Genomic DNA, 72,089 nt, shown 5'->3' on the forward strand with positions numbered 1-72,089 from the left:
GGGCTAGGAAGCTAAAGTAGAGTTAGACTTAATGAATTAAATTTTTCTTTTGGTTTTTGTTTCTTGAGCTTCATTTTCAACCTTTTCAATTTCTTTTTGCTAGGCCTTATTTCTCCTTTTTGGCCTTCTCCAAATCAAGATCTAGCTTAAACATGGGTGGATTCATAGGTTTTCTTAATGTAGCTTGGGTTTCATTTATTTGAATTCCTATAGATTTTCCCTTTCCTTCATCTATGGGTTTCATAGTAGGTTTTATAGGATCTACTTGGACAGGCTTGTAAGATTAGACTTGAGAAATGACAAGTTCTTGCCTTTGGCTTATGAGCTTTTCTTGTTTTAGAACCTTAGATCTTAGAGTATCTATATCCCCAAACACATTAGCATGAAGTAATGTGGTCCTTTCTTCCAACTTCTTGTTTTGTTCTTTCAAGGTAGCCATCCTTTTGAGCAGGTTATCTCTTTTAGTAATGGTATTCATGGTGGCTTGCTCTCTTTCCTTCTACAAATAGATATGTTTGGACTCCTTTTCTGTGGCCCATTTCTTTAGAACTTCTATTTTTGGACATACTTCCTTAGGATCTATAGAAGTTTCCTCTAAATTATTAGGGTCATCAAGGACTATAAGATTTGGTTCCATACATGGAACTGTTCTAAGGTATTTCATGACATTCTCATATCCTACCCTATGGTTCATCTCTGACCTATGAAATGTATCTCCTACTAAGGACACATTCTTGTCATGATAGATTTTTTCTTCTTGTAGTGGTGTACTAAATATACCCCCCAGGAGTCTTGTAGTTTATGGCTCAGAACTTAATGAAGAAGACTCTCTTCCTATGACGGGTTGGTATTGAGGATATACTGATGCATTAATTCAAGTTTTCCATGTTAGATTTGAATCTAATTTCTTTTTAACTTGATTCTTCCTACCAACTTGGGAAAAATCAATATATAAAGGTACATTAGGATTCTTTCTTTTGTCATCCATTAGATGGAAATTCTTGTTAAATAAGCACTAGCTTAAAAAACTTGACTGAGTTGCCACCCTATTATAGGGAAAATATGACAGTATGATAGCTTTTGACTTCAAAGGAAAGAGTACAAGAAAATACCAAAATAATTTTTAGTAATAAGGGACTAGCCACATACAAACATGACTGCAACTTTGATTGACAAATAGGACTTTTTGTATAGGCTATGTGGGTCATTGTACACCTATGGCACTAGGGTCATTTCTCCCTTTATTAAATTCTCAAGTTTTGTCACTAAAATAGGCCCACTATAACCACAATTAGTACTACAAAATGATCTGAAACACACATACAAAACAAGATCAAAGAAATTTTTGTACATTTTACACAAGCACATGTGTTAAACAATTCCTCAGCAGAGTCACCATTTTCTTGGTATTTTTCAACTACTGAACAACAAAATCTCAATACCAAGATAATAATACTCACAAATCTAAGGACTAGCTACTTCCCATTAACAATTATGTATTCATATTATTTGGATCCAACTTCAACAAAACCAAGATTTATTTTCTACTCTTTACGCACTATAAAACCAAAGTGGGTATACCTAAGGGATGGTTCAAATGAATGCTACTACATGAGAATTAGGTTTTAGTTTCATTCTTATTCTCATCTCCTAGATCTAACATATACATAGTTTTTTCATTCATTCCTTAATATTTTAAAATGATATGCATCCCTTATAAGAAGATTTAGTCATAATTCTCCTCATGCTCACAAATATTTCTGGCTATAGTAGCTATATAAGACTCAAAAATTAGATACAAACGAGTGTTGACCAGCATTGATAATCTTTGACAATAAAATTAAAATTTATTTCACATTTAAGCTTGATGGTTGTTGATGATATTCCCTTATGCGGACCAAATAATCAGACCAGTGCCTATTCTATTGGGATCTAGTGTCTACTCAATTCCTAGACCTTACTGATTACATTACAATCAATATTAGTAGCAATTCAAACTGAGACTCATTCTATTATCATGGTGATCTTGTCAATTTCACTAAAAGAATTTACATAATTCTTTGAATTAAAAAGCAATAGTAACTTGACATACAATCTGATTTAATTGCATTCAATTGAATAAGACTTGCTCATATAATTTCAAGGCAACCAGATAACACAAATGGAGACATGATTAAATCAAAAAAGATGTGGGGATAGCTCATTTTGAATTGATTTCTTTTGAAAATTTTGCATACAATTTAACAATACTCAAAATAACTCAAGACTAAGCTTTAAGATCCTATCATACTGACACAATTCTCATAAATTGTTATAGATAAAAAATATCACTTAGTGTTCATCAATAAAACTGGACTAATAGACTAAACAATAATTTTGAAAGACAACATATCAGACCCTTTCTCTAGCCCTAGAATCTCACTTATATACTATGAGATGCAACAAGCTTTAGGCTAAGAAAAAATGACAATTGTCCCTTAAGATAAAATATATTTACATTTTGCTATCAAAAGGAAAAAAATTTGTGTAACAAAAACTTATACATAAAAGATTCATTTGGTATTCTATAAAAGTTTTCTCTTCTCTTCTTCAAAATCTCCAGCTATATAGTATTGTGGCCTTTGTGGAGTATCTGAAATTTCAATACAAGGAGTGGATTTAAAATGCTCCATTGGTGGGTGAGGGTATGTGATGCTTGGTCTAGTAGACCGTCCCAACATCTTATTTTCATGTTCAATCCTTTTTTGAACTTGTTTATTGTAGGCTTCTAGAACCTTTTCATATTTAATCTACAAGTTAAACATTGCCTTTTCTTCTTTCTTTGTAGTGGCCAAAACCAAGTTAGATGTACCAACATTTAAATGTGTAGCCTCCATATGGGTAGTCTCTGCCACTATCTTTACAATGATACTCCCCATTAAACTAGTGTTATCTAGCTTTGATGAGATAGTCCTAGATCCTTTCCTCAATGACCAAATAACTAAGGTAGCCTAGTCTTAACTAAAGGTGGCACCTATTATTTATTTCTTATTTTGATCATATAAATCTAGTTTATTTAAAATAGAGTTAAAAACTAGGACATCTGCTATATCCCAATTAGGCAGCAGTAGAATATTTGATGCTTTCACCATTTCTCTCCCCTCTTTAGGGGTTATATTTTGGAATTCTTGCATCATTTCATCTTTCCTTTGATTCTACTTGGCTGCCTTCTCCATTTCTAGGTGCTCAATCCTCAACTTATTGCACCTTTCCTCATATTTTCTCATATTTTCTCTCCATGAAAATTTCTAGAAGGATATTGTACTAAAAAAACTATCATCAAAGAAAAATTCATGGCTGGCATGTTCTATTACAGAGTCCAATTCCCTTCCTCTATAATCTACCACTATCAAATCAAGGCTTGGCATAGGAGGTTCTTGAGGGTTTCCCTCATCCAACTCTTCCTAAGCTATAAAAAATCCCCCTTAGGACCCCAGCTATTCAACTTGTTCCTCAGTGCACTGCTCCTCTCCAATCTGCAAAAAGGATCGAGTAGGTGAATACTCCTCATTGTGAGGACTTTGTTCTTTAATTATTCTTTTCCTTTTAGGAGAAGGTTCATTAGGTCTTTCTTCTAAGACAACACTAGTGGACACCATTATTTGCTTGCCTTTATCCACAGTGGTCTTCTTATTCCATATCATATTGTAACCTGACCTTTTTTGGACAATCAATTGTCCTATTCCCATATTGGGAGTAAATGCCAATATCTTCATAACATCTCTGGCCTTGTTTGGATATGCATTAATAAAAAATTAATTTTTCTCATTCATGGCATCCATTGTCTCATGAAAAGTAATCCTAAGTTTATTGATTCTATTTGCCTCTATTTTTGCATTACCAAGAGTCCTATAGTTCTTGTCAAAACAATGAATAAATTCCAAAACCCTTGAGAAAACCCTCCATTTTTCTTTTTTGGTCTCTTGCTCTTGTAAGGAGAACTCATTCCTAATTACATCCTTAGGGTTATATGGTTCATGATCTATGGCACCAAATTTAACCCTTATTATAAGAAGTTGGTTATAAAAATGCTCTATATCACAAAAATAGGCATGAGACATTGCCATCTTATATTGATCTAAAAAAATTCATAAAAAACACCATCCATCCTTTGTAATAACAAAATGATGGGCTATGATACAAGTTATGAAAATTGAGCCTCTATTTCTTTTCACCAGATAGGTTTCTTCTAGTCCTCCTAATTGCCATAACAGCTCAGCTCTTCCTATTTTCAGTGGCACTTGGTAAGGCAAAATGTGAGGAGTCCCTTTAAAACCATAAACTCTAATAATAGTAGAAATACAGTATGGTATAATGTCTCCCCAATTATGAGATATTTTCTAACTAGATGGGTTATCCATGGGTCTAATAAAATTTACTAGTGCCTTAGGAATTCTGGGATTGTCACTTAATAAAAGGCACCTCCACTTTGAGGAAAAATACCTATCAAACTTGAAAAAGCTAGCATTTTTTGCATCCCAAGTCATGTTTGCACTCCACAACTAAACTGGCAGAGCCTCTCCCTCATTTTCTTTATTCAACTTCATCTCTTTACCAAAATATTTTTCTCCTTCGAACAAAAACATGTGCACTTTTTCAATATTCCCTTTAGGAATTCCAACTAAGCTTGTATGGATTTATTTTTCTAAGTAGGAGGAAAAATAAAAAAAGAATATCAACACCAAAAGAAAAAATCTAAGCTATCATATACATGAAGCTTATTGGCATAAAATTCTATTCATCTTCACCAAAAACCCTATATAGAGTCATGTATATTTCCACAGCCTAGGAAGTGAAATATTCCTTTTTGAAAGGCTCCCTAGAGGAGGTACTAATCATTGACAAGTTTCCAATTGTTCTTGTATGTGCCCTCAGCACACCCTACCTGATTTCTTTTTCTAGACCTTGTAGGTCAATGGGTGTTTGATAATCTGATAGTGGGACCAGGCCAAATACTTCCTTAATTTTTTTAAGGCTTACTATGATTAAGAATTGACCATATATTTGTCTTACTACCTTGATTGTTGGGTCATAGCTTTTGGCAATAGTCATTAATAAATTAGCATCCATGAAGACACTAGGGACTACTAGCTTTCCCAAGTCAAAATTCTAGATGTTGGCATGAGTGGCAAATAATTTCCTTTCTGAGAACCATTTTTAAAAAAGGGTTAGGCATATTTGAGTAGTTATAGCATCCCTAACTCAATTTCCCTTATCAAATAATCCATTTGCAATCTTGAGTCTAGGGTTTAGGGAGATTAATTTTTTCACCTAGACAGTCTCATTTGTGGATTCAAACAATAATTCAAGAATATCATCATGAACATTTATAGCCAAATAATCCTCTTGACCCAAAAAACTTTCTTTGGAGGCATGGTGAATGTTTTTGCACAAAACTAGAAAACTATAATGTAAACAATTAGAACAGGGACTTACTTGATTTTCTACTACCCCTTTCTTGCAATTTTGCAATACTTTGTGAATAAGTGGAATTTCTTTCACTTCCTAATCACCTTAAGAACAATTTAATAGCTTTGAGTTTTTTTGAAAGCCTAAAAAAATTTCACATATGAAAAGATAGCATGATCTCTACAATATATCATATTACTGGTTCACATGAGGAGCCTTCATTCTTCATAAATAAACTGTAAGGCAAACAAAGTGGCACCACATTCAGATTTAAAAATATGTTATTGATCTCCAAAAATTGGATGATCTATGAATAAAGCCCCGAGATGAATCATCTTCCACTTGCCAAACTGGAAGTCAATCCAGTAAGCTTTCTTCACATAAGCTTTTCTTTTACTACTAGTAGCTTGGACTAGACCCACTAGCACTTGAGGACACATGTCTCTATGTCGCTACATCACCATACATAAAAAGTGAGCAGTTTGGCTATGCAATATGATGATAGTCATTGATTCAACTCCAATTTGAAAATTTTCATTTGATGAGTGTTTTAATATTACTATGGTGGGTCCCTCCTCTTCCTTTGGTTGTTATGTTGTTACCCTTAAAAAATGAGCAACTCCTCATAGCGACACAATACCCACCATTGATGTGAACTTGATCTGACGGTGAGGAATCTACATTTATTTTACTTCAATTATGGTGGTTCCATGCATTCTTTCCTTTAGTTTCCATGTCACATTAAATAAACAGTGTACAACTCTTGATAGCAACTTGTCAACAATCATTGATTTAACTTTAATCCAACGATCATGATTCTTCATTTGCCCTTTGCTTTGAGTGTGGTTCCATGTTATGTGTGACTTGGAAATATACTGATAGGCTAGCAAATTAATTAAGATTTTAATCCTTTCTATAAAACCATAAAATTGAGCCCCATCATGTTTTGTCTTTTCTAGCAAGGTGCTATGTTGCTACTGGCAGAAAATAAGAATTTTTTGGTCACAACATAGCAACCTCCTATATTTCTTGCAAACCCACATAAGAAACACATGTGCTTAAATGATGCCAATGTGTCAAAGTAGTTACATGTCTTATTATTGATTAATAAAATACATGGGGACCCACCTTTTTGGAATTGTAACCACATTTCCCTTCTTCTGTCAAGGTGCTATGTCACTACCAGTGGGATTCCTTCATTTTTTGATCACAACATAGTGACTTCCTTATAACTTTTGAAATTGTGATACCAAGAAAACATGCACATTTCCACCATGATTACTACAATAAATATTTTTGACAAAGAATTGAAATCACACAACCACATTAACAACAAAGATTTTATGGCACTCGTCCATTTCATAATCTTCTGCCTTTCTTAATCTCTGGCAAGGTGCTATGTCACTATTGGTAGAAAATTAGAACTTTTTGATTGTGACATAGTGACCTCTCATATTTCTAAAAGGTGGTGATGCAAATTATAACAAACTCCATCTAGTCCCTTCTCTAGTACTAATAGTTTTGAGATTAGTCACATCGCCAAAAAGTTTAGAGCAATTAAATAGTTTGATACCCAATTTCCACTTTACAACATTGTGCTCCTATTTTGTGTTAGTCGCTATGTCGCATAGGCTAAGATCCTCACATTTTCTTTATGTGATATAATGACCACTATGGATCTTGCAAAGATCTAACGATGTACATAACTTCGAGAACAAGAAGTGGAAAAGTGGAAATAGATCTAAGAGAATTTTCTAGATTCAAAAAAACTTCCCGCCCACTAAAATTTAAAATACACTAGACCTAACACATTTATTTGGGACACAAAACTTACTTTAGTACAGTTTTAGACAAGGTTAGAATATCACAAAGCCAGAAAACAAAACCCTAATAAGCAGGACATAGAACTTATCTAATTTTTTTAACCTAACTCTTAGGGAGATTTCACCTTGTGAAAAATTAGACCAACAAATTACTTGTTTGTGTAGTGAGCTCTTCCTGTAATTACAAGTGCATGTTTGGGAAGTGAGCTCTTCTTACATACATTATACTACTCCTAGCAGGGTTGTAATCTCCTAACATGGATTCAAAGTCTCCTAATAGAGACTCTATATACTAAATTTTCTTATTGATTCCTAATAGAGTCCATCGTCTAACAAGGAACATATATATCAATATATCTTTGTGGGCATCATTCCCACTAGGTTTGCCCTTGGCCAGGGTTTCCCTAGTTAACAAAATAAGGTGTCATGTGTTCTCTTTATGCATGGTTATTATTACTATTTAGCATTACTTGTTTAGTTTCTTATGCATGGTTCAAAGTAATAAATAATATCTAGTTGGCAACAAGATTTTGTAGAATAGTGATTCACTCCCCCCCTCCTAGTATTCCCTATTTCTAACATTGTTAGAATCAATAGTCCACCAAAATAACTAAGAGGGGTAGGGGTTCAATCAATTATCCAATAATGATCAACCTTAAATAATATTAACCATTCAATCAAAGTAAATGACAACCATACTAAGATGCACATACACAATTACACTAGATTTTTTAACTAGGGAATCCCTTGATTAGAGGAAAAACCCCAATTAGAATGATGCCACAACATAATGTACTAATATAAATATTCCTTGTTAGAGGATGGACCTTGTTAGGCATATATTACAACATTTAGTACATATGAGTCCATGGTAGGAGACTTTGAATCCTTATTAGGAGATCCCAACCCTATTAGGAGTTGTGCCAACCTTGTTAGGAGTAGTAGGAGGAGAAAGGACCCACTATCCAAATAGCTTCTGGTGCAAGGCCATTGAACTCACTGTCCAACTAATCTTTCAACTATTCCTTGTAGAATAACTATCTATAATATACTTTAACTTATTTCTCCTATCCTGTCAACTAGACCAGTCACTGTCAAACCTTGTAGACTAGGTCATGAACCTTAGATCCAAATATCAAACTTCAAATCTCATAATAAAACCTTGGCAATGATGTTTTCTTCACCTTCACTTCACTCTAATTATCTTAGCATTCTACTCTTTGTGCTTCTTTCAATCATTCATCCATTCCATACATGATAAAAGAAAATTTCCTTCCTTTATACCAAATCCATAAAACAATTTCCTAAGTTAACTATTACACCTTCTCAATTAATTATTATAGGACCTCATCAAGAACACATTAACTTAGCAATAACATTAATCTTTCACCTTGTAACTTGAATAATTTTTTGTACATGTAACATTACAAGGAGAAAGCTTAGCTATGTCATCTACATAATGTCTTCTTCACATCTTTAACTTTGGCTTCTAAGAATAACAACTATGCTAAGAGATATAACAAGTTTACTAGAACATGCTTTTGTAAACTCTTTCTCAAAATAGTCTTCACTAAAACTTTCATAACTTCTTCCAAGCTTAATATCTTATTTTTTCAAGGTTAGGTACATATACTAGAAACTTAGTATTATCTCCCTTTGACCTTTTTTAGTGAATATTCTCAACTATATGTCCATACCAACTTGACCTTTACTGTTGTTCTTCTGTAAAATAACACAGAAAACTACTATGTTAACATCAATGAACAACATAGTCATGAATGTATCATATCATCATGATAATGATCTAATCATGTTTCTATAATAATCCCCCATAGAAGTGACATTAGCATTCATGCTTCCAACAATCTCCCCCTTTGGCATTGATTGCAATATAGATGTAAAACATCTAGTTCCAAAAATACTAATAGTAAAAGACTGTTAACCTTTCTTTTCAAATCCTCTTAATATATCTTTCTCCCCCATTGACATCAATGTCAAAGTTTTCAACAACCATCAGTCTTTGCAATGACTATCTCTCACTTGCTCAAATTTCCAAAGACTCTTTTCAAAATAACATGCAACAAGTGTCCTAAATGACTATGTCCATCATAAATACTCCCTCATATAGGAAGCATCAAATTTTAGTCCAAAAAAGTAGTGCTCTGTTACACTAGATTGATGCACTATTACATCATCTAATTTGATGTGGGAAGGAGCATAACCCCTAGTATACCTCATAAATACTCAAAAGTCTATTTAGGAAGCGGCTTGGTGAAAATATCTACAACCTACTCTTTGGTGTTTACATACTCTAATCTAATTTCCTTTTTTACAAATTTCTCTCTCAACATTTGATATTTGATAAAAATGTGCTTAGTCTTAGAATGCAACACTGGATTCTTAGATATGCTCATTATGCTTGTGTTATCACAATGTATGATAATAGGTTCACTAAATCCTAAAATTATATCCTTCATCACCTACTTCATCCAAACAACTTGATTACATTTTTTTGTTGCTTCTACTATACTTTGTGAGGTATAGTCCTACTTCTTGATTAACCAAGAAACCATCTTCCTCCAAGAAAGAAGGTGTTGGAATTATAGATGAAGTAACTAAGAGTGGGGGGGGGGTGTGAATCAGTTACCAAAAAAACAAATTCAGATCCCTTAGATGTCTTAAATAACTAGTTACTACTGATACTCAGTAAATTAACTTGTTACTAATCTTTAAGTATTCATAATTATTTACATGCATGAAAAAGTAAATAACATTAACACAAGTGACACCAGCTTTAACATGGAAATTCAATATGGGAAAAACCACCAAGTAACTAGTTACCAATTTTCACTCTTCTGAAGTGAGCCCTATTAGGAGCCAAACCTATTAAAGGTTACAAAACACACTATTAGGTGTGACCCTATTAGAGGATTTAATCACCTTGTTAAGAGTGGCCTTACTAGAGGTCTTTAGAACAATTCAACTAAACTGTCACCTTGTTAGAGGATTTACAAAATGGCTGTTAAACCAACTTTGTTAAGCGATTTTGAAATCACTGCTACAATGGTTAGAAAGTAACAATGAATTGAACTAAATAAGATGCAACTAAATTTGTTGATTATAGATCTCTATTCTGTACCATTAGATCCTCCTTGATCAAATATAGCTTTGTTGCTCCTCAATAATCTTCGATCATCCTTCAAAATTCACTCTCCCAATAATCAGTCCTCCTTCACATTCACATCACATCAAATCCATCACACACTTAGAATTACAATTTGACCTCTTATATATACCATTTACATTATCAAGTCGGCTCATTCACAAGTTACATTTACCAATAAACCATACATTAGTTAGCTAAAAGTATTACATTAAACAAATAAACTTTATTTCACAAAACAATGAAATCCTTCATTGGTCAACGTGGCTCGGTAAACACTGCTCCAAAAATAATTTCTTGAGTTAACCATCTCAACTCGGTTAACACTACAAAATTTCCAAAATCCTTTGGCTACCCACTTAATGCAATGAGAACTGAATCTCCTTTGTTGACCAAGATAGTTCGATAAGAACTGTTCTCTGCCATATTTCCTTTGATGACTAAGTAAGCTCAATAGACACTAAATTTCCTTTGTTAACTATGAAAGCTTGGTAACAACTATCCACACTAGCCAAAATCTGAGAATGCTTGGTAGACACTATAAACCTTCTTGCAAACCTACTGAGCTTGGTAGACTCTGTCTTTTGCCTTGTTGACCAACTAAGCTTGATAGAATTTGTCTAATAATTGATATGACATTTGTGTAACATCAAAGAAAACACACAATTGAACAATTGTATTCAACAATATCCCTCTTTAGCATTGATGTCAACACATGTCATAGCAGAGTGAAATTTGAAAACAAGCCTTTTCTATCAGAATGCTTCTCCCTTTTACATTTCATTCCACAAAACTTCTCAAATACAGTAATCTCCTTCTTTCATAGTAATCTCTCCCTCTTGTATACACTCACTTTTTCTTGCAAATTTCAAAAATATATTATAGTAAACTCTCCCTCTTTGACAACACATGCCAAAGACAACACAACTCAAAATGAATTTCACTCTACCTTTAGTACTGATTTATATGAAATTTCCTCATTACTTTGCTGCATCAACTGATAGATCTTCAGTTCTGTTTATGTTGATGCATCACTAAAACTATATTTTAGTGAGCTTATGATAGGGGAATGACCCCTAACTTACCTCTTAGATAAAAGAGTACATCCTTAGGTAAAGGCTTTGTGAATATGTCAGCAATTTGTTCCTTTGTATGGACATATTCCAATCTGATCTCCTTATCTTGCACCAATCCTCTAACAATGTGATACTTTATAGCAATATGCTTGGTTTTTGAATGCATCACTAGATTTTTGGATATATTAATTGCACTTGTATTGTCACAAAACATAACAATAGGTTCTTTGATTTCTTCCTTCATACCTTCCAATAACAGTTTGAACCAAACAATGTTTGAACAGTTTACTGCTGTTACAACATATTCAGTCTTTGCTGTGGACTGGGATGTACAATTTTTCTTTTTACTTGTCTAAGAAACCAACCTTTTTCCAAGAAAGAAAGCTCCACCACTTGTACTCTTTTCGTCATCAACATTTCTTGCCCAATCTGCATTAGTAAACACTTTTAAATCTAGATTTCCTCCAAGTTTATACCATAATCCATAATCTTCAGTTCCTTTTAGATATCTCACGATCCTTTTGATTGCCATCATGTGATTTTCTCTTGGTTTTTCTAAAAATCTTGCTACAATACCAACTGTAACTACAATGTCTAGTCTTGTATGTACTACATACTGTAATTTTCCAATCATACATCTATACAATGTTTGATCCACTTCCTTTGATTCATCATCCTTGGTAAGTTTCAATCTAGTACACATAGGAGTCCCAACTAGTTTTTAATCTTCCATACCAAACTTTTTCGATATCTCCTTGATGTATTTAGATTGAGTGATGTAGATGCCATTCTTATTCTACTGAATTTGAAGACCAACAAAGAATTTGATCTCACAAAACATTCACATTTCAAATTCCTTGTTCATTTGTTCCAAGAATTCTTTGCAAAGATCATCATTTCCTATGAACAAAGTATCATCTAAAAATATTTCTGCCAGAACAATCTTATTATCTAGTCTTTCCTTGATATACAAGCTACTATTATCATTAGTTCTTTGAAAACCAATCTGAATAAGATAGTTATGCAATCTCTCATACCATGCTCTAGGGGCTTGCTTTAGACCATACAATGCTTTATGTAATTTTTAGACCATGTCCTTTTTGTCTTGATCAACAAAACCTTTAGGCTATTCAATGTAAACCCCTTCATCCAGTATACCATTGAGAAATGCTAACTTGACATCCATCTAATAAATTTTGAATCCTTTGTGTGCAACATATGCAAGTAAGGTTTTGACACCTTCCAATCTTGCAATAGGAGAAAAAGTCTCTCCATTGTCCACACCTTCTTCTTGAGAGTAACCTTTGCATACCAATCTAGCTTTATTCCTTGATACCTTGCCATCTTCATTTAAATTTTTTTGAATACCCACTAAGTTCCAATCACTTTTTTGTCTTTAGGCCTAGGTACAAGAGTCCATGTTTTTTTTTCTCTATCTGCTCTATCTCTTCATCCATAGCCTCAATTCAACTTTCATTTTATAGTGCATCTTTGAAACTTCTAGGTTCAAAATCAATAAGTAAATAAGTTCCTTTCAACTTACTTCTTGTCATAGTTCCTTCATATTTATCTCTAATGATCTGATCTAGTGCATGATGCCTCTTGACATACTTGACTAGCATAGGCTCCTTGCCTTTTGAATGACTTTCATTTTTATCTTCTTGTGTTTCAATTATTGGTTCTAGTTGCTTGGGCTTAGTAGCTATTGATTTGGTAGCTTTTATTTATAGCTTGGTAGGTATTAGCTTGATTTGAACTTCCTACAACTCAGTTATAGAATATTCTAGAGTAGAAGATTTTTGATTGATAGGTATATCTGGCACTATATCAGGTTCAATGAAAAAAAAATTCCTGTAGTCTTCTGGTTCCCTTTTGCTTTCTTCTTTAGTTCTTTCTGCATCATCAACTTTAACATGTGCACTTTCTATGACTTTGTGAGTAGACAAATTCAAACATCTATATGCTTTACTCTTGCAAGAATATCCCAAAAATATTCTTTCATGACCCTTCACATCACATTTACCTTTACTAGACTCTTTCAAAATGTAACATTTTCTTTCAAATACTTTTAGGTGACTTACATTGGGTTTGTAGCCATACCATAACTCATAGGGGGTTTTGAATGAGTCCTTCTTCAATTGTACTTGGTTCAAGGTATGAACTACAATGTTGATAGCATCCTTCCAGTATTTGATAGCAATGCTCTTTTCAATCATTAAGGTTCTTGCACAGTCGATGATAGATATGTTCCTTCTTTTAGCTATTCCATTTTTTTCAGGAGTTCCAAGTGCTGAAACCTACCTTTTGATTCCCCTTTCAATGAAAAAGTTATTGAACTCATGTGAAATGAATTCACCACCTCTTTTTGACCTCAAGCATTTTAGTCTTTTGCCTATTTCCTTCTCTACTCTAGCCAAATACCATTTGAACTTTTCAAATGCTTTTGATTTCTCTCTAAGATATGTGATAGTCACCATTCTTGGGTAATCATCAACAAAAAGAATGAAGAACTTTTCACCAATATAACTTCCAATTCCTATGGGTCCACACAAATTAGTATGCATAATTTCTAAAACTTCTTTAGACTGATACTTTTTACTTTTAAATCTAGTCTTTCCCATCTTGCCAATTTGACAATTCTTGCATAAATTAACCTTGGGTTTCTTTATGTTAGGAATGCCTCTTACTTTCCTAAATTTACTTATTTTTACCAAGTTATCAAAGTTCACATGACACAACCTCCTATGCCATAACCAAATTTCTTCAACTTGAGAAATAAAGCATGAACATTCACTAAGTTCAAGATAAAACAAGTTACCTTTTGTTTGAGTACCTAATCTAATCAACTTTCCTTTTCCATCCAATAGTCTTTCTTTTTGACACATGAATTCCACTTTGAATCCATTATTGAGTAGTTGTGCCACACTCAATAGATTGTGTTTTAGTCCTTCTACCCAATATGTATTATCACATACAAGTTCGTTGGTTAGTGAGATTCTTCCTTTTCCTTTTATACAACAAGGTTCATTATTACCAAACCTCACACTACCACCATCATAGTCTTCAAAATGTTCAAACTTATTTTTATCACCATTCATGTGATGAGAACAACCACTATCTATAATCCATGCATAATTTTTTCTTACATGAGAAATAAGTGCCATTTCCTCATCATTATCAGACTCATCCTTTACAGTAATGTAAACAATTTCATCTTCTTCTTCATCATCAAAATCATTAGAATCCTTAACCATGAAATATTTTTTCTTACCTTTGTTCTTGAATGATTTGAAGTCTTTCTTGCCATTGCATTTGTGACCTTTCTTCTCATCCTTGTTCTACTTGTTTGGGCACCTAGCAGCAATATGTCCAATTTCTTCATAAGAAAAATAGATTAGAGGAACCTTACCTTTATATTTTCCTTTGCCTCTTGAATATTTCCTTGCTAGCAGAGCTTCAACCACCTCAAGATCACTGTTAGAACTATGTTATAATTTTTCATCACTGTCTGACTGAAAATCCTTTATCTTCTTGCCTTTCTACTTGAGTGAAAGCTTATCTTCAAATGATAATTCAAAATCCAACTTTGATGTAGTAGTAAACTTCTTGCTAGGAAAAAATGTTCTAGTATGCTTTGTCAATAAACACTCCCTACAAATTATGTTAGTATGCTTAATAATCTTAGGTAAATCTCTAACTATAATATTACTACTATTTTTTACAATTCTTTCAAAGTTTATATGAAAAAATTTCTTATACCATAACCAATTGTCATCTACCTTAGTAGCTAAACATGTCATTTTAGTTGGATTCAGTTAAAATACATTATCTCTAGATCTAGTTCCTGTTCCAATTACCTTATCTTTGTCTCTAATCATGGATGTCTTTTCTATGAACTATAACTGATAACCTTTATCCACTAGTTTTCTAAACCTTAGAAGATTATGTTTCAAACCATCAACAAAATATACATCCTCAATGTTAGCCTTACCATCAAGAGTTATAGATCCAATACCTTGAACATGACACCTTGAATTATTTCAAACTCTGACAATGCCTCCATTAGGACTTTGAGGTTAACAAACTTATTCATATCACCAGTCATATGATGTGAACAACCATTATCAATTATCCAATCATGTTTCTTTTCAACCTGTGATACCAAAGTCATCTTCTCTAGAATTTTTTCTTTAATAGCTACAAATCCTATTTCATCATCACTATCACTTACTACTAATTCATTGGAATCATCTTCTTCATTTGCATACAGACACTCTCTATGTCTTCTAGGTTTGAACTTTCCTTTAGAATTTTTCTCTCTTTTAAGATACTTAGATGCATAAAGACCAAACTCATTACAAGTCCAACATTAAATTTTTTTCTTACAATCCTTTTCTCTTCTTACCAAAAAGGCTACTCCTTCTATCTTTTTGTCTTCATCAAATCTACTACTACTAGCAAAGTCTCCTCTAGCACTTATGCTCCTTGATAAACTAGGTTGAATATTTAGGGCATTGAAAGTTATTTCTATTCTAGTCAAATCTCCAGATTGTCTAAGCTCATTCTCAACTGCTTCAAGTCTCCTAAGTAATGTTTCCTTTGTGAAATCTTTGGTACAAGATATCAACAACTATATCATTTGAACTGCTTTCTTAAATGGTGGTGTTAAGCTCTTCAATATCCTCTAGATCACCTTATCATCTTTCTTAGTTCCTCCTTGAGATCTGATAATTATAATAATTTCTAATATCCTACCTACATATGTTCTTATAGATTCATCTTCCATCATTTTAGCATCTTGAAATGCACAAATCCAACTTTGTAGCCTCAATTTCTTAGAATGTTCATCACCTTAAAAACTATTTTCCAAAGCTTTCAAAATCTCTTGAGAATTATTGAGTGATTTTACTTGCATGTACTTAATTTCAAGAATTGCAGATAGTAGTGCTTTTCTAGCTCTCATATCACACATAAAAAAGTTCTCTCTTCCTTAGTACAAGTTTCTAAATCACTTTCAGCAATAATTGTCTTTTCTAATTTTGTCAAAGATCCAATATCCTAGACCCATACATAGTAGATGCATCTTCACCTTTTCCTTCTAGCTGACATGATTTATTCCATCAAACTTCAGACCATCCTATTTGAATAGGTTATCCATGGATCCCCCAAAGTTGTTAAACTTTATCTTTAAGGACCTAAAGCTCTGATACCAATTGTTAGAAATAATAGTCCACCAAGATAACTAAGAATGGGGGTGAATCAATTATCCAATAATTATCAACCTTAAATAATATTAATGATTCAACCAAAGTAAAAAATAACCATACTAAGATGCATAGACACAATTACACCAGATTTGTTAACTAGGGAAACCCTTGATCATAGGGAAAACCCCAGTGGAATGATGCCTACAAGATGATGCACTAATATAAATACTCCTTGTTAGAGGATGTATCCTATTAGGAATATATTACAATATAAATTAGTACATATGAGTCTATGTTAGGAGACTTTGAATCCCTATTAGGAGTTGTAGTGGGTAGAAGGACCCATTGTCCAAATAGCTTCTAGGGCAAGATTGCTTAACTCACTGTCTAACTGATCTTTTGACTATTCCTTGTAGAATAACTATATGTACTATTGATGATGTTTCTTATAGATTTTATTGTGTAAGTTTTTTTATTTCAATGTGTATGTACTATACTTTAACTTCTTTTTTTTATCTTGTCAACTAGACCAATCACTATCAGACCTTGTAGACCAAGTCACAAAGCTCAGATCCAAATATCAAACTTTGGATCTCATAACAAAACCTCGACAATGGAGTTTTCTTCAGCTTCACTCTACTCTTCTTATATTTTAATTCCACTCTTTGTGCTTTGTGTACTCATTCATCTATTTCATACATGATAAAGGAAAACATCCTTCCTTTATACCAAATCCATACCTCATTAAGAACACATTATACTTAGCAATAACATTAATCTTTCTCCTTGTAACTTGAATAACATTCTGTACATGTAAAATTATGATGAATGAGCTTAGCTATGTCATGTCTTGAATGTCTTCTTCACATCTTTAACTTTGGCATCTTAGAAAAACAACTCTACTATAAGATATAAAAAGTTTACCAAAATATGCTTCTGTAAACTCTACCTTAGAAGAATCTTCATTGAAACTTGCATAACTTCTTCCAGACTTAATATCTTATGCTTCCAAGGTTAGCTACATATACTAGACACTTAGTATTATCTCCCTTTAACCTCACTTAGTGAAAATGCTCAACTATCTGTCCATACTAACTTGATCTTTACCATTGTTCTTGTATCAAATACTACAGAAAATTGCTATATTGACATCAATGACAAGCGTAGTCATGAATGTAACATATCATCATGATAATGATATAATCTTGTTTCTACAATACTCCCCCATAGAAGTATCATCAATTTCTTCCAACAATTGTTAGGAAGATTGTGATGCATGCTTAATAGTTTGAATATTATTTAGATGTTTAAATATTTCTTTAATTATTTTGAAAAATAAATGGAATTTGAGATTTTCTCTTTCTTTCTCTCTCTATTTTATAAAAATAAAATAATTAATAACTAAAATAAAATTTAATTGCAAATATAATATATTATATTTTTGGGGAGATTGTATATGAATATCTAACTATTTATTGGTTATGCAATTATTGAGGTAAAGGTACAAAAGTTAAGTTCAATAATAAAGTCTATTATGAATTGCTTATGAATAGAAATAAAAATAGACCACAATTTTCTTATCATAATTTAAATTATTTTCAATTAAAACACTATAACATTGCATAATAATAATATAGTGAACAAATGAGAGCATATTTTTTAATTTTAAATGATAAACTATTTAATATAGTTTTATTGGAAATTTATCAATTTAGTTTTCTTTGTTCATAAAATTTTACTCTAAAGTAAATGTTTGGAGATGTATAGCAATAGGTAGGGTGTGATAAAGAGAAACAATCTAATAGATGAATGAGGGTTGTAATGTTTCAATAATAATAACAATAAAAAATCATCATAAGTATTTTAAAATAAGATAAATAATTAAAACTAAATAAAATTAACACTTTTTCATTAATAATAACACTTACATTTTAGACACAGTGATCAAAAAAATATTGAACAACACATTATACAAAGTGAAAAGATGATAGGGTCATTAATCAAGTATCTCTATGATAATTATAGGGCATCAAATTACTATAAAAAAAAAGGGTATATTGTAATGATAACAAATTTGTCTGAAATCCTAAATGAAGACGTTTTCAATGTTGAGATCCAGAATTACAATAAAAGAATGAATTTAGACAAAACCCTAAATTAGTTGATAACTAAAAATTATGAAGAAGGTTGTGTTTCTATACATAACCATAAGAGGAGGTGCAAAATGAGAATCCCTTGGTAAGGATTAGCACAAGAATGCAATGACAAGAAATTCATTGTTTCCCCATAAGCTAGTTCTTATTTTCACAAAACTAAATATTTTAAATGAACTTTCTCAAACATAAAACCAAGTTATCTGAAAAAATACCTACCTAGAAGATGATGTCATCAAATATATAGGAAGAATCCAAGAAATATTTCAAAGTGGACTTTTATAAGGAAGGACAAGAGATCACTTGAAAAATAAGGGTACTCATCCTGAAGGTGAGATTGAATACTTGATTATCATCAATTCTACCTTGGATAGATTATGGAATTAATACCATGTATTTGACCTTATTGTATTTTGGTAAGGAAGTTACATTTATGATTTAGACTATGCTCTATGGCTCCCATCAACATTCAAAGGTGAGGTATGTACTACTAAACTCTAGAATGGATTAGTTTTTATAGAATGTTTAAATCAAAACATCAAAGACAAGTTTTTTAAAGAACCTCCTATGTCTATCAAATGTTTTTAAATTTTCTTTTTTGAATGGAACATAAATTTTGATCTATCTAAATTACCCTTTTTCTTACCATTGGGTTGAATTTCTAATTTTCTCATAGAATTGATGAATATTTTCATATTGGAAAAAAATGGGGACATATTAGAGGGTTTCAAAGGGCTACTAGAGAGTTTCCTTTCCTCTAATATGATTAAGATTTTGGTAGAATTCCCTGCAAATAAAACCCTTAAGCCTATAAAGATCATCAAAAATAATTCAATATATAAATTAAACTCATCTTACTTTAAATTTTCTGATCTATAAAACAATTGGATCTAAAATTGTATTTTTTGATTATGGTATAATAGAAAAATTATATTATTTTGTTTCAAGTAAAGTTTCCATAGACATAGAGAAGGGTTTTAGATTTTTAGAATGTGGTGGATTTGGTTTTTTTAGTAAATCATCTTCCTTAGAAGGATAAATCAATTTTCCTTCTATTTTTGAAGATTTGGAACCTCGATCCCCTAATACCAATGAAGTTCAACCTTCAATTTATAACTCCTCTCCTTTCAAGGATCATATGTCTATCCATGAAACCTTGGTGGATTATAGTTAGAAGCACTACAACCTTTAAATGTTAATTTAGAGTGTTCTTAAAGTACTTTCTCCAAAGGTCATATAGTTGAATTCATATCCTATTAAGGTGACAAATAATAAGACCATATTGGATAAGATGAATCATGATTTAGATGTCCTAGTTTATGAAATTAGATTTAGGAACTTGAAAGAAGTAGATATCCTTATCAAAAAAGTAGAAGGTAGTATGTCAACTTTAAATGACCTAATGAAGGATTTAATGAAGGCTCATAAGGAAGTATGTGAAGAAATTGCCTCATGTCATCATTTTCAAACCCAAATCTCTTCTACGAAGTCATTTTTCTCCTGTAAGTTATCTTGTAAGGTCACAACCCACCTTTTAGAAGAACTTAATGAATGGATGGATGAATGTGGATTGGTTCCATAGTTTGGTATTGATCTTCTTCATAATTTAGATCATTTTAATGATCCTAAATCTGATTTAGTCTGGACATGAATTCCTTTAATTTAACAAAAAGTGTTGGAGAAAGAATGTGTTCAGGTAAATAATGAGGGAATTGACTCTGAACTGGAGTTTGATGAAAATCTTAGGGAAAGCCTTCTCAAATAAATTGGATCAGAATCTCTCAACCATAATACAATCACAAATTTAATCTCTATGGAGAAATTAAGTATAGTAGCAAACATAGAAGGTCGAGATCATCTCAAAGTAGCTAAAGAATAGAAAAGGAAAACAGGGAGGAAAGCCTTTTTATAAGTCAAGAAGGATGGGATGGTTGAAAACTAGTCAAAGATAACAAATTTGTTTAATATAGGAAAGGGGAAGTTCTCTCCCACCCCCAAACAAAGATATCCACATGGAACTTTAGGGGACTAAATGCCCCTAACAAACAAAGACTCCTAAGGAGTCTAAAAGTATTTGACTCAAATTTAGTCTTAATAAATGAGACAAAATTAAACAAAGAAGAATTTGAAAAATTCAATATGAGGACTAGTTTTTGGAAATCATCCTAGGTGGAATCCTTTGGTGTCGATAGACTAGCTTTATTATGGGATCCAAGGAAGATTAATTTATCTAACATAAATAATGGTCACAATTATATTAGTGTTAAAGTCTATAGTGTTAATGGTAATCTACCATTTTTCATAGTAAATGTGTATGGTCATATAAGTGTTGGGGACAACGAAGCCATTTCAAGTCAAATTAATAGCTTACTCTCTCTTGACCCATCTAGGACTTTTATTTTAGGAGGAGGCTTTAACACAATCTTAGATGCCTCAAAAAAGAAATGATATATTAACCTTATAACACAATCCCATAAAGATTTCATCCATTGGGTGTCCTCCAATACTTTATCTAAAGTTTTAACTGAAAATTGCATTAGGGGATTTTAGTAGCATGTCTAAGAAATTGGATAGATTTTTGTTTAGAGGAGATTTGTCAAGCTTTAATTTCAATATTGAAGTAGAAATTCTTAATAATTCAAGTTTGGATTACTTTCCAATTAGGCTAAACATTACAAAACCTCTAATCTTGTTAAAGCATTCTTTCAGATTTGAGAATATGTGGCTTGAACACAAGGAATTTTTTAATCAAATTAAATATTGGTGGGAAGAATGCATAGTGGAAGGATTTTAAATGTTCAATTTTATTTCTAAATCAAAAAATATTAAGTTAAACTTAATCTCATGGAATAAAGATCATTCCAAAGAGACTTGGCTAGTAGGAGATAAGAATACTAATTTTTTCCACAATGGTACTAAATTTAGAAGAGTGATGAATATGATATCCAAGGTAAAAAAAAACAAAAAAAAGGGAAATCCTTGAGAATGATCAAGACATATCAAATGAATTAGTTAATCAGTTTTTTATCACTTACAACAAAAGGGACAAATCTAACTTGGGTAAAATATCAAGAATGTTATCCTCCATCCTGATAGTTCCTATTTTCACTAAGCTTAATTTTTAAAATTTATGGTTAAAATACTGAATTGATGTTGCAATTTTTAGGGTTATATATTTTCTTTTCTTTTGTAGAGGAAACTCTAGCATGTTTTTCCCTGATCCAATTATTTGTCATTATTGTCCCAAGTGTAAAGTTTAGTCCCATAGGGTTTTAAATTTATCTCACATTGGAAAATCTTCATAAATTTTGAGCATAGGTCCCTACCCTAGGTTTCATAATCATTCAAGATTTCATTTTTTGTTTTACATCATCTTCTATGATGTTACAATTAAAGGATGGTGGAGTATCATAAGTAGGAGTTTTCAATATCCCAATCTTAAGATAAATTTTTTGTCATGGTATCGTGGATGATAATGTTTTTATTTTTTATCATATGATTTCCTTTGTTTCATATGATTGTATCACAATTTGATTGGCTATATTTTTGGCGATCTTTGATACTATGACAAAGGAGGTCATTGGGAACAATGAAAGGAGGTTTTACGATGTTATGAAGTAATAAACATCTTTAAATCATAAAGGAAATATTTGGTTGTTGTGATGATATGGGATATTTCTGGTCATAATATTGTAAATGGATTGAAGATAGGTAAACAGTGATGGTGTGCTATCAAACAGGGTCCTTTTCATGATTAGCCAAACTGTGGTACAATACAAGATGTATGCTTAGTCAGATTAGTGGGACCAAAGAAGAATTTTATACTATTTTGAGTGGTATGTGCTGGTCTCCAACCTTACAATAAATAGCTCATCATAGGATATCAATAGATAAAGGATGTGTTCTAATGTTACTATCAAGTCATGATCATAGGATCGCAAATGAAAATTGTAAAGCCCGCAATGCTACTGTAGAAAGAGTTAGTAGTTAATCATAATATTGTAGAAGTCTAAAGGGTAACTAGAGATGTTACAAAATAATAAAGGTGACTGTAATTGTAGGATCATATGATGAAAAAGGTAAAGATAAGATGCTATGCCAGTTCAACCAAGCTATTTGTTGAGAAATCATAGAAGGAAAAGTTAGTATGACGCCATGACAACCAAGGAATCGTAAGATCATAGGAGAGTTTTTCCATAGTTTTTGACTAGTCAACTAGGGTTTTTCAAAGGGTTTTGTAATATCATATAAGCATAGCATCATGTGACTCAAATGTTTCAAATGGATGCATAAGGAGATGTGGGTCCCGCTTGGGCATTTCGACAAATCTGAATCTGACAAGTGGCATCGATGGATTAGGGAATGGAAAATGAATAAAAAATTAAAGTTCAAAGATTTTCAACATATCAAAAGTTGAAATGTTAAAAGGATATAAATTTAATGATATTATATAGTTTATACTATATAATTTATTTAAATTTTTCATTTTTAACTCTATTCATAGCCTGGGGCTTAGATTTTTGATTTGACCTCAAAGACATGATTTTTGTCCAAAATATGCACTAAAATATACCATTGGAATCAACAAGAGATGAATTTTCTCATTTCTACAATTGGTTTTTGCACAGATATTTTCCAAAAATAGCTACAGTCAGATTTGTTACTCCAGGAGCTTCTCAATGCAAACGTATATTTGATGTTTTCAAATGAAGTGATAGCAGGATTAAATCAAGTTTTGATGTGATCAAGTGCCTTGAGAAAATTTAAAGGTAAGCTTGAATGTTTTAGGGGTTTTTGGAAGCAATAAAGTGTTTGCTAATAGTATAGTTGAATTTCACAGAAAAAGTAAAGCATGACAAACCAAGATTAGATTTGAAGCTCCAACACATTCTATGATGTGTATTTGATATTTTTTCAAAAGATATTTTGCTGATTACTTTAAAGGGTGATATATCAGATATTTCTACAACAAAATTTATGGTTTTAATTATAGGCAGATGAAGAAGATTAGTTTCAACAACATCAAGATGAAGATAATTTCAGTGTGACACATGTCAGAATCAGATTTTTGATTTGAACCTCTTCTTTTCTATATATTCTTCTTCTCTACTCTTTGTATAGGTTCCAATTTTATTGACTAGTGAGACCACAAGGTTGGTTGTAGTTCTAGAGTCGTGATACCATTTTCTTCTTAGTATTCCTCTATTATGAATAGCAACAGTGTATTTCTTTTGAAGCATTCTACACTACATAATCATTCTTTAGTGTTATTTTCTATGTTTTAACATACAGATGATGTATTGGTTTCAATGAGATTAATACAAAAGCTTCATTTTTCTTAGTTTCATTCTAATTCTCATCTCCTTCCATTATTATCTATAATTTTTTGTGTTTGAGAATAGAGAGCTTAAACTCAATTGTAATCCCTTAAGATTGTATTTCTGGATAGGTTTTCTATTGGAACAAAGAGCCAAGTAAATGCTTATTTACCTTGACAAGGTTGCAGGTTTCACTAGGAGGATTTTACAATAAGTATGAGAGTTTTTATGAAGATAGATATCTATTTGCAAGTTAAATAGATAGATCATATGTTTGAATATATGAGTATACTTCAGGTGTCCATGTGTGTGTTAAGGTTTAGTTGATGCCCAATGGATAAGGAATTAGTCATCTTAGAGGTTCCATGTTCTTTTTGTTGCATACCTAGGTTATGTTGAGATCTGAATCTCTAATTGAATATCAATTTACCTTTTTATGTATTGAAGAACTAGAAGTGTTGGTCATTACTTATTTGCATCTACTTTCCCTTTGGTTATAATTAGCTACTATATTTAGGAAGTTTATTAGCAAATCATAGGAAAACATTGACCATTTCTACTATAGGGGATAGTCTTGCAAAGAAGAGTATCAAGTTAATAAGATCAATCCCTAAGGTTTTCCCACCTTGGCCCTATAGAGCCTAAAGTGAAGTGAGTCCTAATGAATCTATTAATGTTGGCCTAGAACTAAGATTTAGCCTTGCTAAATATAGGAATTAGCTGATCCTTAGGCTTGTCCCTATCTTTTATTTCTTGGTATTAGGTTTAAGCCACCTGATATCTTCCTTACCAGAAAGAACTCCAACAAAATGGAAGCTCTACTAGGGACTACTCTAAACTAATTTGTATGGTAGGTTTCTCATTGAGTTTTGTTTTAGGGTTATTGTTATCAATCTTTTGTGTTATTCTTCATTTTTAGGCTTCATTTTATACTATCCCTTCATAGGGTGGTGACTCGAGTCAAGGTTTTGTAGCTAGTGACCTAAATTTTAGGAAAATTCTAAACAAATGGCTGAGAAGAAGAAGAATACATTTTACTTTACAAACGACCACCCTGAAATACCACTATTTGCTGAGTTACCTCCTTGGAGGAGAAAGAATCAAAACAAAAAGAATTTGGAGTTTAATCATACATGGGTTCCCAAAGGTAACATATCAACCCAATCATTATATCATCATGTGATAGAAAAAGAGTCATCCTCCAAGAGTGCCAAATTAGAGGAGGCTACCTTATTGGGAGAATCTTTCACAACTCAATTTAGGGAGCAAAGGGTTTTTCATGATAAAAATATGTCTCCTATGGGGGGGTATCCATTATAGACCAAACCTAATAAATGAAATGAACAATAATTGGGGTTTTAGAGAGAACTTAGATACAAGTTTTAGTCCTAAGCAAGAACCATATGTAGCAAATCTTATAGATTTAGATGATCCAGTAGATTCTAATACTGATACTATAGATCATGAGGAGCTATATCTAGAAATTTTCCTTCTTAGGAGAAGAGTTACAAAGGAGGAAGGTAGACATATGTGCTTGCAAAAGGAAAAGGAAAAAATTATCTTGAATAATAGTATTGAAAGAAATAACTTAGGAGAATGGCTTCCTTACAAGAACAAAACAAGAGATTGGAGGAAAGATCTTCTAATTTACACTCTGACATCTTTGGAGATATGAATGTTTTAAATTCAAATGTTCAAAAGTAGGAACAACTTCTTTAAAAAATGGAGGCCCTTGTTGTTGCACAGGTTCAGCCTTATAAACCATTAGGGCCCATTTGGTTGCTAGCATAGGAATTGAAAATTAGAATAGAAAAATGGAATGGGAATGGAAATGGGAAATGGGAATGGAAATGGGGAATGGAAATAGAAAAGGGAAATTTCAATCCTATTTGGTTCACTTGGAATTCGATTGAGAATATGTTAATCCATTATTTGGTTGTACACAAATAGAATAGGAATAAGGTTAAGTTTTGTATTTAAAAAAAAAAAATTCCTTCAATTTTTTTGTTTTTTGTTTCTTGTTTTTTGGTTAATTTTTTCAATAATGATAAAAAGGTTAATTTATTTTCGTTTTTATTATATTTATTTCATTTTTTAAACAAATAGATATAATAAAAAATATTATTAAAAAAAGTGTTGGAATTTTTTTAAAAAAAGAAATTCAAAATTCAAAAAAAAAATTAAAAAATTAAAAATTTCAAAAATAATAATTATTATTTTAAAACATCAAATTGGGAATAGCAATGGCCTATTCCAATTATAACCATTTTTTGGCATAAACATATGCTCATTTTAGGGGCAAAATTGGAATATGTCTTCCTATTTCCAATTTTGATTGAGCATACCAAATAGGGAATATAAAACATATTCTAATTTTCTCTTCCTATTCTAGTCCTATTCCAGCAACCAAACAGGCTTGTAGAGACTAGAGTGGAAGAGGTCAATAAGAAAGATTTTAATAAAGAAAAGAAAAAAGTTGTTGGGATACAAATCAATGAACCCCATCCTCCTAATAAACCCACTTCTTTTGTTATGTCCAAACTTGATTTAGATTTGGAAAAGGCTAAAAAGGAAAAAGATGATTAGCAAAGAAACTTGAGAAGGTGGAGAATGAAGCTCAAGCAACTAAGACTATGAGAAAGATCCAATTCATTAATTCAAATTCTACCCTAGCTATTCAACCTGGCCAACCTTCACAAGTTGTTCCTACTATATCTAGTATTGGTCCTTTAACAATAGGACAAAGCTCTTCACAATTGGCCCCTAATTCAATTTTTGCTACAACTGGCTAGATTCCCCTTGCTCAACAAACCCAAAAAATCCATATTTCTATCCAAAGTCAGCCTATTGGGGCAAGTACCTCAAGTTTTCCAATTTCCCAAAGGAGACCAATGTCTTTCTTAGGTATCTCTAATTTTCTTTATCTCATCTCAAATGACCTGAGGGATAACGTCACAAAATTTGTAGGAAATAATGCTATTACTAGTGAAGAGTATCTCAAAAAGTTTATTGATATGCTAAATGATTATGAGGTGGAACATGAAGATTTAGTGATGAAACTTTTTGTTCATTCACTAATTGAAGATGCCAGAGATTGGTTTAGAAGATTGTCTAATGACAGTATCAAATCATGGAATGATCTTGAGACATTATTCAAAGGATAGTATGGTGATAAGACTCATGTTGGTTTCATGCTAAATGACTTCAACAATATCAAGAAGAATCCTAATGACTTAGCTTTTGATTTCAATGTTATATTTCAAAAAGGTATGTACAAGTTATTCCAAGTGATGAGATTGAATGAAGATGTTTGTCATACTACTTACTTCAATGACTTTGATAGCAAGATGGCTTATGTTCTCGAAGACATTTAGATCCAAAAAAATTAAGGGATTCTTACACAATGGTTGTGAACATTGAAAGTAATAGAAGAGCTTCTAGTATACTTGAAAAAAGGGTTGACCCTAAATTGTTTAATCTTAGAGGTAAGAAAGATAATGGAAAACCTATCATAGGAAAGAAACCTGAAGAGGATACAATGGGGAAATTTTTAAGTTTATTAAAGAAACTAAGTCCTCCAGCTTACCAGGAAAATAAATCAAATGTTGTAGAGAAGGCTCCTTTTAATAATAATTTTACTAGGAAACCTAAGATGCAAAACTACCCTTATACTACTCAGTGGAAAATTTGATTGAGCTAGAATTATAAGTGAAAATTTATAGTTGCAACTTAAGATGGTGCAAAATCAAAAGCAATTCTATATGGGATCCTATCTTTTCTATCTGATTGTGAGACTATATGAAAATCCTAGATTTAAAATCCTTAGGAGTGATTGGAAATGGGTCAAGGAAATGTTTGGTGCATGAGTGCTATCCATAGCTTCATTTGCACAACACCAAAGATTATAAGATGTTATATGACACCTTTGCCATGAAGATGATAAGAATATTACAAGGGACACATTCTAGGAGGCTCTTAATGGAAGCAAAAGTAAAAGATAAGAAGTGTGGGAGTTGGTTCATCCAATTTCCACAATTTACATACATTAAAGTAGCAAGAAGTATATTTTGTCCCAAGAGACTTCCAAAGTACCCACCTGACAAGATAGTTTTGATGGAGTTGGCTAGGCAACTTGAGCATTATGACAAGATGATTAAACTTAAAAAGAAAATTTGATTGAGCTAGATCTATAAGTGAAAATTTAGAGTTGCAACTTAGGATGGTATAAAATCAAAAGCAATTCTATATGTGATCCTAACTTTTATATCTAATTGTGAGACTATATGAAAATCCTAGACTTAAAAGCCTTAGAAGTGATTGCCAATGGGTTAGGGAAATGATTGGTGCATGAGTGCTATCCATAGCTTCATTTGTACAACACCAAAGATTATAAGATGTTTTATGATGCCTTTTCCATGAAGACAATAAGAATATTACAAGGGAAACATTCTTGGAGGCTCTCAATGGAAATGAAAGTAAAAGATAAGAAGTAGGCAAATAAGTCAAATGTTGTAGAGAAGGCTCCTTTTAATAATAATTTTACTAGGTAACCTAGGATGTAAAACTACCCTTATAATACTTAGTGGAAGGATAGTAAGCCAATTCCCAATCCAACTCAAGAAAATAAGATAAAGGAACATCAGATCATTTGTAGAGAAACTATATGAATATGGTAGAAGATGTGCCTTGGTGTATTACTTGTCAATCCCCCCATTCCCCTAATTATTGTGTTGTAGCTCAATCTTTTGCTATAAATTAGCAAGTACAAAATGATGAGGAAGTAGAAGAAGAAAATCAAGAAGATGTGACATGCAATATGATCCACCTTTGTGACAATAATGTGGAATTTGATATCAAGGAATCTAAACATGATATTGCAGACCAAAGAGATTTGTATCATATGTATCATCAACAAATGTTTTCTAAAAATGAAGATCAAGACTAGAATTTTATATGTAACACAATGACTATAATGGATCACGTAAATTTGAGAAAATTTTCCAAGGAGGAAATTGATAAAATTACTTTAGAGATGGTTGGACGAGTCCAAAGTACTTATAATTTAAGGAATAGGATTATAAATGGTGCCTCATTGAAGCTAGCAAGTATTTTTATCAAGGACACTACTACAAAGGGTACTAATGAGAATAAGATGTATATTTCTAAGACTTCTAAGATCAATAAAAATAAGAATAAGAAGTGGGAACCAAAAAAGAGGGTACACTTTTAGGAAAGTGAAACTACCAAGCCAAATGCATCAGAGAAGAGATCAAAATTTGAGACTGTCAAGCAAAGGGATTCATCTATTGTTCAAACTTATTTACCCATAGGTATTAATGTCAAACCTACCATTATGATCTAGTTGATATGATTTATATGTTGTCACAAATTACTATCAAGGTTCCTTTGTCAGAAATGTTTGAGATAAAAGAATATAAAAATAAGACTTTTTATTGGTTAGGGGGAATAGGAAATAATAATATTGTTAAACAAGAACCAATGGTTATATAGAAACTAGAAACCTTAATAAAATTAAAGGAGGGTAAGGAAGTCATGTCTCAAATACCCCAAATTTATTTGGATAATTCATTAGTTGCATATTTGTAGGACATTAACCCTTTTCTCCTTAGCCTAATCATAAAGGGTAGAACTTTAAAGAACAATATGATTGACTCTGGTGCCTTAAATAATATAATGCCTTTTAAGGTTATGGCATCCCTTGGTTTAGGAGTGGACACAAAGCAAGCTAGGTGTAGGGAAATGGATTTTGGGGAAGTACCTGTCATAGGTACTATTAATCCTTTACCTTGAAGAACTAACTATGTTATTCCTCATAGTAGATATTCCTTCTCACTATGGGATGCTACTCCCTAGGAAGTGGAGTACTACAATGGGGGGTAGTTTGTAGTGTGATTTGTCATATGCTACTTTCTAGGTAGGGGAAAAGGCTATCAAGGTCAATAGAGAGCCAAGAGTAACTTACATTTTTTAGGATAATATTGGAAAAAGATACAACTTGTTTCTTATACACAGAACTAAATGCATTCAGATATGAATTGATCATTTAGGAATTTGAAACATTGCCTACATTAATTGGACAAGAAGTCACATTTTGTATGGATTTTCCAAAATTATGGAGCATGTATTTTGATGGAGCAAGCTCAAAGGAAGGATCAAGAGCAAGAATAGTTTTTATCTCCCTAGACAAAAATGCATTTAGGTATTCCTTTTCTCTTAATTTTGTATGTACCAATAATGTTGCAGAATATGAGGCCTTATTATTAGGATTAAAGGTTGTAGCAAGCCATGGAATCAAGAAAATACATGTCATAGGTGATTATGAGTTGATTATTTCCCAGGTTAGAGAGGTTTATTTTTCAAAAAATAAAAGATTGAAGCAATATAGGAATGTTGTCTAGGATATGATTGAGTCATTTGATGCTTTTGGAATAATGTGGAAAGATAGAAGTAATAATAAAATGGCTAATTTATTGGAAAATGTGGCCATAAACCCTGACGACATATCATTTGCTGGTATATCTACTATGAAAGCACAAAATAGGCCTACGATCCCAAATAATGTACATAGTTGGAAAGATTTTGAGGACAACAAGGATATCTTAAATTTTCTCCTTAATGAGGATAAATATCATGCATAGGAACTTGATTACAGTGTTTGGGTAGAGAAAGTAGATGGAAAAGAGAAGATTTTTGGCCAAGAAATCTTACAACTAGAAACCAACAAGGTACCCAAGGGATTAGTTGTATTGTAGAGTTCTTTTGATAATCAAGATCGAGTGTATTCAGATGCAAAAGAAAAGAAACCCCAAGAAGTAGAAGAAATTAATTTGGCACAATTGATTCCCAAAGAAAGTATACATTGGTAAGACCTTATCCTCTGAGATTAGGAAATCCTTGATAGATTTGCAATCTCTATATCATTTGATAGAAAATGAAAAGAAAACTATAAAATTAAATGTAATCAAATATATTATTACTAGAGATTTATGGTGGAGGAATTTTGAAGGAGTATTACTAAAGTGCATTAATCAACATAAATTAGAGAAAATATTGAATGATATACACTCAGGAGTATGTGGTGGGAATTATATGGAAAAAAATATTTCCTATAAGATCATGAGAGCAGTTTTTTGGTGGCCTAGCCTGTTTAAAGATTTCCAAATCCTAGTTAGGAAATGCAATTCTTGTCAGAGATTTGCAGGAAAATTGATATTTTCTAGGAATACACCTTTGAAATCAATTGAGGTCTAGGAACCCTTTCAGAAATGGGGAATGGATTTTATAGGTGAAATTTCACCTAGCTCTAGTAGTGGTTTTTCTTGGATACTAGTTGTAATTGATTATTTTACAAAGTGGGTAGAGGCAATCCCTACTAGGAGTTCTACCAGTAAAGTGATAAAAAACTTCCTATTGAGTAATATCATTACAAGGTTTGGATGTCCTAAATAATAGTAGTTGATAATGTTATGTGCTTTAGATATGAGGAATTTATCAATTTCTATGATATGGCAACACTAGATTAGTTTCATCACCCTATCATACACAAGAGAATGGACAAGACGAATCTAAAAATAAGAGTTTGTTAAAGGTCATAAAGAGGACCTTCGATGAAAAAAAAAGGGCTTGGGATTCAAAGTTGTAGTTAGCTATTTTGGTTGACAGAGTAATAGTAAAAAAGGCAATAGGTGTATCAACTTTTGACCTTGTATATAGAATTTAGGCCACAATGGCTCATAACAATCTGATGGGTTTATATAACTATATTTAGATGTATGATGATGATATTGTTGATGATATACATGAAAGGATAAATGAATTAGTTAGATTTGCTGAAAAAAGGAAAGAGGTCTCTACAAGGAATATGAAATTACAATTGTAGAGAAAACATTTATATGACAAAAAGGCAGTGATTAGAAAATTTCAATCTAATGATCTTGTCTTAATGTGGAATACAAGGTTAGAAGATAAAGGTAAACATTGGAAATCTGATCCCATCTAGTTTTATCCTTATTTGGTTGATTAAGCTTGGGGTGAAGATTCATATTTCATTAAGGAATTATCAGGAAATTTTCTAGAATTGCCAGTTCATGGAAAATTCTTGAAGAGATACTTCTACTTAAGGTATTTGTCTTCCATGAACAAAAGTTAGGTTTTTTGCATGTAAATTTTTGTAGTTACCTGTGTATATGTGTGTAACTCTTGTATATATGTATTTTTTTTTGTGTAGTCTCAATTTGTTACTTCAGGTTGTCATTTGTGTGGCCTACTTGACACAGAGATTCTAAATCCTTGCATGGATATAGAATATCCATCATCCCTAGACAGAGCCATTGATAGCTCCTATTTTCATTAAGCTTAATTTTCAAAATTTATGGTGAAAATATTGAATTGATGTTGTAATTATTAGGGTTATATATTTTTTTTTCATTTGCAGAGGAAACCCTATCAAATTTTGCCCTGATCCAATTATTTTTCATTGTTGTCCCAAGTGTACAGTTTAGTGCCCTTGGGTTTTAAATTTAGCCCACATTGTAAAATCTTCATAATTTTGAGCTTAGGTCACTACCCTAGGTTTTATAATTGAGCAAGATTTCATTTTTTGTTTTTCATCATCTTCTATGATGCTACAATTAAAGGATAGCAAAGTATTGTAAGGAGGAGTTTTCAATGTCTTGATTTTAAGATAAATGTTTTGTCATGGTATCATGGATGATAAAGTTTGTCTTTTTGATCATATGATTTCCTTTGTGTCATATGATCATATCACAATTTGATTGGCTTGCTTTTTGGTGATCTCTGATATTATGACAAAGGAAGTCATTGTGGCATTAGGAATAATGAAAGGAGGTGTTATGAGTTACAAAGTAGCATACATCTTAAAATCGTAAAGGAAATATTTGGTCCTTGCAATGCTATGGGATATTAATGGTCATAAGATTGTAAGGAGATTGAAGATAGGTAAAAAGCGATGGTGTGTTGTTAGATAGGTGTCATTTTCCTAATTGGCCAGACTATGGTACAAATACTAGATGTATTCTTAGTCAAATCAATGGGACCAAAAAACAATTTTATACTATTTTGAGTGGCATGTGGTAGTCAATAGAAAAAAGATGTGTTTTGATTTTACAAGCAAGTCATGATCATAGGATTGCAAATGAAAATTGTAAAGCCTGCGATGCTACGATAGAAAGAGTTAGTAGTTTATCATAATATCATATAAGTCTGAAGGGTAACTAGAGATGTTAAAAAATAATAAAGGTGACCACAATTGTAGGACCATATTATGAAAAAAGTCAAGATAAGATGCTACACCAGTTTAATGAAACTATTTGCTGAAAGATCGTAGAAGAAGGAAAAAGTCAGTGCCGATGCTATGACAACCAAGGAATCATAAGATCATAGGAGAGTTTTTCCATGGTTTCTAACTGGTTGACTAGGGCTTTTCAAAGGGAATCATAATATTTTATAAGCAAAGCATTGCATGATTCAAATGATTCAAATGGATGCATAAGGAGATGTGGCTCTTGCTTGGACATTTTGACAAGTCTAAATCTGACAAGTGGCATTGGTGGATTAGGGGAATGGAAAATGAATAAAAAATTAAAGTTTAGAGATTTTCAGAATATCAAAATTTAAAATGTTAAAAGGATATAAATTTAATGATATTATATAGTTTATACTATATAATTTATTTAAATTTTTTATTTTTAACTCTATTCATAGCTTGGGGGCTAGATTTTTGAATTGACCTCAGAGGCACGATTTTTGTCCAAAATATGAACTATAATATACCACTATAATTAACAAGAGATGAATTTTTCATTTCTACAGTTGGTTTTTGCATAGGTATTCACCAAAAATAGCTACAGTCATAGTTGTGATTATGAGAGTTTCTCAGTGCAAAGGTAGATTTAATGTTTTCAGATGAAGTGATAGCAGGATTAAATCAAACTTTGATGTGATCAGGTTCCCTAAGAAGCTATAAAGTAAAATTGAATGTTTTAGGGGTAGTTGGAAGAAATGAAGTGTTTTCCAATAATATAGTTGAATTTCATGGAAAAAGTAGAGCATGAAAAACCAAGATTAGATTTGAAGCTTCAACGCTTGTTTGATGTGTATCTAATATTTCTTCAAAATATATTTTGCTGATTATTTTAAAGGGGATATATTAGATATTTCTACAAAAATATTTATGGTTTTAATTAGAGGAAGATGAAGAAGATCAGTTTCAATAACATTAAGATGAAGATAATTTCAATGTGACACATGTCAGAATTAGATTTTTAATTTTAACCTCTTCTTTCCTATATATTCTTCTTCTCTGCTCTTTGTACAAGTTCCAATTTTATTGACTAGTGAAACCACAAGGTTGGCTCCAGTTCTAGATTTGTGATACCATTTTCTTCTCAATATTCCTCTATTATGAACAAAAATAGTGTATTTATTTTGAAGCATTCTATACTGCATAGTCATTCCTTGGAGTTATTTTCTAAGTTTTGACATACAGATGATGTATTAGTTTCAATGAGATTAATACAAGAGCTTCATTTTTCTTAGATTCATTTTGATTCTCATCTCCATCCTTTGTTATATGCAATATTTTGTGTCAAAGAATAGAGAGCTTAAACTCAATTTTAATCCCTTAAGATTGTATGTCTGGATAGGTCTGTTATCAAAACAAAGAGCCAAGTAAATGCTAATTTACCTTGACAAGGTTGCAGGTTTCACTAGGAGGATTTTACAATAAATATGAAAGTTTTTATGAATATTGATGTCTATTTCAAGTTAAATAGATAGATCATATGTTTGAATATATGAGTATACTTTAGGTGTCCATGTGTGTGTTAAGGTTTACTTGATGCCCAATGGATAAGGGACTAGTCATCTTAGAGGTTGCATGTTCTTTGTTGTTGCATACCTGGGTTATGTTGAGATCTGAATCTTTAATCAAATATCAATTTACCTTTTTATGTATAGAAGAACTAGACATGTTAGTCATTACTTATTTGCATCTACTTTTCCTTTGCTTATAATTAGCAACTATAACTAGGAATTTAATTAGTAAATCATAGAATAACATTGACCATTTCTGTTATAAGGGATAGTCTTGTAGATAAGAGTATCAAGTTAATAAGATCAATCCCTAAGCTTTTCCTACCTTAGCCTTGTAGAGCCTAAAGTGAAGTGAGTCCTAATGACTCTATTAATGATGGCCCATGACTAAGATTTAGCCTCATTGAACATAGGATTTAGCTAATCCTTAGGCTTCTCCCTACCTTTTGTTTCATGGTATCAAGTTTAAACCACCTAATATGTTCCTTACCAAAAAGAAATCCAACACATCCCAAGCCTTATTACAAAAGAATAAAACAAGAGGTTGAATAAAGAAATTAAATTTGAAGAAGTTACAAATATGGTCTTTCAAATGAATTTGGATAAAGCTCCTGGCCTGAACAGTTTTAGTCCAAATATTTTTCAAAAATACTGGGATATTATTTGAAAAAATCTCCATGAGGCCATCGAAGCCACTAGGATTTTAGGGTCACTCTTAGATGAGATTAATAACACTTTTTTAACTCTTATTCCCAAAAAAACCAACTACAAAACAATAGGAGGCTTTAGGCCCATTCTCCCTTTTCAATTCAGTTTAATTTACTTTTTCAAAATTTCTTGCTAACAAATTAACAATCCTTCTCCAAGGATTATTTCAAAAGAGAAGTTGGGTTTTTTTCCAAATAGATCCATCTTGGAAGGAATTAATATTGCTAAAGAGATCATTTACTCTGCCTAGTCTAATAAAGTCCCATGCATGTTGATTAAGCTAGATATATAGAAATCTTATGATAACATTAATTAGATATTGTTATGTAAATTCTTAGAGACATTTGGGTTTTACAAAAGTTGCATAAATCTTATTTTTAATTATATTTCCTCCCCTAGTCTTTCCATTATGGTTAATGGTAGGCTAGAAGGTTTCTTTAATATGTAAAATGGCATTTTTCAATAGAAACCATTGTTTCTATTTATTTTTTCATCATTATGGAAAAAATTGTAAGAATTTTCCTTAGGGGAAAATCACACCTATTGACATATTAGTCAAGTTTTTATTAGTGACACAAACTTATTCAGATTCTATATAGCTACCAAGATCATTGAATAGTTTACAATGTTTTCCATATAATTCAGTAGCCATTGAGCTTCTACAATTGCTACCAAGTCCTTTGGACTAATCCCCAGTGGTTACCAAGCAAATTTAGTTAGTGTGAAGTTCAACAGTACAAACCAAGTAGTTTAGTGTATACCAAGTTTATCAATGGTTAATGAGTTTGTAGTTCATTTGATGTGAATTCAGTGGTTATCGAGCATTGAAGTGTCTACCAAGTTCTTAGTTCATGCAATGTGAAGACAATGTTGATTGAGCCACTCCATGGTAACCAAGTGATTTAGTGTTTTCCAAGTTGCACAATATTTACCAAGTCACTAGTGCAAACTGAGTTCAAGACTACTTGAAAGTGATTAGTATGGATTGAGCTTCTATGTTCACCAAGAACATGATGATGCCAAGTAGTGATAGTGGATGCCAAGTATCAAAACCTCACTAAGTAAGTCTTCTAAACCTGATTATCTTCATATGGGCCAACTTTGCAATATTTGTGTTAACTTGTGTCATGGCTAACTTTGTAATTTTTTTAATTGGATTAGTATATATATGTGATGTATTATATCATATCCAATGTAGTATGGAATGTAATGAATGTGTAATGCAAGTGTAAGAATGTGAATGTAAGTAGTAGATAAAGATTTATGAAGGCCATATCAGCATAAGGAGAAGTAGTGACAAATCTATCACAGAAAGGTGATTAGTACATCAAGGAATCCTTATCAACAAATGCAGTTGCAAATCAAAGATGTACTACTTCATTCTAATAGGTGAACCAGTCAAAATCCTTTTACAAGGTAGACCAACAGTCTTTTCTAAATCTCTTTATCGAGTGCATACTTCATTGTATGTTTGTAAATCCTCTCACAAGGTGGATCTAGGAGTTCCTATTTTCTCCTAATAGGACAGATAATTAGAAGTGATTAATGTAAGCCTTAATAAGCCAAATTTATATTGTAGTACTAAATTTTGTGGGTATCATCCCCACCCTAGTTTTACTTTCTATTTGGAAGGATTTTAGGTTACCAAATCATTGTGTTCACTTGTTGTGGATGCTTTTATATTTTAAGTTTCTCATGCATGAAATTAGATTAGATTTGATGAATTAAATGCTAATTGGATTATTAAACTTGGTAGAAGTTTTAAAAGTTACCGATTCACCCATCCCCTCTTAGTAACTTAGCATAGTCTTGAATATTTCCAACAATTGGTATCAGAGCACTATGGTTCTCAAGAGAAAGTTTAACAACTTGAGCAAAGGTCAAGGATATGGAGATATTCAAACTTGATAAGGCTATTGACAATGAAAAGTTGGATCTGGAAATGACCATTGCACAACTCAAGAAAGCTAAGGAGAAACTTTAAAGAACTTGCAAATCAAATAAATGATCATCTCTATACTGAAGAAAGATGGGAAGATTCTTTCCCTTCAAGCAGTTTAGATGAAGCAAATGATGCAATAAAAGATGTTGGTCTTACAATAATTTTGACATTTGAGTGTCAACACACTTAAAAAATTTCACTATAGATGTTGAGTACACTATGTATGTTGAGCCACAATTGGTGTCGAGTCAAAATTTCAACAAGTGTCAAGCGAATTTAGGTGCTGAGCAGTATATGAATGTCGAGTGACATATAGTTGTCAAGTCATAGTTAATGCCAAGAAATTTAGAACTATATATGTACCAAGAAATCTAGGATCTTACATGTGCTAAGCAAGCTAGGATAGTATATATTTCGAGTATCAATATTCTAGTATGTGCCGAGTAACACAGAATCAACATATGAGTTTGTGCCCTCACAAACTCAGATGTAAACCATTTTTGGAGCTAACATAGAAAGATTTCAAAGGTGAAAAAGGATAAGGATGAATCTTTTACATTTCTTATGCAATCAACATGCAGCCAATTAGAAAAATGGAAAAAGCATGTAACCAATGAGGAAAATGCAAGGAATGAGTAGGAACTGAAGATTCAATATGGATCATGGAGCCATACCTAACCCTAACTCTTCACAATCTTTAAAAGGAGGTAAAAAAAAACCCATTGCATGTGTGGAAGAGAGTAGTGTATGGCTAAACTATAGTGAAATTTAGAGTGAAGTGTGAATGACTTAGAGGAATAGAGTAGCAACTACATTTCTAGTTGATTAGAATAGTATAAGGGACAAGGGACATGATCCTATATTAGATCTCATAGGATCAAGACCAGAATGAGTAGATCAAGTGCCTGAAATTAGTAATTTAAGATTGTAAGAAATTAGGTCAAAGGTTTCTAATACTTTCTTGCCATTGTATTAGATAGTGAAAATCTTATATTGATAGGTTAGCTTAACAGCTATTTTGTAGATCCTTTGAGGAGTTGACTAAATCCTTTAAAAAAGTGACACTTCATGTAAAGTGTTTGTAAATCCTCTAACTAGGTCACTATTGACACATTGTAAAGCCTTTAACAAGGTAGGTCTTTCATAGGGAAGACCATCATAAGTGGTCAAATATTTATTGCTATAGTAATTTTTGTGGGTATCATCCCCACCCCAGTTTTTACCTTCTTATTCCTGGAGGGTTTCTGGGTTACCAAATCTAGTGTTATATGTATTATTGCATGTGTTTACTTTATGTTCATTTATATGTTTACATGCATGCAATTTGTTTTTTAGTTATTTGATTTAAAGGATTAGAAAAGGTTAAAAGTGTGATATTAAGATTCAAACCACCCCCCCACCCCTCAAAAGTACTCTTTCCTTTTTTTACCATTTCAACAATTGGTATCAAAGAAAAGGTTCTCACAAGGAGAAGCCTAAGAATTTAGAGAAAAGGTCTAAAGATGGAAGTCTTCAAACTTGGGAAGATCATAGACAATTAGGTGATTGATATGCACCTTGCTCTACACAAAGTGCAAGAAGCCAGAGAAGAATTGAGAAAGTCCTTAAAAAGAAGGAAGGAGATAGCCATAACTAAAAATGACATACACTACAAATAGATTGATACCACACAAGTATTCTAAAATGGATATTTCAAGGAATTTGATGTAACAATAGCAGAACTAATGGAGAAAAATAGAGCACAAGCTAAAGAAATCAGCTTACTCAAGCTTGAACAAGAATCACAAGCCATAATACTTTGTGAGGTGATTGAACAAAAGAAGAGATCCATTGAAGACAAGGTCATGATAGAAGATGACAAGAGAAATCTTACTAATAGACTAGAAGAGAAGAAAATTGAGGTTGAAAGAATCTCAAACATGCAACTTGACACCTTAAGTCAGATAAAGAATGCTCATCATGAGCTAAACATGAAGGACATTGAGATTTCCACCTTGAGAATGTAGAATGAGTTGAAGAGAGAAAAGAAGATAGCAAAGAGTTTCAAAAAATCAAGTGAAGCCATCAAGTAGTTTGAGCAACTACTAAAATCGCCAAGGGCTAGTAATGATACTTTAGGACTTGGTTACACTAGCACTGAACAAGGAGAATCATCCAAGACTATAGAAGAAAGGAGTAACAAAGGTAAGAACATGAAACCTACTTGTCATTTATGTGGTAAAAAGGGACATACCTCTAATGTATATAGGAGAAAGAACAAGCATTGGCATGATAAGCCTAAAAATGCAAGCTTTTGTCACAAGTGCAAAAACCAAGGACATCAAGTACATCAATGTAGAACCAAAACTATGAGGACACAAAGATTTGAAGGTCACTGTTACAACTGCAAAAGATATGGACATAGAGCATTTTAATGTAGATCAAAGCCTATGTGGACACCTAATCAGCTTGCAAAAGGAAACAACCATGGTCATCACTACAATTGGGATTACAATACTAGGTATAGTTTTCACTATTTCAGGAGTATGGGCACATTCCTAAAAATTTCATGAGGATACATTTTAGAGGGAATTATAGTAGATGGTTAAGTCAAACTACATGTTTTAGTTTCTTGAAGACTAGTCATATCAGCAGGAACTGCCCAACAAAGTCAAAAGCACCCAAGTCAGAAGTTAACAAAGGAAAAGAGAAGGTTGATGTTGAACAAATAAGAGGGAAAATGAACAAGACTTGGAAGAAGAAAGATGAGTGCAACACATCAAATGGAGAGATAACTTCATCTAAAATGTCAAGTGATCAAACTTCATCCAACAAAGCAAAAGAAAGGTGTTTGGGACTGATATACAAAGTTATATCATACATTAGTTCCAAGACAAAGAAGTATTGCAAGGAAGAAATATGCATGAGCAAAGATGCCAAGAAAAAATATAAAGTTTTTGCAAATACTATCAAAATGTCCTCAAATGGTGAGTAAAGCTCCAATGGATGCCAAGTTGATAGTTGAAGCTAAGTGAAGTGGTGAACTAGTGGAAGCCAAGAAAATGAAATACAATGGGAGTTGAGTCATGGTGAAACCTTCAAGTGCCGAGTTTACAGCTATATGCATGAAGAAATTAATGATAGGTCTTTGATAGGTATAAGGTCAATTTTTGTTCATTTTCATGCCATTTGGACATAGAGAAAAGATGATAATAGTGAAGAAGTGATCAAGCAGCAACCTAATAGCCATTTTCATGGATTTCAACTGCAATTTAGCACAAATTCATTGATTCAAATGTATTTATCAAGTACCAAGCTATGCAGAATTTAAAGTTTTAATACTTTTTAACCCTAGTTTGGCAAAATGGCCTCTAGTTCAAGAAACCCCAAAGAAAAGGAAGGTTACAAGATTCAGTTAGTTAGCAATGAGGTAAAGCAACTTGAACTTAGCCCAATCCCTAAAGTCGCCTACAAAAATGACCCAACTTGTGCATTATCCATCATTCCACCTAAAGTTTTCATGGTTCAAGATGTGAGAAAATGCTATAACTAAAAAATTGGTGCCATAGGTGAACTTTAAATCTTCCCCTCCTATGACAAGTTATGTGACAATGGAATATTGAAAGATGAATTCTAAATTGTTGAGAAAAAGGGTCTGACAAAAACCCTAGTCTTTCCTATGTTGTTTAAGGCTGAATGGATTCACATTGTTTTGAGTTAAATTCATGATGATTATCTATGGCTAGAGATAGGACCTATAAAGATTACAAAAAGGATAATGCATAGGGTTACAGGACTCCCAAACCTAGATCAGCCAAAGACCTTGAGAAGTGATAGAAAGGAGGTCATTGAGAAAAATATAGGAACCAAATGGAACAATAGGGGAATGACCATAAACACTGTAACTGAACCCCTACTTAACTTTACTATGAGAATAATTTCACACAAATTCTACCAATCTAGCAGACTAAATAGTATACCCTGCATAGCTATTGATGTAGCTTATAAGTTGGTAAAGAAAGATCATACCTATTGGTGGAGCTCAAAATTTTCCAAATTTTGGCATCCATTTTTGGGAATAGTAGAAGGCAACCTGATTACAAAAACTGAGAATACATGGGCTCGAATGAGATGGTGTATGGTGCTCCTTGTACAGGTGTAGCATGAGAAAAAAAAGTCCAACATAAAAAAAAAAGGAACTAATGGAAATCATCCTCATAATTATTAAAATATTGATATCTAAATATACCGAAGGAGAAAACCTTCAACAGTGCAAGATGATGCCGATGTCACAAAAATTGAAGAAAAATTTATATTAAGGCATGTTTAGAATTGTTTCAAATTGCAGGCAGTGAAAAGGTTTCAGATACAGCTCTCATTATATTGATGTAAGAGCATCCAGAGGTATAAGGGCAATCCTGTGTCACCCAAAAAAAAAATGTACTTAGACTTAGTTTCTGTTTCATGTCTTTACATTTTTGGATACCCATTTGGGTCAAATAAAGGTTCCAACTCTCACAGTTCCACTATCAGTGTGTTTGAAAATCCCAAAAAAATAGGAGCATGCAATTTGGCCATCATTTTGGTGACCTAGAAGGTGTGAATTGGCCAAATGAATGTAATTGTGATTTAGAGAATTCTAGAAAAAGAATCAGGTCAAAAGGCCCCATGGTTTGAAAGTTATTGCAGTTTTTCGAGTTTTGGAGACCTCCTAAGAATGCTTCAAAGTCAGGTTTGGGGCATTAAATGACCTCGAAAAGGGTAAAAAAATGGGGGACAAGCTAAGCTTGTCCATAGGGCTATAGAGTGCTTCGAGAGCTTTCCAAAAATGTAAATGGTTCATCAATCAGAGCTACAGTTCAAAAGTTATGCCTCCCAAAAGTTCGGCTACCATTTCTGGATTCTTCTAGATTTGCACTGACTTCTAACACAGCTTCTGGAACCTTCTATTTTGTCGGTGGATGCCTACTAGCACTTTCTAGAATGTACTCCTAGTCCTTAACCCTCCAGATTCTATTTAATGAGATTTCTAGCATTGTAAAAGGCAGTTCGGAGTGGAGTTTGAGAGGAGGTGCTAAAAGGATAAATATTCTCCAGATTTATGTTATTGTAAGCCCTTAGAGCATGTTCTAAAGTTTATTTTCTCTGTACTATTTGTACTAGCTTATTTTCTTAGTTAATATAATTTCCCTTTTCTATTGTGTCCATTCTATTCTTGGGTTGTGTCCCCATCAAGTGGTATCAAAGCTGGTTTTCCTAAGTGTGTAGACAGAGCGCCGACTATAAGGCAGTTTGCACCAGGACTGTGTGGTTATGGGTTCAAGTTAGAAGATGCCTCCATGAAGAGAGTGTGGCAAAAGGCCTAGAGCTATTGATCTTGAGGAGGTTAGAGTCCTCCAGAGGCAGGTACAAGCATTGCAAGAGGAGCTTCATAGAGGAGCAAATGTTGCCGCAGGTGACAATAGTGAGGATGACAATGAAGAGGAAGTAATGGGACTAGAAGAGGAAGTTGATGGGGAAGTTCTGAATCCTATAGAGGAAAGCCTTTTTAGGGCCATTACTAAGTTTGGGAAAAGACCTACAATTGAAGTGGGTATATTTTCAGGAAATTTGAAACCAGATGAGTTGATCGATTGGATCAATGAACTGGAAGAATACTTTGAGTATGAGGATATAAGGGACCCAGATAGTGTTAAGTTTGCAAAGGCCAAACTAAAAGGCCATGCCAAAATCTGGTGGCAAGAGGTTCAATTGGAAAGACTTAGAAGAGGAAAGGAGAAGATCACAAGATGGGATCGCATGGTGGACAAATTAAAGAAGCGGTTCATTCCTGTGGACTACGAGCTTGATCCGTTTAAGAAGATGCATGGGTTAAAGCAAACCAAAAGATCAGTCCAAGAATATATAGAGGATTTTTACCGACTCTTGATTAGAGCGGGTCATGCAGAAGCAAATAAGGAGAAGGTTGCTCGTTATATCAGTGGGTTGTGACCTAGCATCCAAGAGGAATTAAGTCTGGTAAGAATGAACAACGTTGAAGAAGCATACCAGTTTGCCCTACGAGTTGAAGAGAAGCTGAGTAAAAGGTTTGAAGGAAGACAACGAGGGCATGGTCAAGGAGGAAGGGGAAGCGGTAGATCATCTGGAGACTGTAATGAAACCCAAAAGAAAAATGAAGATGTGGGTACTAGCAAAAACCAAAGGACTGAGGGTTTCAACCGCTCCCGTGATCAAGACTTTGGAAATCAAAGAGGAAGAGGTAGAGGACATGGACAAGGAAGAGGAGGCTTCTGTGGTACCTATTTCCATTGCAATGAAGAAGGTCATCGTGCCTTTGAATGCCATCAACGACAAGGAAGGACAAATAGGAGAGCTAAGGGCCAAGCTAGGGTTGCTCATGTGGATGAGGATGCAGAATCATCACATTCAGAGGATGTAGAAAGAGGAGAGACCTTGGTAAATGAAAGAGTCCTACTAAGTGGTGAGAATGAACCAGGACAACGGAGGAGTTTGTTCCGTACCAGATGCAAGTGTGAGGATAAATGTTGTGATGTGATCATTGATGGTGGTAGCACTGATAACTTGGTATCAAAAGAGATGGTCTCTAAGCTGAAGCTCAAGAGGGAGAAACATCCCCAGCCCTATCAGATTTCTTGGGTAAAAGATGATCATAAGGTCCTGGTAAGTGAACAATGTTTAGTAAAATTCAAAATTGGGAGTTACCATGATGAAGTTCTCTGTGATGTTATTTCGATGGATGTTTGCCATCTATTATTGGGTAGACCATGGCAGTTTGATAGACATGAAATACATGATGGACATGCAAACACATACTCTCTGACAAAGGATGGAGTTCACCACAAATTGAAGCCCATGAAAAAGGAAGGTGAAAAGGTATGTAGCAGTGCTAAGATTTGTCTTGTTGACAGAAGGAAGTTTTTAGATGGCATGAAACATCAACATATATGCTATGCTTTGATTCCTAGGAAAGATAAAGAAGGTAGTACTGAAATACCATTTGAAGTTTCAGATTTACTAGGGGAATTTGGAGATATTATCTCTGATAATGTTCTAGATGGATTGCCACCAGTAAGGCAAATCAGTCATCAGATAGATCTGATTCTAGGAGCTAGTTTTCCTAACAAGGCTTCTCACAGGATGACTCCTACTGAAACAGAGGAGCTAAATAGACAGGTTCAGGAGCTGTTGAGGAAGGGCTTGATTCGAGAGAGCCTGAGTCCATGTGCAGTACCTGTAGTACTCACACCAAAGAAGGATGGAGAATGGAGGATGTGTATAGATTCTCGAGCTATAAATAGGATCACCATCAAGTACCAGTTTCCTTTGCCAAGGATGGATGATATTATGGACTGCTTCAGTGAAGCTCAGTACTTCACAAAGATAGATCTGAAGAGTGGTTATCACTAGATATGGATTCGAGAAGGAGATGAGTGGAAAACAACCTTCAAGACCAAGGATGGTCTTTATGAGTGGTTATTCATGCCCTTTGGATTGACAAACGCCCCAAGCACCTTCATGCGGCTCATGAATGAGGTACTTAAGAAGTTCTTGGGAAAATTTGTTATTGTCTATTTGGATGATATTTTAATTTTCAGCAAGACTTTGGAAGAACATTTATTGCATATTCGTAGTGTCCTTGAAAGGCTAAGGGAAGAGGAACTGTTAATTAATCTGAAAAAGTGTAACTTTGCAAAAAGGGAGTTAGTCTATTTGGGGTTTGTTATATCACCTGAAGGTCTCAAAATGGATCCAGAAAAGGTAAAAGCCATCTTGGAATGGCCTACTCCAAGGTCTGCTACTGAGGTAAGATCATTTCATGGTTTAGTTAGTTTTTACAAAAAGTTTATTAAGAATTTCAGTGGCATATGTGCACCCCTAACTGATACAATAAGAGGGGGTAGAAAAGAGTTCAAATGGATTGCAGTAGCTATGAGAAGTTTTGAATTGCTGAAGAAGAAGGTGACAGAACAGCCTGTGTTGGAACTTCCAGATTTTAGAAAAGTGTTCTAGGTGGATTGTGATGCTAGTGGCAGTGCTATTGGGGCTGTATTAAGCCAAGAAGGTAAGCCTATTGCATATTCTAGTGAAAAATTGAATGATTCAAAGAAGAAGTATTTTGTTTATGATCAAGAATTCTATGCAATAGTTCAAGCCTTAAAGAAATGGAGGCATTATTTATTGCCAAAGGAATTTTTTTTGTATACTGATCATCAAGCATTATAGTACCTAAATAGCCAAGGTAAATTGAATCAGAGGCATATGAAGTGGGTAGAATTCTTGCAGAGTTATACATTTGTGTTGAAGCATAGAAGTGGAAAATCTAACAAGGTTGCAGATGCAGTAAGTAGGAGACAGTCACTACTTACAGTAATGCAGGTTGAAGTAGTTGGGTTTGATGAACTCAAGAATTTGTACCCCGAGGATCCTGATTTTGCTGAAGCATGGAAAGCTTGTAAAGAGCCTGTTGCTGTAGATAGAACAAAGTGGTTAGATTATTTGATTCAGGATGACATGTTGTTCAAAGGTAGTCAATTGTGCATTCCAAGGAGTTCCATGAGGGAAAATCTGATTAAGGAGAAACACAGTGGAGGGATGGCAGGACATTTTGGTCGAGATAAGACCATTTCCATTCTTAGAGAACATTATTTTTGGCCTCAAATTTCACAGGATGTGAAGAAGTTTGTACAGAGTTGCCAAGTTTTTCAAGTTGCCAAGGGATTTAGTCACAATACTGGTCTATATCAGCCATTGCCTGTTCCATCAAAGCCATGGGAGGACATAAGTATGGATTTTGTTCTTAGATTGCCAAGGACACAAAAGGGTAATGACTCAGTATTCGTGGTGGTTGATAGGTTCTCCAAAATGGCACATTTTATTCCATGCCACAAAACTCATGATGCTATCCATATTGCAGACTTGTTTTTCAAAGAGGTGGTAAGACTACATGGTCTTCCAAGGAGTATAGTTTCTGACAGAGATACTAAATTTGTGGGATATTTCTAGAGGACATTGTGGAAGAAGTTGAGAATAGACCTAAAATTCAGTTCCATGCATCACCCGCAGACTGATGGTCAAACAGAAGTGGTAAATAGAAGTTTGGGCAATTTTCTGAGATTTTTAGTTGGGGATAAGCCCAAGGGATGGGATTTGATTCTACCACAGGCAGAGTTTGCTTATAATAACTCTATAAATAGGAGTACTAGAAAATCACCATTCCAAATTGTATATGGGAATAGCCCAAGGACTGCACCAGAGCTGAGGAAGATAGAACAAGGGGAGAGGACAAGTGCTAAAGTTGAGGAATTTTCTGAACATATCAAGCATCTACATGAGGAGGTTCAGGCACACATAACCAAGATGAATCAAGAGTATAAAGCTAGGGCTCATCAAAGGAGAAGACATAAGGAATTCCAAGTAGGAGATTTAGTCATGGTACACTTACGAAAAGAAAGATTTCCAGCCGGTACTTACAACAAGCTAAAAGTGAAGAAATTTGGCCCCTGCAAAATTTTGAAGAAACATGACTCAGGAAATGCATATGAAGTGGAGCTACCAGATGCTATTCAAATTTCTCCCATTTTCAACATTGTAGATTTAACAGAGTATCATGATGATGGTGCAGATGAGGAGCTGGTGTTAGAGCCATGTCCAATTCCTGCTTCTAAGAAGGAGGAGATAGAAGACATTCTAGATCATCATGTGGGTAGGAGTAATAGAAACAGGCAGTACGAAGAGTATTTGGTCAAATCAAAAGGATGACCAATCGAGGACTCAACTTGAATTTTAGCAACTGAGGTTTCCCATTTGGGATTTCCTCTACCATCCATAAAGTGATAGGGTCACTTTTCAATCTACCCTGGGTGTCTGATGCAGGAGCATCCAAAGGTATAAGGGCAATCCTGTGTCACCCAAAAAAAAAATGCACTTCGACTTAGTTTCTGTTTCATGTCTTTACATTTTTGGATACCCATTTGGGTCAAATAAAGGTTCCAACTCTCACAGTTCCACTATCAGTGTGTTTAAAAATCCCAAAAAAAATAGGAGTATGCAATTTGACCATCATTTTGGTGACCTAGAAGGTGTGAATTGGCCAGATGAATGTAATTGTGATTTAGAGCATTCCAGAAAAAGAATCAGGTCAAAAGGCCCCACGGTTTGAAAGTCATTGCAGTTTTTCGAGTTTTGGAGACCTCCTAAGAATGCTTCAAAGTCAGGTTTGGGGCATTAAATGACCTTGAAAAGGGTCAAAAATGGGGGAAAAGCTAAGATTTTCCATAGGGCTATAGAGCACTTTGAGAGCTTTTTGAAAATGTAAACAGTTTGTCAATCGGAGCTACGGTTCAAAAGTTATGCCTCCCGAAAGTTTGGCTACCATTTCTGGATTCTTCTAGATTTGCACCGACTTCTAACGTAGCTTCTAGAACCTTCTATTTTGTCAGTGGATGCCTACTAGCACTTTCTAGAATGTACTCCTAGTCCTTAACCCTCTGGGGTCTATTTAAGGAGATTTCTGGCATTGTAAAAGGCAGTTCGGAGTGGAGTTTGAGAGGAGGTGCTAAAAGGAGAAATATTCTCCAGATTTATTCTATTGTAAGCCCTTAGGGCATGTTCTGAAGTTTATTTTCTCTGTACTATTTGTACTAGCTTATTTTCTCAGTTAATATAATTTCCCTTTTTCTTTGTGTCCATTATGTTCTTGGGTTGTGTCCCCATCATATATTTCTAGCACCAATATTGCAACAATGGAAGATAGATATTTCTCACCACACAAATGAAAGATGAAGAAAAAATTTGGAAACTGATTCGTATTGCACTAGACATAGAAAGTAATAAAGAAATGTGATCAGAGTGAGAAAATAAGTCATAGAAATATCCAAAAACAAAAATTGAAGTGATGTCAGTCTTAAAGGCATGGCAGAGTATCTACCTAGCATAGATGTTGAGCAACAGATCATGGGAAAATACTTCTGGAAGTTATTGTTGAAGGAGAATGTGCATATAGTTCAAGATTATATCAGTTGAACCAAGAAGAAATTAATATATCATTATTCTCACCCAGATGGAATGATAATACAAGTCTGAGTGGCACGTTCTTAGCCCACAGTGACCTACAAATATATATCTGTAATCACAGCAGCGACTTGATATTAGCTTCTAAATTCTCAGAGACACTTTGGGTGACAAGGATAAGTGTTAGAGTTTCTTTCCTCGATTCAAAAGATGCAGGGCTTGGTTTCTATTGGACCATCTTTCATCATTTGTTCCAAATCACAGAGGGAAGCCATCATTTGGACAAAATTCAAGATAAAGGAATATTTGTGTGAAAGTCGGTGGAAGTGAAGACAAAATTTTTGGCTGTGTATTTCCACTTAAACTGGAATCACCAACTGGCCAATTTTTGTCTCTGATTCTTAGGAGCCGTCGCAGAATAGAGTTTCAATGCTATGAAAATCACAAGGAATGTGTGACTAGCGTGAATCCCTACCTATTGTGTCATTGCTTGAAGGCAGATTTATTTCAAAGAATATCAAAAATATTAAAGTATTGAAGGCCAAGAAATTTGCAAATTCTATATGGGCAAAGTACAAAAGCACACAAGATATACGAGGGTGCAAATAAAAGCTAAAAATAGGAGCCAACGTGGTTCGAAATTGATGTTGTGTTCCATCCATAAAATGATGATTAAGACAACTCTCTTGATACCTCGAAAAACAAACTCTAAGATCCCGATTCAAGCAGGGTGACAAAGTTCTATTCCATCAAAGCATAGAATCCCATATGTAGTGAAATACAACAGCGATGATAACAATCATTTTGCATCGCCCAATAAGGGAAGAAGACCGATCCAAATAATCTACGATAAATAAAATATTTATGAAAGAACAAATAAGGATTAATCAATACTGGAGGATCGCATTACGTATGTCCAAGAATCAAGGTTAAAGAAAATTATTCAAGAGTGAAGAAGTGTGATTAAATTGTATTATGACTCTTGATTTAAAAGGTCACGTCTCTTTATATTGCATATATAAAAGAGGTCTATCATTTACAAAAGAGAGGGGGAATATATACGAACATTCATTCAGATATTGAGAGGAGGCATTTTATATTTATATTTTATTGTGAGGAGGAATAAGGGTTCAATATGATTTTATAATAAAATTCCATTATTTTATTATTATAAAATTATTTTATTTTAATAATAAAATAAAAATGTTCTTTGTTTTTTGTTAATGGCGTAGAGATTTAAACCACAGGGGAATCGTCTTTCATAATTATATTTTAAAATTTTGTATATGATTTTGTTATCAGATAAGTGGACATGGTCAATTAGCATTTTAAATTTGATCATCGTAGGTGTTGTGAAATATTTAATTGTTTCCACAGTTGTGTCCAGTTTGTCTTAGTAGAGTTAAATTCAATCTGGACTAATTTAAGATTGCATCATAATTGGTCTGTCGCATCTAGATTATCAAAATTATTGGCAGTACAAGTGCATTGAACATTATGAAGTTGTATGTAAAAATTCTTTGAAGTTGACTCTATCGCCCGGATGAGCAAAGGCACTGGTCTTTTGTTGAAGTCAAAAAATCAATATATTCCTCCTGCAAGCATCAATTCCATTATTTACAAAATTTATACAAAGCATTCACTCATCAAGTATTTAGCATCTAGTTTCAGTTTCATTCTGATTGAGTTCAAGGACCTTGCCAGCCGAGGAACTCGTAAAGTTTAAAATTCACTATAGAAAACCCTTGAATTGGGTGGTCAGCACTCAAGGTGAAGGTTTACCCGCCTGGGTGTAGCGGAGCCCGAAGTGCAGCAGAATCTAAGTGATTTCTGTTTATTGGCCAAAACTGATTGAGAAGTCCTATCAGAGAAGTGGCAGGCTCTTGGATTTCCAATCTGCGGTTTTGGGAACCAACACCTATGATCTGGTAGAACTAATGCTTCAGTAAATAAATAAAAATTTGGGAGCTATAAGAAGATCCAAGGTAGCACAATGCAAATTTGGATCAGTACTAGTCTACATATTCTTTTGTGTGATGGAAGCATTCCCTTCAATTGGGAAGGTAAACTGGGATTCCAACAAGTCTACAATCACATAAATCAATGAGTTCATTGATCAAATGGGAGATAATTTTGAGGCTCAGATGACTAGTTATTTTAAGGACTTTAAGAAGTCCATGAAGCAAAGAATGAGAATACCAATTTCATTGGTAGAGAAACATGTCAATGACATATGCTTCTTGGTTGACATTAATTACACTTACATCCAAGCAACAAAACCAAGAGTAAGATGGCTAAGGCCATTGGGATATGAGCTTGATGTAGATGAAGCCTCAGTAGCAATCACAACATTGCTTGTAGAAGAGATAGACAAGAAAACTCCTCACTTTGGAACATATGATGTTGTCAAGTCCAAAATTGAGACTAAATTGAAAATAGCTTCTATTATCAAGAATAAAGACAAAATAGTGAAAAGATAAAGAAGCAATTTGGAGCAAGAATTGAAGGTGAAATAGATGAAAAAAAAAAGAAAAAAGAGCAAGGTCAAGGCCCAGTAGAGCTAACACAAGGCTTAGGGGAAGACAAGGAGGAAGGTGCCAAGGGAGAAGAAGTTGAGGAAGCAGCTACACCTGCTAAGAAAAAGAAAAGAAAGGCCAAAAATCATCCTACAACTCAGTCCAAGCCTAAGAAGGTCACTAAGCAAGCTCAAGATAAGCCAACTCTAACAACAAGGGCTACTACAAGAGCATCCACTCAAAAGGATAAAGAGGCATCAAAATAGAAGAAGAAAGCCACTGAATAGCCTACTAAAGAGCCAAAGAAAAGAAGAAGGTATGTGGCTTAGAAAAATATAGATGATGAAGAAAGAATAGAATTAGAGGATATCAACCAATTTAGAGTGATAAGTCATCCTCCTAAGTCTACAATTGAAAAACTTTGTGAAAAGATTAGAAGTGCAGATTTAAAGACTCTTGATTTTAGTAAGCTTAGTAGGGAAGAGAAAAATAAAGTAGAGGAATCTATGTATACCATGATGGTAGAATTTAAAAACACACCTCTAGAACTTGACAATACCATGCCTAAGGAACCATATGAGATAATTGACAATAAATGGTATTATTGTCTAAAACTAGAAAGGGAGATCAAAGAATCTACCTTGGCTCAAGTAAAGCCTGACATGACAAAGGGTCAAATAAAAAAGGCAAATAAGAAACATGGTGGTAAATTTGCACCAAATTATAGAGCCTTCAACATCCTTCAAAACAAAATTAAGGATGTAGCATATAAATCCACACCATTGTAGAAAACAATTTATAAGATAACTGATGACAAAGTAGAGGAAACAAATAAGGTAGAGACCAGTGCCAAAGAAAAGATAGAGGAAAAGAAAGGAGAGGAGGAGAAGGAAGAAATAGCAAGAGTTGAAGAAGAAAAGAAGAAAGAAGAGGAAGATAAGAAAGTTGAGGAGGATAAACAAAATGGTGAAGAGGAGGAAACACAGAAGGAAGAAACTATGGCAATAGCTGATCAATAACAAGAAGAAAAATAGAGTGTGCAAGACACACAAATTCCACCTCCTAGTCCACCTCATGCAACCATTACACCTACAAAGACAATAATTATCAAGGATGTTCCTGACAACTTAGCTCAGAAAATCAATCCCCTTACAACAAAGGATCTCTCCAAGATCCTTCACCAATCCACTCTATAGGCATAGTTATCCACAAGCCCTATATTGGTGAGTGTTGATGAGTTACAAAAGGCAATAGAAGCACTACAAAAAGAAAAGGTGAAACCAAAGGAACAACCTTTCACCTACACGGCTACTAGGACTAAAGTTTTGATGTGTCCACCACCTCCAGTAGTAGGTGACAACACATAGAAGCCAAGCATAGAAGAAGGGAAATTAGATGAGAAGGAGGATACATCAAAAGAAAAGGAACAGGCTACCATATAGACATTTTTGGAACCACCAAAGATTGGTGCTCCTAAATAGAGCCTTCACAAGATGAGCATTGAAGTCACACCTTTGCAAATCTCAACTCTAGGCTCAAGCTCAACTAGAGTAGCTAGGAAAGTTCACTATGGAGACCCTAAATTAGATGAAGATATTATAATACCCTCCTATGATTCCAAGACCATCACGATGGCACAAATCAATGAAATCCAAAATGCATTAGACAAAAGGATGAGATAGGAAATACTCAAGAAGGAGTTCAAACACAAGCAAGCATTACATGACATTAAGAACATCTTTATGGATGCCTTCAACTTGCAATCACCAGATGAAGAAAAGCCAATAATAGAGCAACTATCAGATATAGTTGAGCAGGTGACCAATGAAGTAATGGTTAGAGAGAAAATTTCAAGAAAAATTAAATGAGAAGATATCAAGTGGAATAGCACTTGAACAAGTTGAATTGGCCAAGAAAATAGACAAGGTCAAATTTTTAATTGAGAACATTTTCTCATTGTACATGAAACTGTGTGATTTTTCCAATTTCACACAAGAAAAAATCAGAGAATAATGAGGTTGGAAAGAAATTTGAAAATTTCTAGCATGCAACTACCAAAGGATCCAGCTCAAAGTGAGAAGCATTTTGCACAATCGCTTCACACACAAAGGGAGTTGTACTAATAGTAGAGGAAGCCAATATAAAGGCTACATTGATGCAAATTCAATCCTCTATAACCCTACATTTAGAAGTCCTTCACAAGGAGCAAGTATATGTAGAAACAACCCTAAAGAAAGATCCTAATCTTTCTACACTTGATGGACTTGTATACCTTGCTACAAAGAATTGGGATGTAGCTCTAAAAATAATAATGGAGGTAACTAGTAATTTTTTGGCTAAGTATGGTATTACTCCTTAGAACCCTTTGACATTAGTGTCAAAAAGGGGGAGATATATGTTTTAGCAGAGATATAAGCGAGATATAACTAAAAGGGAAGAATACTTTTGATTATGTTCTTTCATTCATTTCGAAAATAAAAAGGAAAGTTTGTAGATAGCCAAAAGTGGGAGATACAAAATTTTGACAAGCATATGGAAGATCAGATACAGAATATAGGTATAGAATGCAAGATGTTTTAGGGGAGATATAAGGGAGATATAACTAAAGGAGAAGAATAATTTTGATTACACTCTCTCATTCATTTTTAAAATAAAAAGGAAAGTTTTTAGATAGCCAAAAGGGGGAGATACAAAATTTTGACAAGCATATGGAGGATTAGATACTGAATACAAGTACAAAATTCAGGAATAGGACAAAAAGACAAAGAGTATCAGGCACATCAAAACAAAATTTTTGGTTGCAAAAAATGTCAAGGAACAATTAGCTCAAGGGGAGTCATAAGGTATTTTGAACAATTCTTGAATAAATTTTGAAATTTTGTGGATAAGGTACTCATAAGGATAGATTAGTAATGATTAGTTAAGTTGTTTTGACACTCATGTCAAAGGGGGAGATTGTTGGTCTTAGAATAGTTTTGACATTTGAGTTTCAACACACTTAACCAATTTCACTATAGATGTCAAGTACACTATGTATGCCAAGCCATAGTTGGTGCCGAGTTAGAATTTCAACAAGTTTCAAGTGACTTTAGGTGTCGAGCAGTATATGAGTGCCGAGTGACATATAGGTTCTAAGTCAAAGTTAATGCCGAGCAATCTAGAACTATATATGTGTCAAGAAATCCAAGATCTTACACGTATCGAGCAAGCTAGGATAGTATATGTGCCAAGCATTAGTATTTCAATATGTGTCGAGTAACACAAAATCAGCATATGAGTTTTTTCCCTCACAAACTCATATGTAAACCATTTTTGGAGCTGACATAGAAGGATTTCAAAGGAGAAAAAGGATAAGGATGAATCTTTTACATTTCCTATGCAATCAGTATGCAACCAATCAAAAAAATAGAAAAGGCATGCAACCAATGAGGAAAATGCAAGGAATGAGCAAGAACTCAAGATTCAATATGGATCGTAGATCCATAACTAACACCAAGTCTTCACAATCTTTAAAAGGAGGTCAAAAAGGCCCATTGCATGTGTGGAAGAGTATGGGTAAACTATAGCAAAATTTAGAGTGAAGTGTGAAAGACTTAGAGGAACAAAGCAGCAATTACATATCCAATTGATCAAAATAGTACAAGGGACAAGGGACACAATCAGATATTAGATCTCACAAGATCAAAACCAAAATGAGAAGATCAAGTGCCTGAAATCAACAATTTAAGATTGTAAGCAATTAGGTCAAAGGTTTCTAATACTTTTTTTACATTGTATTGGATAGTGAAAATCCCATATTGATAGGTTAGCTTAACAACTATTTTGTAGATCCTTTAAAGAGGTGACTAAATCCTTTAACAAGGTGACACTTCATATAAAGTGTTTGTAAATCGTCTAACTAGGTCACTATTGACATAGTGTAAAGTCTTTAATAGGGAAGGCCTTTCATAGGGCAGACCATCAGAAGTGGTCAAATATTGATTGCTGCAGTAATTTTTGTGGGTATCATCCCCACCCTAGCTTTACCTTCTTATTCTTGGAGGGTTTCTAGGTTACCGAATCTAGTGTGATATGTGTTATTGCATGTGTTTACTTTATGTTCATTTGTATGTTTACATGCATGCAGTTTATTTTTAGGTTATTTGATTTAAAGGATTAGAAAAGGTTAAAAGTGTGATACTTCTGATTCACCCCCCACCCCAGAAGTACTCTTCCTATTTTTGAACGTTTCAACAAAAGAACTCCTAGAGAAGAATGGTTCCTTGTAAGAAGAATTAAGAAAGCTAAAAAGAGAATAAGAAAATTAGTTAGTAAGGTTATATGAAATCTTGGAATAGAGAAACAAGATAAAAGAAGAAATGGATGGAAGGAACAATGAGATCTAGAACCAATCCCTTCAGCATGTAGACCTTATGTATCAAATCTCCAATTAAAATGAGTGAATCATGAGCCAAAGAAAAATCAATAAAAGATTAAAAAATGATCTAAATTTTGAAAGAATAAGTCAATGAAAGAATAAGAGATGATCTAAGATCTAGAAAAGAAAATCAATGAAAGATTGAAAAATGACCTAAACATTAAGAAGCAAATCAATGAAAGAATGATGAAATCTCAAGTAGACATGGTTCAATTGAATGAGTAAAACCTCTATAGGAAAAAAGAAAAAGTAGGAATTGGATATAAACAAGAAGGTGAATGCTCCAAACAAGGTGTTCAAAGGAATCAAAGACCTACTTGCAACCATTATGGTAAGATTAGTCATACATCTAACAAATGTTGAAGTAATGGAAAAGCAAAATTCAATGGAAAATGCTACAATTGCAACCAACTTGGTCACAAGGCTAATGAATGCAAAGAGAAAAAAAATATTTGAAGGTAACTATCATAAATGCAAGAAACATGGACACAAGGCATCAGAATGCAAAACAAAGACAATGAATCCTACAGGACAAATTATGAAAGCAATATTTGGGTGGGATTACAATACCTAGTGTAGGTGTCATTACTGTGGAGAATATAGACACATTGGTATGAATTTTGTTAAATATCATGTGATGAAAAGAGATACCACTTCAAGATGTTACATTTGTACAAAACTTGGTCATATTGCCAAAAATTGTATGAATACTGGTAAGATTGAAGATGAGAAGAAGGCAAAAGCCAATAACATTCAAAAGTAGATGAGACAACAATGGATTCCTAAGTCTACCAAGGATATTGATCTACATAATGTTGGTCAAGTCACTCAAGAACTAGGTGACTCTACCACTTCTAATTAAGTTCTTAAGGAAGAACTAGAACTAGTCTATCAAAGAAGACATTGGAATCAGTTCTAGTTGAAAGGTGACAAAGATCCAAATCCATGTGCAAGATACATAGGGATCATTGAGCAAGATCTATATTAGTAATTACTGAGTTACCTTCTCTACCAAGTAAGGTTAGGTCATAGACTCCACTAAGCAAGGTCAGGAGTAACATAGGCACTTATGGTTACCGAGTCATGAAGACTTTGTCGAGTGATCAATACAAAGTAGTGAATGATAGCCTATCAAGTATTATGTTAACTCATCTACCACTGTACTAAGCATTAATGATAAAATTTTGAGAAAAAGCATGGAAGAAAATTAATTTTTCACCATCAATTTTTTATAGCTATTGCGAAGTGCTATTTTTTGTGCAATCAAGCAACTTGAGAAAATTTCTTGCAATAATTTTCAAAGTTTTCTTAAGATACCAAGTGAAAATGGCATCCAGTAATATTAGCAAGGAAAAGAAAGGTTATGATATGTTGGTTTGAGGTGTTAAGTGGAAGGTGCTGGAATTCAAGCTCGTGCCCATGATTGCAAAAAGCTTAGACCCTAGCAAAGCTCAATTGGAAATCCCTCCCAAGGTACTTCTTGTTTATGATATTAGAACTTATTTTAAATGTTCAATTCAATAAATTGGTACTCTTGAGATGGATGATGCCCTAGCTCAGTTGTGTGTTGATGGAACCCTGAAACTTGAGCATCAATATTTGGAAGCTAAAGGTTTAACTCACATTCCCCATATGCCCCAAGAGTTTCAAGTTAAATGGATTAGGTATATTCTAAGCTAGGTTCATAATGGTCAATTATGGTTGGAGCATCTAATATTGATAACCAAAAAGAAGATTCATCGAATCACTAGCCTTCCTATGCTCACCAAAGCCAAAACCACCAAAACCCTAGGATGAGCTAAGTTGGAAAAGAAAACCCTAAGTAGTGTCATAGATGTAGAACTCAAGTTTGGTATTCATGTTATAGCTCACAAGATATGTAGTTCAAGCCATCTCAATAGTGTATCATGCAAAGTTGTGGACTTGGCATACAAAGTGGTGAAGAATAACTTGTCTTATAACCTCATTGAATTGTTGTTGAGGAAATTCAATAAGAATATGGAAAGTATTAGAACTTCCAAGAATAATCCTTGCAAATTTTGTTCTCTATTAACATGTTTGTTCTTTTATGTACAAAACTTTTTCCCCTCTAAAGGCACTATGGTCTAGAGAAAGGATGTGCTAGTATTGTACCAAATAAATGAATACATTGTAGAAATTGGAGAAAACTATGGTAGCATCATGGAAAACTACTTTCATGTGTTTAAAGACAAAATGAACAATAGGTTTAGGATACCTAAGAAGTTAGTTGAGGATTACAAGGATGATGTGTGCTTCATGGTTGATTGTGACAAGGTATATATCAAGGTAGTCAAGCCTAGAATTGTGTGGGTCAAGCCTCTTGGCTATAAAGTAAACATTGATGATACCAAGGATATCACTAAAGCCCTTGTCAATTAACCTATGTATCCTAAGGCCCCGTACTTTGGAACTTATGATGAGGAAAAGGAAAGAATAGAGCTGGAAATAAAGCTACCTTAGGTGATTAACATAGGAAAGAGGAGGATAGCCAAACTAAAATCTAGTGCACCTCTCATGTTAACCAAGGGAAAAGGTGAAGATGAAGAACAAGTAGAGGATGAAGAAGAAAAAAAAGAAGAAGAAGAACCTTCCAAGAAAAAAGGCAAGGTGATCATCAACAAGCCTCCAAAGGCACCCGTTGCAATCTTCACAAGGAGGTCTAGGAAGAAAGGAAGTGACATTGTTCTTGGTAGACCTCCTCCCACCTTTCAAGAAAAGTTGAAACAAATGGAAGAAGGTGCTAGGATAAAAAACTTCAAATCTTTGAAGTATGAGACAAGGATAGAGGTAGAGTAGAAAAAAGTTGAAGAACTAGTGCTGACCAAAATCAGCAAATGGAAGTATTCACCAAACTAGATCGCCTCTCAAATATCTAATGAATTGTTAGAGAAAATAAAGCCAAGATGGAATTTTTCCATGCAAATAGAAAAAGAAATATATGAACAAACCCTAAGGTAGTTACTATCAAGCATGATAGATGTTGAGGTAAAAGAGTCTTTAAATAAAAATGAAGATAAAATGACTCTAAGTTTTAATACATGTTTAATTTTGATCAAAGAGATAGAACATGTAGTTAAGAATGTTACAAACATGTGGAAGAACATTTATCATCTTCATAAACCAAGTGGCTTCCAAATGGATGTAAAGGATGATGAAGAAGAAGAAGGTAAGGATGAAGAGGATGATAAAGGATCAACTCATTATGTTACTATTGATTATGAAGAGTATAAGGAGCAAGAAGCTAAAGAAAAGGAAGATGAAGAGGAGAAAGGTGTAGAAGCTACCAAGGAAGATAAGGAAGATGATGAGGAGACTGACCCAATAAATATGGTAGCTACATTCATTTCCTCACTTCCTCACTCCCCGAGCAAACCCTTGACAACATCAAGTACGGAGGTAGCTTCAACAAGTGTGGTTGTGACTTCTATAGATACATCAAATGTCCAATCACTCTTTGCCCCAACATAGCTTAGCATATCATTGATAGAAGTGACTTCCACTTCATCAAATGAGCTATAGGTTACTCCTTCACCTACCAAGTTGAGTTCTTTAGGCATCTCCTCTCCAATTTTTACTTCTTCAATTTTGAGCTCATCCATGGTAAGCACTTTAGTTTTGTCTACTTTAGTTTGGATTCTACAATTTTGGCTTCATAAATTTTGGATTCTTCTAGCATTTCTATCAGTATTCCACGAGTTAGTGCTATAATAGTTTTTACTACAAGCCCAATTATGTCTACCATTGCTTCCATTCTAGGTACTAAGGCAATAAGTACAAGTATAGTTGAACCTAAGGTTCAACAAAGTACAATTTTTTTGAAAGGAAAGGAAATAGAAGAATATATAGATCTAGATGAGGAAAGATAAATTCCCAAATGGGATTTCTATAATCTTTCTTTAGATCAAATGCACATGGTTGGTGAACTTCTTTAGAAAAATGTAATAACCCTCCTCAAATCTGCTCTCAAAAATGCTGATTGAAGGCTCAAAGAATTTTACCAAACAATTCACATGCAAGGGACATATGACTGATATAGTATTTCAACTTGCTTTAAATGACTCTTTCTTCAATTTGCATAAATGAGAATCTTGTGCTAGAAGACTCAAAATGGACTACACAATGACCTAACATGAATGTGCAACTTATTCTAACAATATTCAATGCATAAATGTGACTAAAACTACTTGCAATATGTAGCTATAGCAACTAGTAATTTTGACAAACACTTGGGATGTAAAATTATAACATTATTTATGCCAAAAGAGAACCTACAACCAATTGAAATTTTGTCAAACAATTGGCATAAAAACTAATAAGTTGATCATGAATGAAATGAACACCTATAGCCAACTGGCATTTCTACAAACAGTTGGTATGCAAACTAACTAGCTGATAAATAATAATATTGAATTGCTCAAATGACACTAGCAACTATTATCTCCTTAATTGCAATGAAATTTCTAATACAATGCTCATGAAATATGGCCAAGACTTTTTTGGCATTTACATGGATTACAAAAATGATAATGATGGTATAATGCACACCTACAGATGAAACTTATAACATCTAAAAAAACAATACTAACAAAGGAACCTAGTTGTAGATGGCTGTAATAATTTTCTTCAATGCTACCCCTTCTGCTTTGCTTTTTCTAATCTGCTTTTTCCACTTGCTTTTTTCGGATGTGCTTTTTTCAAACTGCTTTTCCAGATCCACTTTTTTTGAACTGCTTTTTCGGATCCGCTTTTTCAAACTACTTTTTCAGATTGCTTTTTTTGGAATTGCTTTTTCAGACTGCTTTTTTAGTTCTGCTTTTTCAACTTGCTTTTTCGGTTTTGCTTTTCGGACTGCTTTTTTTAAAAAAAAATCAAACCCTTTTGAATTGAAGTAGAAACTTCCTCAAGATATGCAATTAAAATTCTTTCAAAAAACTCCTCTAGATGTTGCCACTTGGCCACAGTTATGCTCAACTTGAGATAGCTGAATACTATCTCCAAATGCAACCCTTCAGAAGGTCTTTCACTTCCTCAGTTATGCAATCTCTTGAGAGGTATCGTTCTCAAGGATTATGCTGAATATTTGTAGACCTGGATCGTGTCACAAATGCTCAAAGAGAATGTAGTTGAATTATCAAATCCCCTCCCCAAATGAGAGGCCAAGCCCTCTATTTATTCACTTTTCTAAGAAGTTACTAAGAACTCCTAGAAGAATCCATTATAAAATCCCATTATAATGCACTTTTATAATTAAATAACTTTATAAAATAAAAGTGCAATCTCAACTTAAAATTATAACATGTAGGCCACCTATAAAAAGTAATGATAAAATAATATCTCCAAGAGCATAATAAGACATTTAATCCTCAAATAAATGCCAGAATGACTCTCTCATCACAACCACCAGCCTACAAGAGTCCATGGTAGACTGATCCAGCATGCAAACGATGTCAGCTAAAATGGGGACATTATAAAAAGGCCAAGCAACAAAAATTAAGATAAGAAAGGGACAAAGAATATAAGATATTAGATGATGCTAAGAACATTTTTGACTAAGGCTATTGGAGTTAAGGTTGATTCTTCTCAACCTATTTTGTTTCAGCTTGAAGAGGTAGTTCAAAAGTTTAAAGAGGACATTGAGGGACAAGAGAAATTGATTGAAAAGGTAGAAAAGAAGTTCAATAATAAAGTGTTGGAGCACATTTCTCAAAAAATTGCTATTAATCAAGTTGAATTATTAACAATTTTGGTCAATCTTGATGCATCCTATTCTAATGTGTCATCACTTTTTGCTAAACTATGTGATGTCACCAAGTATACCAAAGAAGTTAAGGAAAAATTGTCCAATATTGATACTAATCTTAAGGAAAGTTCTCAAAAATTGCAACTTGACCCTAGTTCAAGCTCTATACATTTTAAGAAGATCAGAATTTTGTCAAATATGCAAGTAGAGTTGTTAAGAGAAAAAGCAAGAATCCATTCTACACTAGTTGATATCCAAAATATGATCCTTCTTATCATGGATTCTATGCAAAAATACATTGTTTATTCAAAACCCCTAATTCATGATAACAACTCCTCTATTGCTGATCACATGATTGAACTCTCAGTGGAAGTGCAAATTGCCATCCATACATGAAAGGTATTGCAAGAGAACTAGGATAAAACATTAGCAATTACCCTCAAGGCACACTCTAAATTCTTATCTCATTTTGGTGCCTCTTTGTAAATATGTTGAATAAATCTTTGGCATTACTATCACAAAGGGGGAGAAGAGATAAGATATGGGAGAAAAGTTAAAGAGGGAGAAGAGCAGAGTTATAGGGTGTAGTGCCTCTCGTGTTTGCAGTCTATACCTTATCTATGTTGATTCGAGTGATACTTGATACTCTTATTTTGTACCATATGATGACCCAAGGGTCGGATGTTATACTTTGATTTAGTACCATAGATGCTATTTTTCTATGTTGTTCCATTTATCATATTTGCATGTTGATGCTACTTTAAGATGATAGTAGATCTATGATGATATCTAGTTATATGATGTATTGGACATGTTTGTTGATTATATTATGAGATGAATTCTATGCTATGGTTATTTACTTCATTTATGTTCTTTACACTTTTGTAAACATGAGTTATGTAAATGGATTAAATAGGTATTTTAATACATGTTGCTTCAGCTTTGATATTATATGCACTTGCACTTGATTGCATGTTTTAGTGTGCAGGAATTATATCCCTGGCAGTGGCAGATGGAGTTAGTGATTCAGCTATTCATATTTACCAATGTCGTCCTTGTGTGGTCGATGTATCCTTATTTTAATTATTTATAATTAAAACATTTTGGTGATTAGTAAATCTAAACTCATCTACATTATGTGATTAGACCAGTAAGCGTTTCTGTGCATTTGGAAGTCTGATTTTTTCACGAGAGTGTTTAGAGATTTTTTGTGATTTTGGATTTTTAGGTTTTGAATCTTTTTGGATTTAATTTCTAACAGCTTTGCCTTAGGTGGATTTCCATTAAAGATAATAACCTATTTTCATTTGGTTCGATTGAAAGTTTAGCTACTCTAGCTAGCTATTTTCAAGAATTGACTATTCACTCAAAAAGTGAATAAGTATTAGAAAAGTGAATTCATTATGGACTTCTCACAATTTCAAAATAGAATTGTAGAGCAAATGTAGAAATCCTCTTCTGAAGGATTCTTTTTTTGTTTGTTCTAGGAGCTGTGAGCGTGGGATCTGCGCGAGTTTGGTCTCATTGGATTTGGCTCAAGGAGTTTATGCTTTGTCGTCATTTTCAACTATTTTGGTGGGTGATTTATTTTATTGTGCGGGTTTTAGTTTCTACCTCTTTTTCCTTTAGGTAGAGCCTTCTCGTTTTATTATTTTCACTCCATTTTAGCTTCCATTTCTTGTAGCATTAGGTTAGGAGGTTGAGAACTAGTGTTCCCCTCCATTTCTATTTGCTAGTTTTTCCCAGTTGGTCGGGTATGAACATTTTCCCTATTTTTGGGATGGGGGTTTGAGATTCTGAGCCATTATGCTGGCCATTTTTGCATACGATGTTCGATTTTATTTATTTTTGGAGTTTTGGGGTTTTTGAACCCAAAGGCCAAATGGGTTTTAATTTTAGAATTTTTCCAAAATTTGGAGTTTTTATCTCATTTTGCGTGCCACCCTATTTTCTCGACTTTTCTTGGCACATTGTGGTTTGTGGGCCTAGATGATCCATTTGGATACTAGTTAGACCACTTTTGCATCTTTTGTTGCATTGGGATGCGTGTTGCATCCGTCCTCTCGATTTTGTTTTTAGTTGAGGGACTTGTTGCCTTGTGTTCTCTTCTAGTCCTTTTTGTTGTGATCTTCATGATGGTGGTGCGCCACACACGAGTATGTACACATACATTGTCAGATGACTTGCGAGTCGCAAGCTTCTGTGGTACTTTCAAAAGTTATGATCATTGGGGTTGGGTTGGGAATTTGCATGCCTACAGGCACTCACCATTGGATGAGCATTGGTAGGGTATGGTAGCATATGGAGGGGGCTTCTATCCTATAGCTCGACGATCATGGCATCATGGGTTGGCAGAGGAAGTCTTATATAAGTGATAACTAAATAAAATGTTGGGTGGTAATAAAACTTAAGATAATAAAATGTGTGAGCACTTGATTAAGTTCGAGGACACAATGTGTGAGCACCCCTATCAGTTCAAGGACACACGATCCAAGCTTGGGCTCTTTGATGTTGAGCGACTCTCCATGATGTTAACCCCTACATAGTAGCCCATTGAGATGTCTGACCAGGACCTGTAGTTATGCATTGTCTATGTCTTGGATTCAGTCATCATACTGCTTGGCATGTGTGTTAGCCATGGATGTTGTTTTGTGGGTGTTTGTGGTTGGATAATTATCTCCATCAGCATGACAAGTGTGGACCTACAGGTACCATGTGGTTGGGAGGCATAGCTACATTCACCACTGCTAGGGACCAGTGTACAAAGCCGATCTTGTATCCTAGTATGACCGTTGCTAGATGTGGTCACTTGGTACTTCAGTTCACAGAGTATGATTTCTTATGTTTTATGCTTTCCTTGGGATGTTGTTTATCATGTTTAGATGATGTTAATTTTAATGCATTCCTTGTTTTGATGTTTAGCATGTGGTAAATGATGTTATCTGATTACAGAGTTATCTTATGCTTTCTACTAGCATGTTAGATTCATTTACTTATATTATAGCATGTTTAGTAGTGATGTCCCTATCACAACAGCATTGATGATATGATCGGTGGCTTGGGATGTTATGCGCAGGGGATGGCTAGGGCCGATGATGGTCTTATGATGCCATTGACAGTTGGGAGGAACCGCATACTTTCTTGGTTATTATGTTTATTGTGATGTTATTTCAGTTGTTGTGATGTTTCCTTTCTGTACTGTTCCTTTACTGTTTGTTAGATGGTTAGATTCCCATTTTCCATATTTTAGTTACTCAGTTCTGGTTCGAGTGTTCTAGCCTCAAAGTGTGTATCTGGTACTCCCTGGTGTGGAGGTTCTTTGGTCTCTTTTTCTCCTTTTTGAGTTTTGGAAGTGTTTTTGTCTTCTATGGGCAACATTTGTTCAGCAATGTGTGACATTTTTAAAGTATCACACGCCCATACAAACTGTATCATACGATACTGTAAAGTATCGCATGCCTTCTTAAGAAATGTCGTGTGACATATCGCACGCCTTTTTGAAAAGTGTCGTGTGACACTTTCCAGTATTGCAAGCCTCTTAGAGAAATGTCATATGACACTATTAAAGTGTTGCACACCTTAATGAAAACTATCACCCAGTTCCTTAAAGTTTCGCACGCCTTCTTGAGAAATGTCACACAATAGTTTTTTATGCTGCATTAAAGTATCACACAATTTTTGTAAAAACCTATGCAGACTGGTAGTGGGCACTTTTCTAGTTGATCTAAACTTTTTGATAGTTGATTAGGATACCCTTTTCATTGTTCTTCAATCGTACTGTGTCATATTTTGGATCCAAGTTGTTTATGTTTCTATCCAGCTTTGTGTCTTCCATTGGTTTTCTTCAGAGTTTAAAATATATCATTGATGTATATTTAATATATGTGATGATTCATTTCAGATGGGTTTCAGACCTCTACAAGCTAAGATAAAGATTTTAGGAAATTTCAGGGCTTCAAAATTTAGACTTAGCCAATTTTCAGGAGTCTATTTTGATATTTTAGCTTGGTCAATCTCTTATGTTTTCTTATTTGCATTTTGGTTAGTGGTGACGTTTGGAGATCCATTGGGTGCTAGGATGGTCATTAAGTCATCCGCTATGATTTGTATGATCTGTGTATCTTGTTGTCATGTGTACTTACACTTGTAAAACTTAATAGAAAAATTATTCTAGCTTGTTTTCATCTTTGTTTCCAAAGATCTCTGGGCGGGGCATTACATCTGGTATCAGAGCCCATATTGCAACATTGGGATCTTTGTGTTATGCTTCCACTATGGTTTTGTTTTCCGTTGTGTATTTTTATATTATGTTTTATTATTTGATATCTCGTTGGTTCATGTTTTAACTCTTATGCTTGTGATCCATTTTTCCTAACCTTATCCTGTTGTTCCTACAGTAATGCCTCCTGCATGTAGACATGGTGCCTGTGGTGGTACTCATAGTGGTAACTATGGAAATGAGCACCAGGAAGAGGAACGACAAGGAGGAGAGGAAGAACAGGGTAATAACTATGTTAATTAGGCTCTCTTGGGGGCATTGATGCCAGTGCTCTAGGAAATTCTTACTCAGATTGGCCCTCATGTTGAGGAGCACCAGCAGGATCAGAATCGAGAAGAGGGATCTCATCATGGAGAGTTCCACCATTCGAAGCATAGAGAGGAAGAGCATGAGCATGATTGTTCTCATACACCACCTAGTTGTAGAAGGCATTGTTGGAGGGGCCATGGCTAGGATGATGTTGATCTCACTCAAATTGAGATGATGCAGGAACTTCAAAGGTCCAAACCACCAAAATTTGATGGCTAAGGAACAAGACTCAAGGCTGAAACTTGGTTTCTTGATATGGGGCATTGTTTCTCATTACTACCTTATGGGAGCAACATAAAGGCCCATTGTGCCATCACACAGCGTAGGGAGCATGGTTCCATTTAGTGGGGTGAAGAGAGTGAAAGACTTGGTATCGATGTTGCAGATCTCACCTGGGAGATCTTCGAGGAAAGGTTCAGAGAGAAGTTTCTGTCACCATAGTATCATGAAGCTCACATTGATGAATTCTATGAGCTTAAGTAGGGCTTGATGAAAGTTGATCAGTATGAGAAGAAGTTCCTTGGTTTGAAATAGTATTCAAGCTATAGGCATAATGATGCACTCCTCACCCAACATTTTGTTAGGGGTCTTAAAGACCCCATCATTGGAGATGTTCGTGCTCACCAACCAAGGACACTTGCTCTTGCCGTAGAGAAATCAAGGATCATTGAGAGAAATGTGGCTAGGGGCTACAGTGGTAAATTTGGTTCTTAGAACCAAAGTGCTCAAAATTTAGGACAAGATGCTCAGTTCACTCAGTCCTCAGGCAAGGGCCAATCCCAATCAAAACCCTCTCAGGGTAGTTATCATGGTAAGAGTAAGAAGAAGTTTTGGGGAAAGAAGGGTGGACAATTTTCTGGCACATCAGGAAAGAAAGGAGATAACCAAAACTGAGGACACAAATCATAGTAGGATCATCCCCCTCAAAGCAATCAATAGAATCACAGCAGGGGTAGTGCACCTTACCCTAGTGCTACTTAGGGTGGTCATGGAACAAGTGCTAGCTTTGGGGGAAACTGTTTCTCTTGTGGCCAACCTGGCCATAAATCTTATGATTGTTCAATTAAACCTTCCACAAGACCTAGTAAGGGCACAACAAGATCTGAGCCTACTATAGGAGATGCGGGTAGGAATCATAGAGTCTTTACAGTGGTAGACAACCATCAAGCTAAGCATCAAGGTATGGTAGTCGAGGCTACAGGTAGGTTGCATGGTATTTCAACTTTAGTTTTTTTTTACTCTAGTGCTTTCAATTATTTCATTTCACCATCTCTTGTTCAGTGATGTAGGCTAGTGGTAATGTGTCAGGTTGATAAGTGGCAAGTTGAGTTAGCCACAGGTTCTAAGGTGGTTGTTAGCTCATTGGTTAGGAGTTGTTGTTTGAACTTGGGAACCTTCACCACCACAGTGGACTTATGCATTCTACCTCTAGGCTCGTATGACATTGTGTTGGGCATGGATTGGTTATCTTCCCATTAGGCAAATATCGATTGCCATTGTAAGGCGGTATAGTGTGTGGACGATACAGGTGGGCAGGTGGAACTTTTGGGAATTCAGAGACCAGTCTCTCTTCATATGATCTTAGCTAATCAGTTGAAGCGGAGTGTACGAAAGGGTTGCCAATTGTTTCTTATGTCTCTTAGTGATCTTAAGGAAGCCGAGAGCCATGCGATAACACTCGATGATCACCCAATCCTTTGTGAGTATGCAGATGTGTTTCTTGATGAGATTCCAGGTATGCCACCACAGCGTGACATTGATTTTTGGATTGACCTTGTACTAGGTGCAGAGCCAATTTTACGAGCTCCTTATCACATGACCACTCAAGAGTTGAGTGAACTTAGATTATAGTTGGAGGAATTGTTGGCGAAGGCCCATATTCATCCTAGTGTATCCCCATGGGGTGCACTAGTCATCTTTGTGAAGAAGAAGAATGGTTCATTACGTTTGTGCATTGACTACCGATAGTTGAATAAGGTGATGGTGAAGAACTATTATCCTTTGCCAAGGATAGATGATTTTTTTGATTAGATGAAGGGAGCATGAGTGTTCTCAAAGATTGATCTTAAGTCAGGATACCATCAGCTTCGTATTCAAGAGGCTGATATTCATCGAACAACTTTTCGTACACGGTATGGGCATTATGAGTTCACAGTTGTACCCTTTGGGTTAACTAATGCACCATCAATATTTATGAGTTTGATGAATGGTGTATTTTGTACTTACCTTGATCAGTGTGTCATTGTATTCTTGGATGACATATTGATCTGTTCAAAGACTGAGGAGGAGCATGAGGTCCATTTATGTTAGGTATTGCAGTGCTTGAGAGACCATCAATTGTATAGAAACTTGAGTAAATGTGGGTTCTTTCAGTCAGAGGTGAAGTATTTGGGACATATCATCACTGGTAATGGAATTGCAGTGGATTTGGAGAAGATTAATGCTATCATGGATTTGCCGACACCCACTAATGTCTTAGAAGTTTGTAGTTTCATGGCATTAGTGGGTTACTACCGTCACTTTGTGAAGGATTTCTCACGAGTAGCCCATCCCATCACTTCTCTTCAAAGGAAAGGGAAGAAGTTTGTTTGGTCAAACTAGTGTGAAGTAGCATTTAATGCTCCTAAGGAGTGTTTGATCTGTGCACCAATCCTTGTAGTGCCTAATCCTATAGGTGATTTCATGGTTTGCACAGATGCTTCATTGGAAGGTGTGGGTGTGGTGTTCATGCAGGATGGTCGAGTGATTGCATATGAGTCTAGAAAACTCAAAGACCATGAGCTTAACTACCCCTCTCATGATTTGGAAGTAGTGGTCATAGTGCATGCCCTTTTTCATTGGAGGCATTTTCTTTTGGGACACAGGTTTGAGTTGCATAGTCATCATAGGAGCTTACAGTATCTCTTTACTTAACCAAACTTGAATGCACGATAGCATCATTAGATGGAGTTCTTATGTGAGTATGACTTTGATATTCATTACATTAAAGGGAAGGAGAATGTCATCGCAGATGCTTTGAGTAGAAGGCAACATGAGGTATTAGTGTTTTCATTGGGAGTGGATTTGCGAGGCCGTATCTTGGAGGCTTTGCCTAGTGACACTTGATATTAGGAGGTGAGGGCAGAGATCAAGTCTAGACGTACCCTTGAGGGGAGATTTTCAAGTTATGTACTTGAGTCGAATGGACTACTGCATTACTTGGGGCATATCTATGTACCCAATTTGGGTGATCTTCATACCTTAGTTTTATCAGAAGCACATCGTGCACCATATTTTGCACATCTTGGTATTAAGAAGATGCATACTAATCTCAAATAGCTATACTTTTGGGCAGGGATGAGGTGCGATGTTGCTGATTTTGTTGCTAGATGTCTTGAGTGCCAGAGAGTGAAGGCAGAGCATCAGCATTTAGTGGGTATTTTGCAGCCTCATACCATTCTGGAGTGGAAGTGGGATATGATATCCATTGATTTTATCATAGGGCTGCCTATGTCATCATGGAGACATGATTGTATCATGGTGACAGTGGACAAGTTGTCCAAGGTAGCACATTTTTCACCCATGAGAGCATCTTACACTACTTTCTTGGTAGCGCATGTTTTCTTAGCACATATTGTTCCTTTGCATGGGATTCCTCATCGGATCATTTCGGATAGAGATCCAGTGTTTACTTTTGCATTGTGGACATCTCTCCAGCATGCTTTGGGTGTGCAGCTAAATTTTAGTTCAGCTTATCACCCAAAGACCGATGGTCAGACTGAGAGAGTAAATTAGGTTTTGGAGGATATGCTTCGCATGTATGTTATGGATAGGTAGGTGAAGTGGGAGGACTATTTGTACCTTGTTGAGTTTGCATACAACAATGATTATCATAGTTCTCTTGACATGTCACCTTTTCAGACCTTGTACGGTAGACCATGTCGTACCCCTTTGAGTTGGGATCGTTTGGAGGACCGTGTTCTGTTGGGTCTAGAGATGCTTTAGGATATGGAATAGTAGGTTGTTTGCATTAGGGAGCATTTGGTTACTACTTAGGATAGGAAAAAGAAGTATGCAGATGCCCATAAGTTGGATCGTCACTTTTCTGTTGGTGACAGGGTGTTTTTGAGAGTGCGGCCAAGGAAGAGCCCCATCCATTATGGGAAAGGCTCTAAGTTGGCACCACGTTTTGTCTAACCTTTTGAGATCCTTGAGAGGATTGGTCCTATAGCTTATCAACTAGCGTTGCCACCTAGCCTATCATGCATCCATGATGTTTTTCATGTTTCTATTTTGTGACAGTATATTCCATATGTGACCCATGTTCTTGATTGGGATGATTTGCAGGTAGCGGATGGGTAGCTTACTTTGGACCCCATTCATATCCTATAGCACTAGAGGTTGACCTTGTGATGTCAGGACATAGAGTAGGTAAGGGTCCAATGGGACTCGATTGATGAGACCTCTACGACTTGGGAGGAGGCTACACGACTGAGGGGATTGTACCCCTATCTTTTTGCAGGCTTCCAGGAGTAAGCCTAGGCTAGTGGGGGAGGATGTAGTGCCTCTCATGTTTGTAGTCTATACCTTGTCTATTTTGATTCGATTGATACTTGATACTCTTATTTTGTACCTTATGATGACCTGAGGGTCGGATGTTATACTTTGATTCAGTACCATAGATGCTATTTTGCTATGTTGTTCTGTTTATTATATTTTCATGTTGATGCTACTTTGAGATGAAAGTAGATCTATGATGATATCTAGTTATATGATGTATTAGACATGTTTGTTGATTATATTATGAGATGAATTCTATGCTATGGTTATTTACTTCATTTATGTTCTTTATGCTTTTGTGAATGTGAGTGATGTAAATGGATTAAATAGGTATTTTAATACATGTTGCTTCGGCTATGATATTATATGAAATTGCACTTGATCATGTGTTTTAGTTGTCAAGAATTAGATCCCCGGTAGTGGTAGATAGAGTTAGTGATTCAACTATTCATATTTACCAATGTCATCTCTATGTGGTTGATGTATCCTTATTTTAATTATTTAATTAAAACCTTTCGGTGATTAGTAAATCCAAACTCATCTACATTATGTGATTAGACCATTAAGCGTGTCCGTGCATTTAGAAGTCTGCTTTTGTTGTGAGAGTGTTTAGTGATTTTTTGTGATTTTGGATTTTTAGGTTTTAAATATTTTAGGATTTAATTTCAGGCAACTTTTCCTTAGGTGAATTGTCATTATGGATAATAACCTATTTTTGTTTGGGTCAATTTAGAGTTTACCTACTCTAGCTAGCTATTTTCTAGAATTGACTATCCACTCAAAAAGTGAATAAGTATTAGAAAAGTGAATCCATTATGGACTTCTCATAATTTGAAAATAGAATTGTAGAGCAAATTTGGAAATCCTCTTCTAAAGGATTATTGTTTTGTTTTTTCTAGGAGTTGTGAGCGTGGGATCTGTGTAAGGTTGGTCTCATTGGATTCGGCTCGAGGAGTTTATGCTTTGTCATCATTTTCAACTGTTTTGGTGCGCAATTTATTTTATTGTGCGGGTTTTAGTTTTTGCCTCTTTTTCCTTTAGGTAGGTCCTTCCTGTTTTATTATTTTCGCTCTGTTTTAGCTTCCATTTCTTGTAGCATTATGTTAGGAGGTTGAGAACTAGTGTTCCCCTCTATTTCTATTTGCTAGTTCTACCTGATTGGTTGGGTATGAACATTTTCCCTGTTTTTGGGATGGGGGTTTGAGATTTTGACCCGTTATGCTAGTCATTTTTGCATAGGATGTCCAATTTCATTTATTTTTGGAGTTTTGGAGTTTTTGAACCCAAAGGCCAAATGGGTTTTAATTTTAGATTTTTTTTAAAATTTGGAGTTTTTACCTCATCTTGCATGCCACCCTATTTTCTTGATTTTTCTTGGCACATTATGATTTGTGGGCCTGAGTGATCCATTTGGATACTAGTTAGACCACTTTTGTATCTTTTGTTGCATTGGGATGTGTGTTGCATCCATCCTCTCGATTTTGTTTTTAGTTGAGGGACTTGTTGCCTTGTGTTCTCTTCCAGTCCTTTTTGTTGTGATCTTTGTGATGGTGGTGCACCACACAT

The sequence above is a fragment of the Cupressus sempervirens genome, chromosome 4, assembly GCF_028749045.1.
Source record: "Cupressus sempervirens isolate cs-2001-9-10 chromosome 4, ASM2874904v1, whole genome shotgun sequence".
Lineage (NCBI taxonomy): Eukaryota > Viridiplantae > Streptophyta > Pinopsida > Cupressales > Cupressaceae > Cupressus > Cupressus sempervirens.